General features: G+C 46.8%; 1 protein-coding gene across 8 annotated transcripts; it reads left to right on the top strand.

Annotated features, from left to right (window-relative positions):
• Positions 1-23,724: 23,724 nt before the first annotated feature.
• On the top strand, positions 23,725-59,045 carry LOC119954314 (coatomer subunit zeta-1-like). Of its 8 annotated transcripts, XM_038779435.1 has the most exons (11): positions 23,728-23,889; positions 28,309-28,377; positions 28,497-28,578; positions 31,407-31,498; positions 34,122-34,177; positions 34,650-34,727; positions 35,831-35,882; positions 36,004-36,111; positions 51,254-51,292; positions 53,116-53,148; positions 58,646-59,045. In XM_038779435.1, exons 1-8 carry the CDS (start codon positions 23,803-23,805, stop codon positions 36,094-36,096), a joined length of 609 nt encoding a protein of 202 aa, XP_038635363.1. In that variant the 5' UTR covers positions 23,728-23,802; the 3' UTR covers positions 36,097-36,111; positions 51,254-51,292; positions 53,116-53,148; positions 58,646-59,045. The 8 variants fall into 8 exon arrangements, with proteins under 8 accessions (XP_038635367.1, XP_038635366.1, XP_038635368.1 ...); XM_038779432.1 differs by lacking the exon at positions 36,004-36,111; XM_038779434.1 differs by lacking the exon at positions 53,116-53,148.
• The last annotated feature ends 13,044 nt before the right edge of the window (positions 59,046-72,089 follow it).

Here is a 72,089-nt window from a genome sequence, read left to right as displayed (position 1 = left end):
CAAAGTATACACTTCTGAAGTTAATGCTGCTCCTGGATGAGGTGGAGGTGGGCAGCAGGATTTGGGATATGTAAGGGTGGCTGGGAGAGCAGGGCAAGCCATTAGCGAAAAGGATCAAGTGGAAATGGGAGGAGAAGTTGGGGAGGGAGATAGGAGGGGGACTTCGGTGTGAGGTAATGCACCAGAGAACTCAACCTCCTCCTGCACAAGAATGAGTTTGATCCAATTTAAGGTAGTGCACAGGGTCCACATGACTCGGACTCAGATGAGTGGATGTTTTCTGGGGGAGCAGACGGGTGTGAGAAATATGGGAGGGGACCGGTAAATCATGCTCATGTGTTCAGGGGGTGTGAGGAGTTGGAGAATTTTTGGGAGGCGGTGTTTGGGACTGTACCGAGGATTGTTGAGGTTGAGGTGAAGCCGGACCCTATGGTGGCGATCATTGGGGTGTCGGAGGAGCCGCTGCTGCTGGAGGGGAAGAAGGCTGATGTGATGGCCTTCGCCTCTCTGATTGCCCGATGACAGATACTTCTGAATTGGAGTCAACTTTGCCACCAGCGGTCATAAATTCCTCAGGTTGGAGAAAATCAAATGTGCCTTAAGAGGGTCAGAGGAGGGGCAGCACAGTGGCACAGTGGTTAGCACTGCTGTCTCACGGCGCCGAGGTCCCAGGTTCAATCCCGGCTCTGGGTCACTGTCCATATGGAGTTTGCACATTCTCCCTGTGTCTGCGTGGGTTTCACCCCCACAACCCAAAGATGTGCAGGGTAGGTGAATTGGCCGTGTTAAATTGCCCCTTCATTGGAAAAAATGAATTGGGCACCCTAAATTTCTAAAAGAAAAAAAAGAGGGTCAGAGGAGAGCTTTGAGGTCTCGTGAATGCCGTTCATGGCTATATTTGAGGAGCTGTTTGTCGTGGGGGGAGGGGGATTAAAAGGGGGAAAATGTACAAACTGTATAATTTGGATGCTAAGCTTGTGTAATTTTGTTGAATGTGTTTGGAATAAAATATCCTTTAAAAAACATTTTTTTTAAATAAAAGGAAACACTTTTTCAAAAAGCACTCATAAAATAAAGTTAGCAAATACAGGGTTACTAGCTTTACACTTGTGTAGACCTTTCGGGAAATACTGCTTGAAGAGAGAGAGCAATCCTTTTAGAAAACAGCCTGCAGATCCTTCTGTTTGTGTCAGACTACTGCTTAACATGGCAGCCTTTGTAAAAAAAACCCTGCTCAGCTTAAAGCTCCAAGCAGACTACCACCCTATATCAAACTGCCTGCTACAGACCTGGCAACTCCCATTAATGACATAATCTTTATCCGACTCAGATCGCCTGACCTGCTCACCTAAGTCTAAACACAATTGGGTGGATTCTCCGCCATCGGGGTGCTCCGTTTTGCCGGCAGCCCGGGGGTTTCCCGACAACATGGGGCTGCCCCACAATGGGAAACCCCATTGACCTGCCGGCGTAACGGAGCATCCCGCCAGCGGGGTGAACCTGAAATGTGGCATGGCGGGATGGAGATCCAGCCCAATGTTTCAAATGATCTATTCCATTAGGCCTCTATTTGCAAACAAATACCTGGTCAGAATGAATGATCTCACTTTTACCACATCTTAATTGCACTTTTTTTGCAGACATAATGAAAATGAAATGAAAATCGCTTATTGTCACGAGTAGGCTTCAATGAAGTTACTGTGAAAAGCCCCTAGTCGCCACATTCTGCCGCCTGTCCGGGGAGGCTGGTACGGGAATCGAACCGTGCTGCTGGCCTGCTTGGTCTGCTTTAAAAGCCAGCGATTTAGCTGAGTGAGCTAAACCAGCCCCTACCACCCAACTGTAGGTTAAACCAGGAGTTTTAAAAAATAATACTGCAACAGATATGTATAGTTTAACGCAGACTTTTACTAACATTACTGCAATATATAAAAAATTCCTACATTCATCACACCTCCCCTAAACAAAATGAATATGCAAAGATGGCTTCATTTTCCAAAACCTTTTAATGTTAAACACTGCACATTACTGAACACCACTAATATTATATAAGGTACATATCTTATTATATTTAGGCATGCAAATTTGAATATTAGTACAATCCATTTCAGTCTTTGTTTTCCAACTTCAAATATTCAATCTTTCTTCCATCTCAAAGTCGTGATAAAGCATCTTCAATCACATTTTCTCTTCCTGATACATATATAATTTGCAACTTAAATTGTTCCAGCAATAAACTCCACCTAAACAGTCTTGCATTCTGATCTTTAAACTGCTCCAGAAACATTAATGGATATGGTCTGTGCACAATTGTCTCGATAAATTGTCAGCAACATAAATGTCAAAATGTTGCAATGTCAATACCAACTCAATTTCTTCTTTTCGATGATTGAACATTTCATTTGATGAACATTTAGTGTTCTGGTAAAAAATAACCAACAGTTCTTTCTACCCTTTCGTCATCTTCTTGTAACAGTACAGCACCAACGCCGACATTGCTTGCTTCATTTGCCACCTTAAATTGCTTGCCATAATTTGGTGTCACTAACACTGATGCGGTGGTTAACACAGTTTTCAGATTGTCAAATGTCTCCTGACATTCTGACGCCCAATGAAATTTCCTGTGCTTTTTCAGAAGTTCAGTCGGTGGAGCAACCACACTGCTGAAATTTGGCACATGCCCAGAAATCTCAAAACGTCCCATCTCGTGACGGTATTGGGAACTCCCCAACAGCTTTCATTTTCGTGCTCTTTCCAAGGGCCTCCTTCTGCACTGTAAATTCTGTGGGGCAATCTGACCATATCCAATAGTGCGACATAAGAATGTGACTTGGGTTTTCGCAAATTCACTCACAGCAAGCCAACTTCTTCGATTGAACAAGTCCATTGAATGTTCCAAATGCTCCTTCCACGTGTAATGAACGTCACCAGATCGTCGATTGGGCAGCATGGTAGCACAGTGGTTAACGCAGTTGCTTCACAGCTCCAGGTTCGATTATTGGCTTGGGTCACTGTCTGTGTGGAGTCTGCACGTTCTCCCCGTGTCTCCGTCGGTTTCCTCCGGGTGCTCCGGTTTCCTCCCACAGTCCAAAAATGTGCGGGTTAGGTGGATTGGCCATGATAAATTGCCCTTAGTGTCAAAAAGGTTGGGTAGGGTTATTGGGTTACGGGGATAGGGTGGAGGTGTGGGGATATGGCGTAGGGTGGGGGTTGGGCTTGGGTAGGGTGCTCTTTCCAAGGGCCTCCTTCTGCACTGTAAATTCTATGATGTAAACTGTACAATGCTTTAATCCCGAAATGACTTTGTTGGTTAGCTTTTGGAACGTGCTGCTGGCAAATGGCAAAACTTTAAACTGATACTGACCATTTGGCTTCCTTGGCACTTTCTGATAAACGTACTTGCCGGTAACCTTTATTTATTTTATTATTTAAATACCAAAGGTGGGAGCATAGACTGTGTTTCTTCTGAGCTGATTCGAGCCGAAGACCTCGCGAACCAGCGCCACTTACCTCAGTGTGGTCAACCTCATGTGGGAGCACGGACTGTATTTCTGCTGTACCCCATCCCAGGCTGGGATCTGCCTATTCTCCCCAATCCTCCCACCCTCCAGCTTCACTGGAGTCTCCCAGCTCAGGCACCAATCAATCCACAGTGTCCCACCCTCCTGTGTCGCTATCCTCCTCCTCCCGCTGTGTCCCTTGCTCTCTCTTCCCTTCCTTGCCTCATTCCTCCGCGTACCACCCTCGGGAGAGAGTATATTGTTCCACCTCGCTCTTCCCCTAACCCCCCCCCCACATAATCTATTACCAATCAACTTCAACACGACAAAGCCCACACTGGAGTGGCCCTGATGGCCACTCCACCTACGCCGGTGGCTGCCCAGAGCCACCTCTGCAGGGGTGCACCCCTTCGGCCTCCACCAGTCCCGAACCCTACCACCCTTCTGGTTGCTAACCAGGAAACTGGGGATTAAGTGCTACACTCACCCCGCCATCACCATAGAGGCATGTGTTCAGCTCCCCTGGTGCTCCAGCCTCTGCTTTCCTTACAGTACCTGCGCTGACTTTTCCACTCACTGGCGGACTTTCATTAACCCCCTTTTTCACGACCATTTTTTGCCCAAGCTTGGACATTTCTCCTCTCTGTGCCTTCTTACAGCTTTTTCAGCTTCTGTTGCCCCTGGGACCGGGCGTTAAAACCCCAAAATTTCTATTCCCGAGCGGGAGCCCTCCAGTGTGCGACTGCCTCCCGCCCGCCGTCACCGGACGTCCCCCACTGGAGGGCCTTCTATGGAGAGTTCTCCCGCACACTCCTGGGGACCTGGGGTGGAGGGTGTTGCATGCAGCAGTGCCGTACAATCACCAATTGCACTGGTTCATGGACTCCCAAGAAAACACTTCAGCCTCCTGCTCCTGATCTAAGCGCACCCGGTATGGATAGGGGCAGGGAAGGTGGCAGACCTCCTTGTGAACCTGCTCCTGGCCCAGGTGAAGCTCGGCATTTATAGGTCCAGGCAGCGGACGACCGAGGGGGTCCTCCAACCAGACTGTCTGCCCCTCTTTTTCGGCTACATTTGCGGCCGGATAGCTTTAGAAAGGGAGCATGCAGTGTTCACGGACACCATCGAGGCTTTCTGCGCCCAGTGGGCACCATGGGGTTGGGGGACTTTATTGACCCCTTTAATTGCACTCTCATTTGATGTTTTTAATTGCACTCTCATTTGATGTTTTTAAGTTTCCGTTGATCTTTGTTACATTCGGGGCAGTGCCCCTAATCGGAGCGGCCTTTTTGTTTTGTCCCTAAGTGTGTTTCCTTTCTTCAATTTTGATCTCAAAAGAGTGGCCAATCCACCTAACAAAATTTGGCAGGAGCTAGGGAATGTGGACAGGGAGCAGCTGTTTAAGGTTAAATCCACATTTGAAATAGATAGATAGAATAGTACAGCACAGAACAGGCCCTTCGGCCCTCGATGTTGTGCCGAGCAATGATCACCCTACTCAAGTCAACGTAATCCACCCTATACCAGTAACCCAACAACCCCCCCCCCCCCCCATTAACCTTATTTTTTTAGGACACTAAGGGCAATTTAGCATAGCCAATCCACCTAACCCGCACATCTTTGGACTGTGGGAGGAAACCGGAGCACCCGGAGGAAACCCACGCAGACACGGGGAGGATGTGCAGACTCCACACAGACAGTGATCCAGCCGGGAATCGAACCTGGGACCCTGGAGCTGTGAAGCATTTATGCTAACCACCATGCTACCGTGCTGCCCTGAATGTGGGAGTCTTTTAAGGAAAGGTTGATTGGAGTGCAGGGCAGACATGTCCCTGTGAAAATGAGGGATAGAAATGGCAAGATTAGGGAATGATGGATGACGGGTGGAATTGTGAGACTAGCTAAAATGAAAAAGGAAGCATACATAAGATCGAGGCAACTCAAAACTGATGAAGCTTTGGAGGAATATAGGGAAAGTAGGACGAATCTCAAACGTGCAATAGAGGGCTAAAAGGGGTCATGAAATATCTTTGGCTAACAGGGTTAAGGAAACTCCCAAAGCCTTTTATTCATACATAAGGAGCAAGAGGGTAACTAGAGAAAGGATAAAAGAGGGAATGTATGCGTGGGGTCAGAGGAAATGGGTGAGATTCTTAATGAGTACTTTGCATCGGTATTCACCAAGGAGAGGGACAAGACGGATGTTGAGGCTAGGGATGGATGTTTAAATACTCTAGGTCAAGTTGTCATACGGAAGGGGGAAATTTTGGGTATTCTAAAAGACATTAAGGTGGACAAGTCCCCAGGACCGGATGGGATCTATCCCAGGTTACTGAGGGAAGCGAGGGTCGAAATAGCTGGGGCCTTGACAGATATCTCTGCAGCATCCTTGAGCACGGGTGAGGTCCCAGAGGACTGGAGAATTGCTAATGTTGTCCCTTTGTTTAAGAAGGGTAGCAGGGATAATCCAGGGAATTATAGACCTGTGAGCTTGACGTCAGTGGTAGGCAAACTGTTGGAGAAGATACTGAGGGATAGGATCTATTCACATTTGGAAGAAAATAGACTTATCAGTGATAGGCAGCATGGTTTTGTGCAGGGAAGGTCATGTCTTACAAACCTAATAGGACTCTTTGAGGAAGTGACAAAGTTAATTGATGAGGAAAGGGCTGGAGATGTCATATACATGGACTTCAGTAAGGCGTTTGATAAAGTTTCCCATGGCAGGTTGATGGAAAAAGTGAAGTCGTATGGGGTTCAGGATATACTAGCTAGATGGATAAAGAACTGGCTGGGCAACAGGAGACAGAGAGTAGTGGTGGAAGGGAGTGTCTCAAAATGGAGAAGGGTGACTAGTGGTGTTCCACAGGGATCCGTGCTCGGACCACTGTTGTTTGTGATATACATCAATGACTTGGAGGAAGGTATAGATGGTCTGATTAGCAAGTTTGCAGATGATACTAAGATTGGTGGAGTTGCAGATAGCGAGGAGGACTGTCAGAGAATACAGCAAAATATAGATAGATTGGAGAGTTGGGCAGAGAAATGGCAGATGGAGTTCAATCCAGGCAAATGCGAGGTGATGCATTTTGGAAGATCTAATTCAAGAGCAGACTATATGGTCAATGGAAGAGTCCAGGGGAAAATTGATGTACAGAGAGATCTGGGAGTTCAGGTCCATTGTACCCTGAAGGTGGCAACACAGGTTGATAGAGTGGTCAAGAAGGCATACAGCATGCTTGCCTTCATCGGACGGGGTATTGAGTACAAGAGTCGGCAGGTCATGTTACAGTTGTATCGGACTTTGGTTAGGCCACATTTGGAATACTGCGTGCAGTTCTGGTCACCACATTACCAGAAGGATGTGGATGCTTTAGAGAGGGTGCAGAGGAGGTTCACCAGGATGTTGCCTGGTATGGAGGGTGCTAGCTATGAAGAAAGGTTGAGTAGATTAGGATTGTTTTTGTTGGAAAGATGGAGGTTGAGGGGGGACCTGATTGAGGTCTACAAAATTAGGAAAGGTATGGACAGGGTGGATAGTAACAAGCTTTTCCCAAGAGTGGGGGTGTCAGTTACAAGGGGTCACGATTTCCAAGTGAGAGGGGGAAAGTTTAAGGGAGATGTGCGTGGAAAGTTTTTTACGCAGAGGGTGGTGGGTGCCTGGAACGCTTTACCAGCGGAGGTGGTAGAGGCGGGCACGATAGCATCATTTAAGATGCATCTAGACAGGTATATGAATGGGCAGGAACAGAGGGAAGTAGACCTTGGAAAATAGGAGACAGGTTTAGATAAAGGATCTGGATCGGTGCAGGCTGGGAGGGCTGAAGGGCCTGTTCCTGTGCTGTAATTTCCTTTGTTCTTTGTTCTTGAATCTAACTTTAGGTGTTACCCTTCCAGGCACAGAAACATTACATTAAATCCACTTAAAGCTATACCTTATTTCTGATGTTTGCCAGCACAATTATAAATCTTACTTTTCCTAACAAATGAACATAGACGATTAAAAGAAAAAAACAACAAAATACCTGTGAGCCTTTCAAGAAAAGAAGAGATGATTTCCCAATGATATTTTGGAAGGACTGTCTACTTTCTGTAGGCAGAGGTAAGAAAGTCACACTTCTCTCTGATAGGGGCTGCTCCGCTCAGGGCAATGGGAAGAATTTCTGATGTTGATTCAAGGCAGCACCATCTTCTGTAATGGGACAAATTTCAGCAATGAAATGAAGACAAATTTCCTGTAGAGAAATAACGAGGAGGCAATATAGATGTACAGGATTCTGCAACTTCAGAAGTGCTTCTGTGCTGACATACAGCACCAGAGGGAAGAAGACTTGCAGCTAATACTGGCTTAACGTTCAGGCCTGGAAGATACAAACACTTTGGCAATATGATCCTCTGTGGACTCTGACATGAAATCAGACAAGGTATTTTCTCTGGACAATGGGAGATAGAGTAGGTTCAGTGGAACAAAGATGTGAATGTTGCTCAGGCACTAAAAACACAGCTAGCTGACAAAAGACAACAGTGGTTTCATCTGGCAGGATAGAGCTTGGAAAACTGGACCACGCTCTAAGGCCTCGTCCCCCAACAGATCACTCAGCGTGACATTACTTCTGGCTCATCACTTTCTTCTGGATAGAGCCAATACAGGTGGCGCAGATCTTCTGCAGATTGCCACGGTCCGCTGCACTGCCTTCTGCACCCCCTAACTCTGGTCTAATTTCATGAAGAACTGAGAGATTCATAACCTCCAACCGGGGTCGAGTGGATGATGTCTCGGCGAAAGAGATAACTTGCTACTGATTAAATAAAGCTCAGCTGCTGCGGACTGACTTTCCACTGCTTTGAAATAAACGTTTGAAGAATTACATTGAGTTGTTCAGATGCTGTTTTTTCTAGGATCCTGAGAAATATGCCGAAATCACCACTTAATAAGGCTGTGTGTTCACTGTAGACAACAAAGAAAGAGTCGACGATACGTTGTACCTTGTAACAAAGAGAAGCAATAATCCTGTTTTTACGGAAGGTCTGTGCCACCTGGGCCTTGTAATTCGATGTCTGATAGATGAAGGGGTATTGACTGAAGCCAGTTGAGATCATCGGCTAATAATGTATTTTGACATTGAGTCTCCATTGCTGCCTCCACATTCTGAGATGATCCTTCTTATCTGTAGACTCTAGGCATGGTTTTTGGTTGCAGGACAGACTATAGTCATACTCTGGTACTTGCTTTACACTTATTTGTATTTGTACTACATATAAACTACATGGGGCAGCATGGTAGCATAGTGGTTAGCACAATTGCTTCACAGCTCCAGGGTCCCAGGTTCGATTCCGGCTTGGGTCACTGTATGTGCGGAGTCTGCACATCCTCCCTGTGTGTGCGTGGGTTTCCTCTGGGAGCTCCGGGTTCCTCCCACAGTCCAAAGATGTGCAGGTTAGGTGGATTGGCCATGTTAAATTGTCCTTAGTGTCCAAAATTGCCCTTAGTGTTGGGTGGGGTTACTGGGTTATGGGGATAGGGTGGAGGTGTGGGCTTGGGTAGGATGCCCTTTCCAAGATCCGGGGCAGACTCGATGGGCCGAATGGACTCCTTCTGCACTGTAAATTCTATGTAATTCTATGAAATAAACAGGTTACAGTGTAGGCAAGTTGCTATCACATAATAATAATCTTTATTATTGTCACAAGTAGGCTTACATTAACATTGCAATGAAGTTACTGTGAAAATACTCTCGTCGCCACATTCCGGCGCCTGTTCAGGTACACAGTGAGAATTCAGAATGTCCAATTTACCTAACAAGCACGTCTTTCAGGACTTGTGGGAGGAAACTGGAGCATATGACTGACCGACGTCAGTGACACATTATCATGTATGTCTTACATTAGCACATCCCATCTGTAAATCCTTTATACTACAATCACAACTCAGAAGTGAGCATGTTATCCAGTGAAATCCAGCTGTGCAAGAGAGCTCGTCTATAATAGGCATCCCTCAGCCAATGCTGGTAATCTACCTCATTGCCGTGAGCTTGTTCTGCAAGCTTTTATCAAAAATAATTACACTTCAGAAGTAGTTAACTGGCTGTTTAAAAAAAAAAGCATTGAATGAAATGAAATGAAATGAAAATGAAAATGAAATGAAATGAATGAAAATTTATTGTCACGAGTAGGCTACAATGAAGTTACTGTGAAAAGCCCCTAGTCGCCACATTCCGGCGCCTGTCCAGGGAGGCTGGTACAGGAATTGAACCGTGCTGCTGGCCTGCTTGGTCTGCTTTAAAAGCCAGCGATTTAGCTGAGTGAGCTAAACCAGCCCCTATTGGGAATTTTAAGGACGTGATAAACCAGTTCATCATATAAATAGGTTCCAATAGAGGAAATTGAGCATGCGTTGTTAACTCCAGCCGGTCTGGCAGAGATTGGTTGCCTCAATGACTAGAAGGCTCCCAATTATTGGCTGTAATTTACAGTTGGAGCATCAATGCATCGTAATTAAAAGGCATTGATTCTGTTTGAGTTGTAATTATTTGAAATGGCATGCCTCCCTTTGACTTGTTTCTTCATGAAGAAATAGAACAGCATTGTCGCTCTGCAATGCGTCATTTCAATGGGAGCAACAAGTGGACTGTTGCTTGGCAACCCACTAAGTAGGTAGGAGGGCTTTCTTGGAATCCCAGTATTTACAGTAAGGTTTTACCTCAAGATCAGACTCTGCACAATTCGCAGCATCAACTGGGAGGATGAAAAAAGGACTTGTGTTTCTACAGTATCTTCCTCTGTAGTCTCTAAGGAACTATCTTTGGCCTCCATCCTGTTTCTCATCCATATGCTGCCACTCATCTGACAACAACTCACTTCAGAGAGTTGTGAACACTGCCCAGTCCATCACACAAACCTGCCTCCCATCCAATGCCTCCATTTACACCTCCTGGGGAAAGCGGGCAGCATAATCAAAGACCCCTCCCACCCGGCTTACTCACTCTTCCAACTTCTTCCATCAGGCAGGAGATACAGAACATAGAATTTACAGTGCAGAAGGAGGCCATTTGGCCCATCAAGCCTGCACCAGCCCTTGGAAAGAACACCCCATTTAAGCCCAGAACTCCACCCCGTACCTGTAACCCAGCAACCCCACCCAACCCCTTTGGACACTAAAGGCAATTTAGCATGGCCAATCCACCTAACCTGCACATCTTTGGACTGTGGGAGGAAACCAGAGCACTCGGAGGAAACCCACGCACACACGGGGAGAATGTGCAGACTCCGCACAGACAGTGACCCAACCGGGAATCGAACCTGGGACCCTTGAGCTATGAAGCGACAATGTTAACCACTGTGCTACCGTGCCGCCTCAGAAGTCTGAGAACACGCATGAACAGACTCAAAAACAGCTTCTTCCCCGCTGTTACCAGACTCCTAAATGACCCTCTTATGGACTGACCTCATTAACACTACACCCTGTATGCTTCATCCGATGGCAGTGTTTAGGGGCTGGTTTAGCTCACTCGGCTAAATCACTGGCTTTTAAAGCAGACCAAGCAGGCCAGCAGCACGGTTCGATTCCCGTACCAGCCTCCCCGGACAGGCGCCGGAATGTGGCGACTAGGGGCTTTTCACAGTAACTTCATTGAAGCCTACTCGTGACAATAAGCGATTTTCATTCATTTCATTATCTGGTTACATTGTATACCTTGTGTTGCCCTATTATGTATTTTCTTTTATTCCTTTTTCTTCCCATGCACTTAATGATCTGTTGAGCTGCTAACAGAAAAATACTTTTCACTGTACCTCGGTACACGTGACAATAAACAAATCCAATCCAATCTTGCCGGTTTTGTATGCTGATAATACCCAGTTCTATCTCACCATCACCTTGATCCCCCCTCCACTGACTTGAAATTGTCGCGTTGCTTCCCCATCATTAATCAATGCCCTTATCTCAGTTCACCTGCTTCTGAAACCTTCATCCATGCCTTTGTTACTTCTAGATTTGACTATTCCAATGCACAGGCTACCTCTGGGATCCCCTTCAGCTATTCACCCTCTCAAATCTCTGCATTCCCTGAATTCTGGCTCCTTCAGCATCCCTGATTTTAATCGCTCCACCGTTGGTGGCTGTGCCTTCAGGTGCCAAGGCCTGAAGCTCTGGAATTTCCTGCTAAAACCTCTCCACCTCTTGTTCCTCCTTTAAGATGCAGCTTAAATCTCCCTCTTTGACCAAGCCTATCTATCCTAATCTCTCCTTATGTGGCTCTATGGCACATTCTGTTTGGTAAGTTCCCGTGCAGAGCATTGGGATGCTTTACTATGCTACAGGTGCTGTATAAATAAGGGTTATTGTTAATGTTGATTCATTGATAATACTGATCAGGTCTGGGGAGAACACCTGGGTCCCTCTTCAAAATTCTGGCATGGAATTTGTACATCAACGGGGCTTAGTTTATCATTACATCAGAAAAATGGCACGTCAGACAGGATGCATTTCCGCAGTATTGCCCCCTGTGTGTGAGGCTAGTCTTTATGTTCAAATCAGTGAATCTGCCATCTTCAGACTTGGAGAGTGAGCCTTGACTGACTTGGTGCAATTCACTTCCTTGGTTTCAAGTTCCTGCTCCAAGTGTAATATATATTCTGATTAACCAAGTTGAATGTTCAGCACACTGAATAGAGAGAAGCTATTGCAGAATTCCATTCAGATTCAACAGGGTTTGAAAATATTATCCTTTATATGTAAAATCTGGATTTGTGTTCCATGTTTTGTTCAGACTAAATCATTATATAAATAAGTAAGATGACTACAGTATTGAGGTCTGCCAACAATCTGTTTCTATTTGAATTTTATAGAACCCTGAGCCACGTTGATACTTGTTACAGTAATTTTGTTCACATCATGTACATCAGTGCTGATGAGTGGAGAGCTCTTTCCAACCTTGCTACCTATCATTAATATTAAGCACTGCCCTGGCAAGAGCACCAAACCTTTTCTGAATGTCTCTCCTTGTTCACGCATAATCCCACAATACATAGAGTTCATAGTTCATAGAATTTACAGTGCAGAAGGAGGCCATTCGGCCCATCGAGTCTGCACCGGCTCTTGGAAAGAGCACCCTACCCAAGCCCACAACACCACCCTATCTCCATAACCCAGTGTTTACCGTAAGATTTCTGCAGCTCATGGGAAGTAACAGATGAACCGTGGTTGGACACCCCACACGACACAATAGATGCCAGATGCAACGACAAACAGGTTCCACAGATTTCTGAAAAAGACATTTGTCACATTATGAGCCACCCAATCTCACTGAAATTTCATTTTTCTCAAGTTTTCCAATCTCCACACTTGAAGATCACGCCTTGGATTTCTCTCCAAAAGATCCTCCCACTCGGATGTCCTCAGCAATGATCCATATTGCAAGGTTTCAAATTGCCTTCTGAGATTCTTTTTCCCGGATCTCTGAGTACATTCAAACTTTACCCTTCACGCACAACTTCGGATCTTCGGCTGTGCCAAGCAGAACACCACTCATCCAAAGAGTTTCCCTTGTCCCGGCAGCCAACAGCACGGAGTCACCAACCTTCAGCTGCCATCTTGGATTCTTCAGGCCTTCTCTTGAGCCTACTTTGCTCATAGCCTGCAGTTCTTTCTTTAATTTGTACCCTATGACTCTGCTCCTTTCTTTTAACTTAACTTAAAGGGACCTATTTCAGTCCTCTATCTTTTATCCCTTGCTTGGAATTTCCTTTTGGGACCTCTTGCTTTCCGCCTCTCTGGTTTGAGGTTTTCCCCCTCCTCCTGTTGTATCTTCCTCTCTGAGACATCTAGCCGGTGCTCTGGATCAGGTAATCTTTTTTTTTATTACAAATTTACAGTATCCAATTATTATTTTTTCCCAATTAAAGGACAATTTAGCATGGCCAATCCATCTATCCTGCATATTTTAGGGGTTGTGGGGGTGAAACCCATGCAGACATGGGGAGAATGCGCAAACTCCACACAGACAGTGACCCAGGGCCAGGATTGAACCTGGGTCCTCGACGCCGTGAGGCAGTAGTGCTAACCACTGCATCACCGTGCTGCCCTCTGTGTTAGGTAATCTGACCTGCATTTTGTAGTCTGGAAACTAAGTTGAGGTTTCATCACAAAGCTACTGGAAAAGATTTACTCTAACTCAAGCCTGTCATTATTTACTGACCTCCTCATTGACCAGCAGTAAACCTTCCCTCGTGCCACCCCATATGTTTAAACACATCACACTGAGGAGTAAAGCTGAGGACCAATGGGAGAGGGTTGGCAGGTCAAAATGTCCATCATAACCACTTCTTATCATCGCCACCATGGCTCTTCTACCTGGCTTTGGTCTCCCACGGTGACAGCGGGCCCTTTTAAGCCACTTCTTGACTGGCCTTGGTCTCTGTGCAGCCGCCCAACATCAATCTAAACAATGACTCATGTTGTCGAGGAGAGTCTGCTGATTAAACTTGAAGGCTGACTTAAAGAACTCCATCTAGCCACTGACACGGCTATTGATTGGCTCCTGACTATGTATATGCTAAATAAATAAATGAAATTCTCATGAATCTATACTGTATCTTTTAAAAGCCAATTATCGTTCCCGAGGTGCAGTGCACAGAACTTAATGTGATGCACCACAATGGTCTGATCAAGGCCTTGATTAAAATATGTCATCAGAAAGGAAGCGATCGTATTTATGTATTTTAAAAACGTATCCCTTCACAGGATGTGAGCATTGCTGGCTGGGCCAGCATTTATTGGCCATCCCTAATTGTCCTTGAGAAGGTTGTGATGAGCTTCTTGAAATGAAAAATGAAATGAAAATCGCTTATTGTCACGAGTAGGCTTCAATTAAGTTACTATGAAAAGCCCCTAGTCGCCTGTCCGGGGAGGCTGGTACGGGAATCGAACCGTGCTGCTGGCCTGCTTGGTCTGCTTTAAAAGCCAGCGATTTAGCCCAGTGTGCTAACCAGCCCCTAATGTTGCAGTTCATGTGGTGTAGGTACAACTACAATGCAGTTAGGGAGGGAGTATCAGGGTTCTGACTCAGTGACATTGAGGTAATGATGATATATTTCCAAGTCAGGATGGTGAGTGACTTGGGAAAAAAATTGAAGGTGTTAGTATGTGTGATGAATGTGATAAATTGTTATATTTTTTGCAAGAATGTTATTTAAACCTGGGGTAAGATGCATACAGACAGTATGACTGCAAAAGCTGCAATTAAAGTGTTGTACAAGTGAGATAATCATTGATTTGCAAGTGAAGTATTCTGCTAATAGATTTTGAGAACTATTTACTTGTTTACTGATAGCTAGCTAGCTAGATATTGTTTAGCTTTGAAGGATCCCTAGGGATAGATAATTTATGAGGGGTATTGTGTTTGGTCCTAGCTTAATAAGTCAAGGAACATCTTGTACGAAGAGATCAAGGGAAGCCCAATGCTTCAGGTACAGATGATGTAGTTAATAGGAGGAGCCAGGTCTGTTTGAAAAGACGGTTGGTCCCAGAACTCTTATCTGAACAGAGGTGTTTCAGTTTGGTCCTGAAAGGTTCTCTCTCCAAAGATTCTGCAAAGAGAAAGCAAGTACAAAGAACAAAGAACAATACAGCACAGAAACTGGCCCTTCGGCCCTCCAAGCCTGTACCAGTCATGATACCACCCTTGGCCAAAACCCTCAGCCCTTCCTAGTGCCGTATCCCTCTATACCCATCCTATCCTGGTAGTGTGGTGACCAGGATTGAGCACAATATTCCAAGTGTGGCGTTACCAAGGTTCTATGCAACTGTAGGATGACTTGCCAGTTTTTATACTCGATGCCCCATCCAATGAAGGCAAGTATTCTGTATGCTTTCTTGACTACCTTGTCCACTTGTGTTGCCACTTTCATAGATCTGTGGACCTGCACGCCCAGATCTCTCTGACTTTCTAGATTCCAAAGAGTTTTGCCACTGACAGGATATTTCCCCTCTATGTTAGACCTACCAAAATGCATTACCTCACATTTGTCTGGATTAAACTCCATTTGCCTTTTCTCTGCCCAAGCCTCCAGCCTTCAATGTCCTCCTGTATCCTCTGACAATTCTCCATAACCTTGGTGTCATCAGCGAACTTACTAATCAGACAAGCAGGTATACAATTAACAGTGCAGAAGGAGGCCATTCGGCCCATTTAGTCAGCACCAGCCCTTGGAAAGAGGACGCTATTTAAGCCCACACCTCCACCCTATCCCTGTAACCCAGTAACCTCACCTAACCTTTTGGACACCAAGGGGCAACTTAGCATGGCCAATCCATCTAACCTGCACATCTTTGGACTGTGGGAGGAAACCGGAGCACCCGGAGGAAACCCATGCAGACACGGGGAGAATGTGCAGACTCCGCACAGTCACCCGAGGCCGGAATTGAAGCTGGGATCCTGGAGCTGTGAGGCAGCAGTGCTAACCATTGTGCCACACAAATACATTCATCTACACTAGACTTTTAAATGCATGCAGGCAGCGCTTAGGTTCAAACTCAGAGACCACAAGCGGGATTCTCCACGATCGGCGCGATGGCCCAACGCCGGCGTCAAAAACGGCACGAACCACTCCGACGTCGGGCCGACCGGAAGTAGCGGAGTTCTCCGCACTTGCGGGTGCTAGGCCAGCAGCGAAGGGATTGGCGCCCTTCCAGCCGGCGCCAAAGGGACTGTGCGAGTTAGCGCATGCGGAGAACCGCCCTCATGGTTCCGCGCATGTGCAGACCAGCTGGCGTATTCAGGCGCATGCACAGGCGGGTGTCTTCTCTGCGCCGGCCATGGCGGAGCCCTGCAGGGGCCAGCACGGAAGGATAGAGTGCCCCCGCGGCACAGGCTCGCCCGCAGATCGGGGGTCCCAATCATGGGCCAGGCCACCGTGGCCCCCCCCCTCCGGGTCGGATCCCCCCCCCCCCCCCCCCCCCCCCCCCCCGAGGACCGCACCCGCCAACATACCTGCCAGGTCCCGCCGTGGGGGACCATGACAAATCCACATCGGCGGGACTGGCCAAAAGCGGGCCCGGTGAATTGCCGGGGGGGGTGGGACGCTGCCAACGGCCTCCGACTGGCGTGGTGGGATCCCCGCCTGAAAACCGGCGGCGGAGAATACGGCAGCCAGCGGCAGGGCAGGATTCACGCTGACCCCCGGGATTCTCCGACCTGACGGGGAGTCGGAGAATCCCGTCCCACACCTTTACTACACAAGCACTTTAACCATCTAAGCCGCGGTACCAACCTGTCGGCTGCAGTTCTAATAAAGTAGAGACTTTAAACTTTATTCATGAGTGGTATTTGAAATATATTGGTTTGCTCTTTTGGAATATAGTGACAGGTTTAGGAAGTAACTTAAGGTTTTCTCTTTCACTTAAGAGCCGTACCAGCCTCCCCGGACAGGCGCCGGAATGTGGCGACTAGGGGCTTTTCACAGTAACTTAATTGAAGCCTACTCGTGACAATAAGCGATTTTCATTTCATTTCATTTTTCATTTCAAGAAGTGTTGTGACTGTTAACGTAGAACATACAGTGCAGAAGGAGGCCGCATTGACCCACTTAAGCCCTTACTTCCACCCTATCCCCGTAACCCAATAATCCCTCCTAAACTTTTTTTGGTCACTAAGGGAAATTTATCATGGCCAATCCACCTAACCTGCACGTCTTGGGACTGTGGGAGGAAACCGGAGCACCCGGAGGAAACCCACGCAGACACAGGGAGAACATGCAGACTCCGCACAGGCAGTGACCCAAGCCGAGAATCGAACCTGGGACCCTGGCGCTGTGAAGCCACAGTGCTATCCACTTGTGCTACCGTGCTGCCCCTATAAAGTTAACTGTAAAGATATTTCTTTGTTGCTAATGTGGTTAATTCTGTGATTAAATTAAAGTTTGTTTCAACATAAAAGATACCGATTGGTCAGTGTTATCACTCCTGGGGTGCAGCAAATTTCCTCAGAGTTTTGCAAATTGAAAATAGTTGGGTTCTTGTCCAGGATCCTAACAGAAGCACCTTTCATTACCTCAGTCTATCCCAAAGTATTTAGTGGTACTTTCAATGAAGTGTAATCATTGTCATAATGTCAGAATCAGCTGTTGTACAAATGTAAATTTGTGAGGAATATTAAGCCTGTAAATTACACTGTGCAACATTGTGCTCCAAATAGTTAATGGGTTTCCACCAAACCTTTGTCATTTGTTTTAAAAAGCAGTGTTAGTCTATTTCTGTCAAGTGTTCTTCGGACAACTCCCAGACGTTGCTGTGAGCATGGTAACTGACCTGACTGTTTTCTATTGGTCACTTGCACAAAAGTCTCTTACCTCCTGATTTTCTGACTTTTGAATCAGACCACCATATCTGCCCCACCTTGTGAAGTTGCAGACCTCATCACGCACACTGGCAGCTGAAACAACCTCTAAAGGCACGTGAGCTGAATTTGAGTTAAACCCAGCCCTGGGAGATTACAGGTCAGGGTGACTCCATCATGACTGTGACCTTATGAGCTGGAAAGCACAAGGAGTGTAGTCAGCACTGAGAGCAGCGAAAGAGCCAGCGAGTAGTGTTCTGATTTCGGGTGGCAGTGGAGAAGGGTGGGGAACATCCTCGTGGCTAAGGAGCATTTAATCGGAAACAGCTCCACAGCATTTGCTTATCAGAGGCAGAAAAATGGTGAGGGGCTCTTGAAACTGCTGTGGTTTATTCCACAGATTAAAAACCCAGCTGGAGATGAGTGGAATTCCTTTAGATTTTTCATAATAATAATAATCTTTATTGTCACAAGTAGATTTACATTGACACTGCAATTAAGTTACTGTGAAAAGTCCCTAGTCACCACATTCTGGAGCCTGTTCGGGTGCACTGAGGGAGAATTCAGAATGTCCAAATTACCTAACAGCACGTTTTTCAGAACTTGTGGGAGAAAACCCACGCAGACAAGGGGAGAATGTGCAGACTCCACACAGACAGTGACCCAAAACAGGAATCGAACCTGGGACCCTGGAGCTGTGAAGCAACAGTGCTAACCACTATGCTACCGTGCTGCCTGAACATTGCAGGAACAAATTGGTCATCTAATAGGCAATCACCTTGCCTAATTCCACTAAATATTGCAGTGTGTATTATAAATCTTTGAACCCATTTTATGTCAAATCTACGTAAGAATAACTTAAGGAAAGATGTAAATGCGTTAGAAGCAGTTAAGAGAGGGTTTACTAGTTTAATACCAGAAATGGGTAAGTTGTTTTATGAGGAAAGATTGGACAGGCTAGCTTTGTATCCACTAGAGTTTAGAAGAGTAAGTGGTGATTTGATCAAAACCTTCTCGATCCTGAGTGATAAGAATAACAAAAATAAAGAACAAGATGATGCAACCCATAGAGTTTTGTCAGCACAGAGTCTGAGTGTAATGTATGCCAGCAACAGGGAACCTCTTCAAACATTGGTTGTGCCTGTCACTTGAGCTTCAAACAATCATCGGATGTTAACAAATCAAATAAACACAGACAGCATCAGTGCTGCACCCATCCTGGGGTGTCATAAAGCAGAACACGCAAAAATATGAATTAGGAGGAAGAGTAGGCCACTCGGCCCTTCAGCCTTGCTTCCCCCATTCAATAAGATCATGGCTGATTGTAACCTCAACCCCACATTCCTGCCCACCCCGTTAACCTTTTACCCTCTTGTTAATCAACAATCTACCCAGCTTTGCCTTAAAAATATTCAAAATTCTGCTTCCACTGCCTTTTGCGAGAGAATTCCAGAGACTCACAACCCTTTGAGAGAAATGAATTCTCATCACCTCTGTCTTCAATGGGCAAACCTTTATTTTTAAACAGTAACCCCGTAGTTCTAGATTCTCCTACAAGAGGGGACATCCTGTCCATATGCACCCTGTCACTACCCCTCAGGATCGAGAAGGTTTTGATCAAATTACCACTTACTCTTCTAAACTCTAATGGATACAAAGCTAGCCTGTCCAATCTTTCCTCATAAAACAACTTACCCATTTCTGGTATTAAACTAGTAAACCCTCTCTTAACTGCTTCTAACGCATTTACATCTTTCCTTAAATAAGGAGGCCGAAAAGGCGTCGGAATGTGGCAACTAGGGGCTTTTCACAGTAACTTCATTTGAAGCCTACTCGTGACAATAAGCGATTTTCATTTTCAATACTGTACACAATACTCCAGATGTGGTCTCACCTATGCCCTGTATAACTGAAGCATAACCTCCCTACTTCTGTCATCAATTTCCTCCAATAAACAAGAACATTCTATTAGCTTTCCGAATTATTTGCTGTACCTGTGCACTAGCCTTTTGTGATTCATGCACTAAAACACCCAGATCCCTCTGCATCTCACAGCTCTGCAATCTCTCACCGTTTAAATAATATGCTTCCTTTTTATTCTTCCCGCCAAAATGGAAAATTTCACATTTTAAAAAAATAATTTAAAGTGCCCAATTCTTTTTTCCCAATTAGGGGCAATTTAGAGTGGCCAATCCAACTACCCTGCACATCTTTGGATTGTAGGGGTGAGACCCACGCAGAGATGAGGAGAATGAGCAAACTCCACACGGACAGTGACCCGGGGCCGGGATCGAACCCGGCTCCTTGGCCCGGTGAGGTAGCAGTGCTAACCACTGCGCCACCATGCTGCCCGGACAATTTCACATTTACCCACATTATGCTCCACTTGCCAGATCTTTGCCTACTCACTTAAACTATCTAATGTCCCTTTTTCACCTCCTTATGTCCTCTTCACGATGTACTTTCCTACCTATCTTTCTGTCAGCAAATTTTTTTTAAAGTATACTTATTGAAGTTTTATATAATAACAATAAAAAAATAACAATATAACAATATAATAACAATAACAATATAACAAACAATCAACCAACGAAGATCTAAGGGTACAGGTGACACGGTGGCGCAGTGGTTAACACTGCTGCCTCACGGCACCGAGTCCCAGGTCCGTTCCTGGCCCCGGGTCACTGTCCGTGTGGACTTTGCACATTCTCCCCATGACTGTGTTTGGTTGCAGACGGCAATGGGCCTGGTCTAATTCTGGGGAGGGCTATGAACACACATCACCCACCATCTTGCACAACATGCCCAAAAAATATTCAGTAGGGGTGTGGCCCTCAATCCCCTCCGGCAACCCCACAATGCGAATGTTCTGCCTCCTGGATCTATTCTCCAAGTTACTCAGTTTGGCCTTTAATGACTTATTACATTTGACCACCGAAGTAAGATCGGCCTCGAGAGAGGTGATCTGATCACCGTGGCCTGTTATTGCCGCCTCGATGCCTTTAATTGTTGCTCCATGAACCTTGATGGTCTTAGTCGTGCTTTCCAAGACTAAATGAATAGGGGCCAAAGCCTCTTTAATCGACCTTTTCAGATCTACCGCCAAACTGTGTTTCTCTAGTTCACTCGCAAAAATGCTAACGAGATCCTCAGCCGTTAGTGAAGTGGTCAGAAAGAGAACTCACCTCCGCCATCTTACTTCCAGAAGAATCTTGCAAGGTTTCAGAATCCTTCTTAGTTTTGTCTCCCCTGGATATCTCAGGAAAGTTGAAGTATTATTCCACTAAATTATAAGGGTTTTTGAAAAGTAAACTGTTTGTGGCACCAGAAAAGAGGGCAAAACAATCCAGCGAGAGCCACCTCGTACTCGCCCACCCTTTACATCGCGCCACTGGAAGCCTGTCAGCAAATTTAGGGACCATACCTTCAGCCCCGTCTTCCAAGTCATTTATATAAATTGTAAAAAGATGGGGCCCCAGGGCAGCACGGTGGCGTAGTGGTTAGCACTGCTGCCTACGACGCTGAGGACCCGGGTTCGATCCCGGCCCGGGTCACTGTCTGTGTGGAGTTTGAACATTCTCCCCCATGGCTGCATGGGATACTCCTCTCCATCAACTTATTCTCCTGAGGTCCACGTAAATAATCTCCAATCCCTTAAAATAACTCCTAGCTGATCTCTCTCTCCTCTCTGGCTTCTAGCTCCAATCTCCCACCACAACCCATGTCACCTTTGAAGACAATTTGAAGACTAGAATGAGATATTGAAAATAGAGGCATTGCTCAAAACTGGCCAGCGAATATGGGGTTGTTGGATGAATGGGACTTGATGTGAGTTAAATTTTCAACAAGTTTAAATTTAAGGAGGGACATTTAGTAGTCATGGAGTAGTCCGGGAAAGGAGTGCCAAAAAATAGTTTATTTGCAAAAGGAAAGTATTTCCAAGTAACAGTCACAGTCGGGATTCTCGACAGCTTGGCTTCTAACGGGGCGGCTTTTATGGCAATGAATCAAAGCGCCTGCTGATGGGTCTCTGCCCCTGAGTGGGGGAAGCTTGTACTCCACAAGACTCACCAGGAGATTTATCAGGTTATACCTCGCGGGATCTCCGCGGGGGTTATCACAGTGCGTTCGTTTTTAATGTCTAAATTTGTTGTCATTCAGTTGTTGATTATTGTCACATGGCTGACGTCCTTCTCCTCGACATTTCAATAAAACTATATATAGATGAACATAAAGTGCATCATGTATAATTCAGGAGTGCAAAGACCAGATGTAATGAACTATTTTTTGAGCTATGGACAATCTTTATTTCCAGAACATGCCTCATTATTCTGGAATTAACATTTGGACTGATGAATGTTAATAGAAAGTTAAAAGGTCAAAAGGTGGGTAGCACGGTGGCGCAGTGGTTAGCATTACTGCCTCATGGCGCTGAGGTCCCAGGTTCAATCCCAGCTCTGGGTCACTGTCCGTGTGGAGTTTGCACATTCTCCCCGTGTTTGCGTGAGTTTCACCTCCACGACCCAAAGATGTGCAGGTTAGGTGGATTGGCCACGCTAAATTGCCCCTTAATTGGAAAAAATGAATTGGGCACTCTAATTTTATATTTAAACAAAGGTCAAAAGGCAAAAATTGTTATTCATTTCCGTTACATACCAGTGACAGATTTGCTAGGGCAAGTCTTTTTTAATCTTTCAAATTTTTTGTTCCTTATCCAATAGCATCGACTCTCTCGAAGCATTTGCAAACCTTCATGTTCTCACCAAAGGTCCATTCATCATAGGTCAGAAGAGCGGTGGGGAGTCACTGACAGTTTGCTCCTCTCCTCACTCAACATTGACACACAAAATTTACAGTAGAGACAACTGGAGTGGGAACCCTTTCTGAATTGCATCTCTTTAGCTTGGAGTCATGGAAGCTAGCTTTACTGCCCCTACTACTGCCCCATCTTAGACTGGACTGATCCTCCTGGTTGATGGGGTTCAGTAGGAGGTGCAATTATTGACAGTGACATTTGGAAAGGCTTGATTATCAATCCATTATTTTCTATTCCCATTTTTCCACCTCAGCTCCATCCCACACCTGAATGAAACATGGAGCATGTTGTATTCACAATCGATAGATAGATGAGATGCCCAAGTGCAGGTTACGGGGTAGACCATTTGGGACAGAGATGAGGAGAAATTTCTTCACCCAGAGTGGAGAGCCTGTGGAATTTGTTACCACAGAAAGTAGTTGAGTCCAAAACATGGGCGGCAGGGTAGCACTGTTGCTTCATCGCACCAGGTTCCCAAGTTCGATTCCTGCTTGAGTCACTGTCTGTGTGGAGTCTGCAAGTTCTCCCCATGTCCGAGTGGGTTTCCTCCGGGTGCTCCGGTTTCCTCCCACAAGCCCCGAAAGACACGCCGTTAGGTGAATTGGACATTCTGAATTCTTCCTCTGTGTACACGAACAGGTGCCGGAAAGTGGTGACTAGGGGCGTTTCACAGTAACTTCACTGCAGTGTTAATAGAAACTACTTGAAATGAGATGAAAATCGCTTATTGTCACAAGTAGGCTTCAAATGAAGTTACTGTGAAAAGCCCCTAGTCGCCACATTCCGGCGCCTGTTCAGGGAGGCTAGTACAGGAATTGAACCGTGCTACTAGTCTGCTTTAAAAGCCAGCTTTTTAGCCCAGTGTGCTAAACCAGCCCCTGTGATACTTGTGACACTAATAAAGATTATTATTGTATGATTTCAAGAAGCAGTTAGATACAGCACTTAGGGTGAAGAGATAAGGGGGAAAGCGGGGTTAAGCTATTGAGTTGGATGATCAGAATGAATGGCATTCTAACCCCCAAAACACAATTGGAATGGAGAAAAAAAGAGGGAGGAATTTGAGTCCAACCACATGAGAACACGCAATTGCAAGAGCTGGGAGTCATCCAGAATCCCGTCATACACCGTTGCAGCCTAAATAAACCCTCCTATGGCGAGGGAGCCAGTCACAGAGGCTGGGAGTGGAAGCAAGATTTGTCCACGTCGGCACTACCACAACATGGATCCCTCAGCACTGGTACGGTGTGTAACATTTTTCTTCCCCTCTTTAGGTCATGTCAGTATCGGTGGATGGTGCCTGTGGTGAAATTGCATTGTGAGCAAGGTGAAATCAGCATCGCTGAGCAGCCTCTTTCCTCGCCGAATTGGCCAACATTTATTTCGCTGACATTTTTCACATACCAGTTTGCACAGTAGACTCCGGGCAGTGCGCGACTCTGTAACACATCCTAACGAGATTTCTTCCGACCATAATTGTTTGTAAAATAGAACTAAAAGCGAGTTCAGTAAAATGAAACTAAACGGGCTGCCAATTCCTCAATCCCCAGATCGTACGTGTTGTTGGGGGATGGGGGCGGAAACAAAATAAAGAAGGTGTAAAGTTGCAACAGCGTGTGTCAAATGTTCGGATTTTTGATTTGTTGAATGAGTTCGGAAGTTGTGCAAGTTCAGACCAGGCTACTTTTTACTGAAACCCATTCATGTCGATATCGTGTTGAAATGCAAAGTAAACGTCTGGGGGAAAAAAAGAGTTTCATTCCGATCAAAAAAAAATGTGGTTATTCCTGTCTTCCCTTGAGGATCCGCCGTGCAGAGGTCTCCCAAGCCGAAGGTTCTGTCATACACTCAGGCTCTGTAACTGAGAAAAGTCAGTGCATGACAGAACTTTGTTTTGGAAAGACCCCAACTACAAACTAAAACCAAGCGAACTGGCTAAAAACTGCAAACTTCCCAGCTGTTAAACAGAAGGGAATGTTTACTATTATATATAAAGCTTTTTAAAGTAAAATGTTGTTGATAAACGTTTGTTACTTTTATTTTATACGTGTATAAATGAAAAAGTTAACTTGGTGACGTTTGCTACCTGATTTGTGTGTGTGTGTATATATACAGAACATTCGTGGTTACAAAGTTTATTACTATAACAGCTGAGGGTGTTCAGAAGTTTGAATGAAGTTTTTAAATTTTATTCTGAATGTTTTTTTTCTTGTTGAGATATCCGTTTGAATTTCTGATCTGAGTCAATCTGTGATGTGGCGTTAGCAGACACGTGTAGCTTCCGGGCAGTCTGTGTTAGAAGTGTGGGTCGGTGTGAGTTGCAGGTAACGTTGATAATATCGTTAATGAGAGACGCAGTCATTCAAAACAGCATCATATCAGACTTTCAGGACCCAGACATTCTGGCTGTGAAGTGTCTGATGTTTATAAACCTCCTACATAAAAGGGTCCACATCATGAAGCACAGGAAGTGAAAACATTAACTCGTTTAAAAATAAAATGGGCATTTTGGCAGTCTATGCATTTTAATAACTAGCATTTTTATATAGTGCCTTTAAACTTTTTTTTAGCAAACCACCCCATGTCACACTAGCAGTGACACTGGACAAAACAATTGATAGTAAGTCACAAAGGGAGAGATTATGACAGATGACTCAAAGCTTGGGTCACAGGAGGATCTGAAAGAAGGGGAGATGAGCCAAGAGGTTTAGGGAAGAGATTCCAGTGCTTGGTGCCTAGATAGCTGAAGGTTTAGCCACAACGATGAAGGGATTAAAACTGGGGAGGCATCAGAGGCCAGAATTGGAAGAGCACAGGGAATTTTGAAGTCTACGGGGCTGTTTAGCACAGGGTGAAATCGCTGGCTTTGAAAGCAGACCAAGCAGGCCAGCAGCACGGTCCGATTCCTGTAACAGCCTCCCCGGACAGGCGCCGGAATGTGGCGACTAGGGGCTTTTCACATTAACTTCATTTGAAGCCTACTCGTGACAATAAGCGATTTTCTTTCTTTTTTGCAAAGGAGGTTATTAACATAGGGAGAGATTTGAAAACAAGATGAGAGTTTAAAATCTGTGTTTTCAAGACCGTTGCTTCAGCAGCCAGCTGGAGGCAACCCTGCCACACTAGCACCCTGTCAGATAGAGGTGATTGGCAGAGTGTTGGGTTCTGGATGAAAAGAAAGTGGTTTGCTCCAAGTCACTTTGTTTCTCTTGCCCAGAGAGATTAATCTTTGAGAGACATTGACCAGATCACCTTTAACATGTAGATGCTGAGTGACACACTCTATATTTCCAGTGCTTCAAATTTCGAGTATCTGTAAGTTTTAATTTTTTTAATTCTGTAATCGCCACCTTATGACACAGGCAGAACCCTGAGATGTAGTGTCCTAACGTTCCTAGTGCTGTGCAATACTAAGGTCATGTCCGTACGCAATCTATAGGAAAAAGCCTATTCCATAGGCCGGTGCAGACACAATGGGCCAGAGGGTCTCTTTCTGTGCTGTAAAACTCTCTGACTTTATGAAATCCCATCTCGCAGACATGTACAGACTTTGTCATAGTTTTGTAAATGTTGAATGGATCCTGCTGTATAGGAACGGTAGAGTTAGTGTGGTTTATTACATTGCTTATTTCCTTCAGTGATTAACACCCTTTTAGTGGGACGACTGCCTTGTTAAGTCAAATGAAGTCCTTTGTTTTACAATGAGAGCAATATCCATGTGATCCCTGAACATGGGTCTCCCATGTGTGACTGTAAAAGCCTTGTTTGAGTGTTCTGCTAAACTGTCCTTGAGTGAGGATTCATATAACTGTAGATTATCCACATCGGAACAGGAAAAATAAATGTCAGAATGACCTGTTAATCTTTACATCCTGGCCTTCTGGTTAGCTGTGTAACATATGTTATGTCAGTTTTCAGCCAGCCTCTTAAAACAAAGAATTGCTCCCACATTCCGAAAAGACTTGCTTTTCACAACTTCCAAACATCCCAAAGCACTTTACTATTAACTGTTTACTTTAAAGTGTGGGATACAGGACAGGGAACTCTGGATGTGATCAGTACCTTCCCACCAAGAACACTGGGGGGAACTTCCCTTCTCCACTTCAGTTAATGCCATAGAATCTGTCCACCTGTCTGAGAAGGCGGACAGAGCCTCGGTTTCAATGTCAAACCTGAAAGATTGCACCTCAGACAGTGTAGCACTCCCTCAATACTGGGGATGTTGCCCAGATGCTGTGCTCATGTCTTCTGGAGTGAACATGAAGCCATGACCTTTTACTCCGATTTGGGATGGCCACTGCTGTGTACAAGTGGGATCACCACAGAGTCTGCTGATCACCTGAGTAAAGGTTCGGTAAGGAGATGTAATAGCAAGCGTGCACCATACTTCAGTGAAACAGGATAAACCTGCCAAGTGGGCACAGCCAGAAGCTCATGTGCTTCTGGCATCCTGCCCTGTCCCCATTTCCCCCTGCCTTTAACTCTTTCAGTAGTGTTGCTTTGAACTGATTCATTTGTCAACCAGGCCTTGAAAGTTGTGTTTGATTCTTTTGGTGCATTATCCCCTCTCCTTTTCTCCTCTGTCTGTGGAGCGGCTATTAAACATGTTTGCTTTTCATGGTTTAACAGTTCCTGAAGGACACCACCACTGGGAACCTCTCCCTTACTGTATAATTACATCCCATTTATATCACAGAATTTGTGCCATTTTAGGGAGCTATTCTAAGAAGCTACTGCAAAACCGAAATGTGTGCAGAATTGTTTCTACGCTGTGATTGATTGTGACTTTAATGCTGACCTCCTGGTGGGAAGTGGTGGTGGTGGTTAGGGGTGGGGGCGGGGGGCGGAAGCAGTTAAAATGAGGAGCATCTTGTCACTTTCCCCACCCTGCTGCCATCCCACAGGTTTCCAATATTAACCTTCCCCCTTTGAACAGACAAGTGGGACAACTTGATGAGCTCCATGTCCTGCTTGACAACTTTTGTTTGGAACTTGAGTATGGGTAGGTGGGGTAACGGTAACAGGTTCATATTGCATCACCAGGCCACACCTGCCAGCAGGGGGATTGGGTGCCAAGGGAAGCCCAGGCAGGTAAGTTTTTAATTTTTATGTTATCTGCCCTTGTGGGATTGGGGGTGTTGCACTGAACCTGTGCCCCCCAACACCATCATCATTTTTTTCCATTCACCTGAGAGGGCAAATGGGGCCTCAGTTTAACGTCTGATCTGAAAGACAGCAGCTCTGACAGTGCAGCACTCCCTCAGTAGCACACTGGAGTGTCAGCCCGGGGTTCTAGGGACACCTCTGAGTGAACCTGAAGCCCATATCTGCTGACTCTGACAGTGCCACAGAGAAACAAGAGTGACACAGACACGGTTAGACGGAGGAGTACTGCTTGTCTTGCACACACATTCTCCTCGGCCAGTTTCCAGGTCCCTTGCTGGGTCCTGGGACAGAGATTAGCATGGGACATAAATAGAGCGGCAGGTAGATTCACCCGGGCAATTTGACCTACTCCCTGGGAATGTTACAATGGGCAATGACAGCAACTCGAACCGTGTCAGGAACGGGGAGCTCGAACCCATTTTAAAAACAGTGAAGCACCTGTCATGGACCTGGGTGAAAATGTCTGTTCTTTGTCTTTCCCTTGTGGTTTCAGGAGCCTTCTCTCTACACTGTCAAAGCAATCATCATCCTGGACAATGATGGGGAGCGTCTGCATGCCAAGGTAACTCCTAAAATGTGGAAGTTTGATAAAGCTGTTGTTTCCTTAGTAACATCCATTGGAATGATTCTCTCTCTGTCTCTCTCTCTCTCTCTCTTTGCTTTTATTCTTTCGCTCCACAGTATTATGACAATGCCTATCCTTCCACCAAAGAACAGAGGAATTTTGAAAAGAATATTTTCAGCAAGACGCATAAAAATGACAGTAAGTGTGTCTATCCTTCTTTACCACTGCCATGTTAAGTTGGGGGATAATTGGAAATTTTAAATCTAGCATTAATAGACTTTTGTTGGCATCAGTATTAAAGATTGTACCCCTCAAAGCATTCTTAAGTTTTTAAGGAAGAATGAATTTACTAGTTACTAAATGTGAGGAATGTACTAAAATACAGATTAGAACTAAGTGAATCCAAAAATAAGAAAAAAAATAGATATATGAATCTGTTTTTGACCGTCCGTGAGGATTAGATGGTGAAATACTGTGGCATTTGCAATTGTGATTCCAGTAGCACTGACCTCCAGCAGTTGAGTAGTTGTTTTTGACATTCTAGCATCCTGCAGTTTTGCTGAGAGGTTGTCCTGCTTCCTTTTTAGCTGTGGCTTTGCTGTCTTGACTTTGCTTCAATAATCCGAGGGAGCAAGGCTTGTATTTGTCTGGGTCACTGTGGAGTTTGCACATTATCCCCGTGTCTGTGTGGGTCTCAACCCAAAGATGTGCAGGGTAGGTGGATTGGCCACACTAAATTGCCCCTTAATTTTAAACACTAATTCCTGCTGCTTCCATTAGCTCCACAGGAGATGGCAATTCACATTTGCACTGCTTCTTAATTTCAAATGTCTCTGAGACAGGGTGTGACAGACCGTTGTCTCTCTCTCTCAGTATCACCATATTGGAGCAATTCAGACAATGGCAGAATTTGCATTCTCAGAATTTACATCCTCCGCCATCTTTGGCATGTTTGTCCATTTTAATAACACATCTCGAGTTCAATATATCCATTTATAATTTGAGGTTTTTCCTCCATTATCGTAACAGAACCAAGGCAGGTAGCCTGGCATTAAGAGACAAATTAGCTATGATCTGATTAAATGGCAAAACCATCTTGAGGGTCAGACTGACACAAAGGAGGAAGACAAAATGTCTCTGACTATCACTGGATGGATATCAAGAGTAGACACCGTAACTGATTTCCCTCGCCCTCTCCTGTAGACCGGGGAATGAGATACTTTGTAGTGCTTATAACACTGCCTGCCTGACATCAGCTGACTCCGCATCGGGCTAGAGATTGGGCACTGGTTTAAATGGCTCGGTATCTCACCGATTGGAGAATTGACTCAAATCCCTTGTGCCATTGGAGGGGAAGGGGAGAAGAGCACGGTAGCATAGTGGTTAGCACAATGGCTTCACAGCGCCAGGGTCCCAGGTTCTATTTCCCCGCTGGGTCACTGTCTGTGTGGAGTCTGCATGTTCTTCCCGTGTCTGCTCCGGTTTCCTCCCACAGTCCAAAGATTGTGGGTTAGGTGGATTGGCCATGCTAAATTGCCCTTTAATGTCCAAAAAGGTAATGTGGGGTTGAGGGGTTAGGGTTGGAAGTGTGGGAATAGGGTGGAGGTGTGGGCTTAGGTGGGGTGCTCTTTCCAAGGTGCAGACTCTATGGGTCGAATAGCCTCCTTCTGCACTGTAGATTCCATGAAGAGGGGGAAAGAGAGGAGTGATGTTCACAATTTATTCTTTGAATGTAAGCATCACTGTTTAGGCCACCATTTATTGCCCTTGAGAAGTACAGCCTGTGTAAGGATTCTCACAGTGCTGTTAGGAAGGGAGTAATGATGAAAGACCAGCTGGAGTTCAGTGTGCAGTTCTGGAAAGCGGTGTTTGTATTAGAAAGGATGCAGAGATGATTCACCAGGATATTGCCTGGGCTGGAGCTATAAAGAAAGGCTGGTTAGGTTAGGGCTGTTTCTTTAGAGCAAAGAAGACTGAGTGGGTCTTCATCGAGGTGTACAGAATTGAGGGACATTGGGTAGATATGAAGAAACATTTCCCCTTTGTAGATGGAGCATAGATTTAAGGTAAGGAGCAGGGGATTTAGAAGGGATTTGAGGAAACACATGACCCATGTGCACAGGTGCCTTTCTATGGCCCCTTTCTATGCTTAAAAGCTCTAACTCTAAAGGTGATTTTTTTTGGCGAGATTTGGAAGTGGAACCTGCAGGTGGTGGTGTTCCCATATGCCTGCTGACCTTGTCCTTCACGGTGGTAGAGGTAACAGATGTGGCAGGTTCTGCAGAGGAAGTCTTGGTGAGTTGGTATAGTGTTTCTTGTGGAGAAGCATGTGTGTGCGTGTGCGCGTGTGCGCAGTCACTGTGCACTGGGAAGGAGCGAATGTTTAAGGTGATAGATTTCATGCTGATCCAAATTGAATTGAAAACAGTTCAAAGTTACTGGTATCCGGAGAAGGTCACAGATTTTGTGAGCTCAGTATATCGAGAACAGCTGGCTGATGCTCTGATATCAAGTGTATGTTTATTAAGAATTGACATGTGACTTATAACTGAGGTTATGCAATCCTTTGTTTAAACAGTAGACTGAGTCAGATGCAATTCAGTGTGACGGAAGCTTTAGGTCATCCATTTTGGATTGAAGAAAGATAGATCAGAATATTTTCTAAATAGTGAGAAGTTTGAAACTAGGGCAGTGGAGAGATAATAATCTTTATTATTGTCACAAGTAGGCTTACATTAACACTGCAATGAAGTTACTGTGAAAAGCCCCTAGTCGCCACATTCCGGCGCCTGTTCGGGTACACTGAGGGAGAATTCAGAATGTCCAATTCACCTAACAGCATGTCTTTCGGGACTTGTGGGAGGAAACCGGAGCACCCGGAGGAAACGGGGAGAACCTGCAGACTCTGAACAGTGACCCAAGCCAGGAATCGAACCCAGATCCCTGGCGCTGTGAAGCAACAATGCTAACCATTGTGTTGCCGTGAATCCCAATGAAATTCTGACACTGTCCTTTGACTGAAACAGGTGAAATTGCATTCCTGGAGGGACTGACTGTGATCTATAAAAGTTCTGTTGATCTGTACTTCTACATCGTAGGCAATCCACAGGAAAATGAGGTAAAAACAAAATCCCTTCTTTTGTTCCATTTAATGAAACGCAGCAGATGTGTTGGGAAATGCTGGGTGGAGTCTAGCAAGAGGTTGTTGTCTATTCGTTCTGACCCTGCCTCCCATGGAACAGCTCAGAACAGCAATGGTAGGAGCCTCACGGTAATCCCCTGCCACTTTTACAACTGGTACGAGGATTGTCAAGAATTTGGGAGTGAAAATAAATATTTAGATTTCATGGAATTCCTGATTTCTGTAGAGTAATGAGCAATTTGTAATGCTGTCACTTATTTCTTGCTACATTGTTAGATAGTAACAAGGAGTGGCAAAATAAAGTAGTGTCGGAGGCAACATCATTTAAAAGTAATATGGTTTGACAGTAATGTAGCAATATGGAGTTAAGAGCAACAGTGTTACAGAGTGATGGCTTGCAGCAGAGGTGACGGGTAGATTATGACTTGTGACAGTGTAAAACAGGTGAATGGGAGAAAGAAGCTTGAATAATATCTTCCTGATTGACTTCAGTGAAAATAAAAATAGGGAACAATGTTAATTGGTCAGCTGATTCACTGTTGCCTCTTTCACATTGTTGCTCAAAACCTATCCCTGTGTATGATTTTTAAAAAAAAATAATAATTTACAGGGTTTGGATGTTGCTGGCTGGCCAGCTTCTATTGCCCAGCTCTAATTGCCCTTGAGACGGTGGTGGTGAGCTGCTGCCTTGAACTGCTGGAAGTGTAGGTACATCCACTGTGCTGCTAAGGAGGAAGTTCCAATATTTTGACCCAGCAACAGTGAAGGAACGGTGATATATTTCCAAGTCAGGATGATGAGTGACTTGGAGGGGAACCTCCAGGTTATAGCATTCCCAGGTATCTGCTACCTTTCTCCTTCTCTATGGTAGCGGGTTTGGAAAGTGCTGCCGAAAGAGCCTTGGCGAGTTGTGCAGTGCATCTTGTGGAATGCACACATGGCTGCCGTTGTTCATCAGTAGTGGAGGGAGTGAATGTTTTTTGGAAGGGGTAGCAATGAATGGGCTGCTTAGTCCTGGATGGTGTTGAGCTTTTTGAGTGTTGTTGGAGCTGCACTCATCCAAGGAAGTGTGGGGAGGGCGGGGGGGGGGGGGAGAAGAGAGAGATTGTGGTCAATATTACTGAATGAGTCCTTTCTATGACATTGTTTTGTGCCACAGTTTAAACCACTTGCTTTAAGCAGGTGATAACACCTGTTCAAAAATAATAAATTTTTAGAGTTCGGTAAACTTAATACCTTGATTCTTACCGTGACACATGAGACAGATTAAGCACAAGCTTATTTCTGTTTCCATAGCTAGCATTCCTCTGGACTGGTCACTAGCTGTCGCTAGCGGCTATTGTTGAGCAGTGGCACTCTGCATCAACCGGCTGACCAGGTGACTCTTGCTGCCTGTCACAGTACATTGGAAGGATTACAGGCCGATAATCAACAAAGCAAAATACTGTAGGTGCTGGAAATCTGAAATAAAAAAAAGACAATGCTGGAGCAAGTCTGGTGGCACCTGTGGAGAGAGAACCGAGTTAATGTTTTGAATTCAATATGTCTCCTCTTCGGAGCCTCAATCAACCTGTTCAGACCACATTACAAATGCACCTTCCTTGACCATCAAGTCCTTGGTGGGACTCGAACACAGAGCTTCTGAGTCTGAGGCAAGAGGCGCTACCCACTGTGCCTTACCTCCCAAACTAACACTACAGAGACTTCTAGCTTGGAGCAACAGGCCCATTTCCATTGTACCTCTCGTGTTCTTCAATTATCTCCCCTCTTTCCTTTCAGATAACTCTTGTCCCATTATAGAATGTAATAAACACCAGTTTCTTCAGACATGGCACTTTTTATTTCTGTATCGATTCGCTGTTGACTTGCAGTGGGAGTTTGCTGCGTATGTTGTTTATTGTTTTACCAAGCAGTTGGCTAGACCTCTTGTGCTACCAGATGCTGGGATATGGAGAGGTTTCCACATATCCCACGCCATTGATCTGACTCCTTCTCAAATCCTGGGCTTAAGGGGCGGCACGGTGACGCAGTGGTTAGCACCCGCGCTCTCACGGCGCCGAGGACCCAGGTTCCATTTGGGCCCCAGGTCACTGGCCGTATGGAGTTTACACATTCTCCCCCGTGTCTGTGTGGGTTTCACCCCCACAACCCAAAGATGTGCAGGGTAGGTGGATTGGCCACGCTAATTGCCCCCTAATGGGAAAAAAATTGGGTACTCCTCGCTCATTTAAGACAATGAGGAGAAATATTTTTCTGAGGGCTAGAGTCTTTGGACCATCGCACCCTCAGGTGATGGGAAGCAGAGTCTTTGTATATTTTTAAGGCAGAGGGGTGGATAGATTCTCCAGGGATGAAGGATTACCGGGGGTTGGTGGGAATGTGGAGTTGAGGTTGCAATTAAATAATCAGCCGTGATTTCATTGATTCACTCAGCAGCCTTGGTGTGGAGTGACCTACTTTGTATGTTCTTGATGTAAGAGGTGTTCCATAGATTCAGGATAATATTGCATCAGCATAATTCTAGTTTTATTGTGAAGTTTACTCCGTTTTAATATCATGGGCATAAATTAAATGTGTAACAGCTTCTGTCTATTTACAGCTCATGTTAATGACTGTTCTCAATTGCCTGTTCGATTCTTTGAGCCAGATGCTACGGTAGTGAGACTTTTAAAAATCTTGTTGAAGTTGACCTTTTAACATGTGTAACTATAGCTCATTGAAAATGTTCTATCCCTCAATTCCCCCATTCCCTTCCCACCAAATTGATTTACCACCACCCTATGCTCAGGACCCTGTGTCAGGAGGCATCAGACTGTTTCCAGCATTGGCCCATCCAGAGCTGAGCGTCTGAACCTATATCCACACCACATATTCCAAAGGCAACTTGATTAGCTTCTGTTTGGAAACTAAATTAGCCAGAGTTCCATGTTCAAGTAATTAATTTTAATGGCCCATCTCCAACAGTTGATTACCTTTTGGTGGTAGCCGTAAGTACCTTGCAAATGAGACAGGAGATGTGAGTCCTTCACACTCCCCTGAAGTCAGGGCAGAATTTCAAATCATTATCTAGTATTAAGCATATCATCATGACAGTACTTTTTGATAATCCCATTTTGTATTTTTTCAGGAAAAATGTGGAAAAGAAATCTCTAATGGAGAATATGGATGGGGTTCTGCTGATCATGGATGAGATTGTGGATGGAGGGTGAGATGATTTTTACACTTTTTTTTCAGATAAAACCACATTCTTTGGAAATTCTGCCTATTTGAGGGTTGTTAATGAGGACATGTTGCATAAGTATGGTTTGCTTGCATTCTCTTAGACAATTAAATGTGATCTAATTTAGGTACTTTAAAATAACAAGATTTGATAGGAAATAGTTTCTCTTTCGGCCCTATGGTGGCAGAGTCCAGAACAAGGGAGATAAGAACCAGGCTGTTCGGAGATGATGTCAGGCAGCACTTCACACAAAGTTGAGTGGAAATCTCCATTAACATGGCACTGAGTAACAGTGTGACTCCGAGATACAGTCAGTAATATGGCACTGAGTAACGGAGTGACTCCGCGATACAGTCAGTAACTTGGCACTGAGTAACAGTGTGACTCCGAGGTACAGTCAGTAACATGGCACTGAGTAACAGTGTGACTCCGAGGTACAGTCAGTACTGAGTAACGGTGTGACTCCGAGGTACAGTCAGTAACATGGCACTGAGTAACGGAGTGACTCCGCGATACAGTCAGTAACTTGGCACTGAGTAACAGTGTGACTCCGAGGTACAGTCAGTACTGAGTAACGGTGTGACTCCGAGGTACAGTCAGTAACTTGGCACTGAGTAACGGTGTGAATCTGAGATACAGTCAGTAACTTGGCACTGAGTAACGGTGTGACTCCGAGGTACAGTCAGTACTGAGTAACGGTGTGACTCCGAGGTACAGTCAGTAACTTGGCACTGAGTAACGGTGTGAATCCGAGATACAGTCAGTAACATGGCACTGAGTAACGGTGTGACTCCGAGGTACAGTCAGTACTGAGTAACGGTGTGACTCCGAGGTACAGTCAGTAACATGGCACTGAGTAACGGTGTGAATCTGAGATACAGTCAGTAACTTGGCACTGAGTAACGGTGTGACTCCGAGGTACAGTCAGTACTGAGTAACGGTGTGACTCCGAGGTACAGTCAGTAACTTGGCACTGAGTAGAAGGATTACTGAGTTACAGTGAGAGAGAGCTGAATTGACATCAGTCAGTCACAAACTCTGGCCATTTTTTATCCTGTGTTTTTACTTTGCTTCTACTCCTTTGACAGGGTCATCTTGGAGAGTGATCCCCAGCAGGTCATTCAGAAAGTGAATTTCCGGGTAAGTGTCTGTTCCAGAACATTCCTGTCATTCCACGCCCTCTTTTTGTGCTCTCCTGTTTGGGGCGACTATATCTTTACTCTTTTCTTTCTGTCCTTCTCTCTCCCTTTCCCTCTGCCAGACAGACACTGAATCAGCCTATGGCTTTGTTCTCTTTGACTATCTGACCAGCAGCGGGAACAGCGAAGACCAATGCAATCGGCCTCTGAATTAATGACGGGTAGTGCAGGTACAGGATGGTGTCTGCCCTCGCTGCATGCTGTAGCATGGAATTACTTGTCAACTTGATGAGGGGTGTACCTCCTGACTGAATTGTCTTTATCTGGCTATTTACACACTAGCACTAGCATTTATGCATTTAGCTGATCTCAGCTGAGGAGACCAGGGAGGAAGTTGGAAAGTGATGAACAAGAACATAGAACATAAGTGCAGAAGGAGGCCATTCGGCCCATCAAGTCTGCACTGACCCACTTCAGCTATCACTTCCACCCTATCCCCGTAACCCAATAACCCCACCTAACCTTTTTAGTCACTAAGGGCAATTCATCATGGCCAATCCACCTAACCTGTATGTCTTTGGACTGTGGGAGTGATGCTCAATCAATGACTCCAGAAGCGAGATTGGATGACAACTGAATGCTTTATTGTACTAGATGTTTCCCCCAGCAGTGCAGGTACAGAATGCAGCAGCTAGGGAGACACGGACTCTTATACTCCACCTTACTGGGCGGAACCAGCAGGCAGGCTTCACCAATGATACAGCAGTCTCCGGTACCTCCCACACCAATGGTCTTACAGCATTGTCCAGGGTACCGTAATACCCCTAATACCGACTACCACATTCACCCCCTTTTTCAAAAAAAAAAAAGAGTCCGGTGGGGTGGTGGTCTCGCGTTTTTCAGTGGTAGAGGTTGAGGTTATGGTGGTACCCAGTATACATTAACAGTGTTTTGCCTTGTTACATATCACAACTATTTACAGTATTTATTTACAATCAGAATGAAGCAATTAGTCGATCGGAATTACTGGTCGTGCTCTGCGATCGTCGCAGTTTTGGCGGTGATGCGGGCGCCGGCTCGGACATCCGTAACTCCGGGAGCGTGACTTCGGCTTCTTCGGCAGCTTCATCACTCCTGGATGGGCCGGGTGGGAGGACCGATCGACCTGGGAAGGGGGCGGCTGTGGGGTGCGCCGGTGGGATAGAGGGGGGGGGGGGGTGGTGTGTGTGGATCCAGTGGGCGCCAGGTCCCGATGGGAGACCGTACCCTGCCGGCTGTCGGGGTACACCACGTAGGCGTATTGAGGGTTAGCGTGGAACAGGTGAACTCTCTCGACCAATGGAACCGACTTGTGCGCCCGCCCGTGTTTGCGGAGCAGGATGGGTCCAGGAGCTGCCAGCCAGGTCGGGAGCGAGGTCCCGGAGGAGGACTTCCTGGGGAAGACACGGAGACGTTCATGAGGTGTTCGGTTGGTCGTGGTACACAGCAGTGATTGGATGGAGTGGAGAGCATCAGGAAGGACCTCCTGCCAGCGGGAGACTGGGAGATACATGGACCATCGGGCCAGTAGGACGGTCTTCCAGACCGTTCCGTTCTCCCTCTCTACCTGTCTGTTCCCCCGGGGGTTGTAACTGGTCGTCCTGTTCGAGGCAATGCCCTTGCTGAGCAGGAATTGACGCAGTTCGTCGCTCATGAAGGAGGATGCCCTATTGCTGTGCATGTAGGCGGGGAAACCGAACAGGGTAAAGATATTGTGGAGGGCTTTTGACGGTGGCTGCGGTCATGTCGGGGCAGGGGATGGCGAATGGGAACCGGGAGTACTCGTCAATCACATTCAGGAAGTACGGGGTTGCGGCCGGTGGAGGGGAGGGACCATTTGAAGTCCACACTGACTCCATCATGCACTACGTAGCTGAGGATGGCTAGACAGTCGGTGCTGAACACACATTTGTCCTTGTAAGTTAGGTTAAGGATTTTTGCGGTATGGAGGAATTTATGGAGGTTGGTGTCGTGGTCCTGCTGGTCGTGGCCGCAGATGGTGACGTTATCGAGGTACGGAAACGTGGCCCGCAAACCGTACCGGTTAACCATTCGGTGCGTCTCCTGTTGGAAGTCCGAGACTCCATTTGTGACACCGAAGGGCACCCTTAGGAAGTGGTAGAGCCGCCTATCTGCTTCGAATGCAGTGTATTTGTAGTCGCTAGGGCGGATGGGGAGCTGGTGGTAGGCGGACTTGAGATCCACCGTAGAAAAGACCTTGGGCGGAAATCTCCGCAACGGCCGACGCCGTTGTGAAACCCGGTGTGCTGCCCGTGAAGATGGGGCAATGAAGTTGTACAGGGGGTACAAGAATGTGTTGTGCTATAGAGCAATGCTTGCATTTCTGTACCACCATTGCCAATCTCTGGAGTTCCCAGAGCACATTAAAGCCGATTGAATTTTCACTGTTGCAACGTAGGAAACACAGCAGTTAACTTGCACACGGCAAGCTGTCATAAACAGTAATGTGATACCAACCAGATAATCTCAGACAGGATTTTCTGTTTCTGCCCAGCAGCGAGCTTGGTGAAAGTGAAAATCGCTTATGTCACAAGTAGGCTTCAAATGAAGTTACTGTGAAAAGCCCCTAGTCCCCACATTCCAGCGGCCTGTTCAGGGAGGCTAGTACGGGAACATGGTGCTGGCGCGAGCGGAAAAGTCAGAGGCCAAGAGTCCAAGTCCTGCTGACTGGAAAACAGTTGGCAATTCTCCCCACTTTCACGGTGGGCCGGATTTCCTGGGACCCACGATGAAAACCCCATCTGCCTCCAATTAGCGTGTGTCGGATACTCATTGAAAACGCAACTCGCCGGACTCCAGTCTTTTGCCCCGCCCATCCCCCTCCTAATTACCTGCTGTGCCAGCGGGAATGAGACCCGTCTGATTCACAACCTTGCATGCGGTGTGCAATTGTCCACCCCACTTTGCTTGTGACTTCGAGGTGGGTGCAACATTTAGAGCCACCCTGAAACAGGGCGTCAGCGATGCCATGTTGACCTACACTGCTGGGGACTTGTGTTTGGGTTGCTCACAGTGGCTACTGGGTGGAATAAAGGTGTTTTGGGGAGCACAGTGGCAGGCAGAGAGATTGGGGTGTGGAAGCTGGAGCCTGCCGTGATAGAGTGGCACACGGACACAGAGGGGGTGGATGGGATTTAGAAGAATTAGGGAATGTACACAGACTCTGGATTGGAGGCGGGGGGCGGGGGTTGGTGGTGATTTAGTGTGGGACAGGATGCAAAGTGACTCATGAAGGGAAACAGTTTTGTGACCAGTCCTGAAGGAACTGTGGATCTGAGTGAAAGACCGTCATAATCTCTGGACGGGGCAATGGGGTATGGTTGAGAGGTTAAAGGCAGTCCTGACGATTCACAGGCTATGCTACAGGATGATGCATGGCATTGTTACATATGTCTGGGTGGTACTTCACAATGGCTAAGGTACTGAATCAGAACCCTTTTCGAAAGTCTGTAATCTGGAACAGTTTCCTTCATGACCTCTCCTGGGTGACCTCTGCAGCCTTTCTGGAGCAGATTTCATGACCTGTCTCATGGCTGCTCGCATCCTTCTCTGTTCCAAATTGATGCTCTCTCTCTCTCTCTCGTTAAAGTTCTGCCCAGCCCTTCAGACAAAGGTCCTCCTCTGGATTGTCCAGACTGTAATTGGGCTGCTTGATTGCCCATTCCCGTTTACACACGACTACAACTATTCCATTCACGTGCAACTACCTTCCATTAACAGACAAATGGGTCACCTGACTCTGTAATAGGATAATTGCTGGTCATGCACAAATGTCTTGAAAGACCTGTGGTGGGATTCTCCGCCAGCGGGATTCTCAATTTTGCCGGCGCCCATGGGTTTCCCGACGGTGTGGGGCAGCCCATAATGGGAAACCCCATTGACCGGCCGGCGTAATGGAGAATCCCGCTGGTGGGTCAGGACAGAAATGCGGCGGGGCGGTGAATCCAGCCCAATGGTCTTGGGTGAATCACCTTGTGCATTCCCTAATGAGTTACGTCTGAATGGGACCATGTGACTCAGCATAAGTCCGGGCTAACAGTATTTTCCTTCGGGCTGCACGATGGCGCAGTGGTTAGCACTCCAGCCTCACGGTGTGAAGGTCCCAGGTTCAATCCTGGCCCGGGTCACTGTCCAGTGAAATGCCCTTTACATTATGTGAGATTCACACTGGAAATGTCATCCTCCAAGTGTCTCTGAGGGAGAGATACAACTCAACAGAGTTTGACAAGATCCATCGTAGAGCAGACCTTCAGGATCCTAAAGATGTTTGCACATTCTCCCCATGTCTGCGTGGGTTTCGCTCCCACAACCCAAAGATGTGCAGGCTAGATGGATTGGCCACACTAAATTGCCCCTTAATTGGAAAAAATGAATTGGGTACACTAAATTTATATTTTAAAAAAAATATAGTATTCTCCTTCAGTCTGTTTAACCCTTAAATTGCTTGCTACGTTTTGGACCCCATTTCTGGACACCAATTTCCGAATATCTCCCACATCTGACAACTTTCACGTAATCTACCTGCTCCAGGGAGGGGCCAAGCCCTTTTGTGCTCAGTGGGTGTCAGGCATAGCTTGGCATGCAGGGTGTAGTCCTTGCCTCACATTCTGGGGTCATGGGAGTATCTGGCTTGGTACTGAGATGGGATGGTCAGAGGAGGAATCTACAGCCTCTAAACGGAAAGCTTGTTTTGTGGGGAGGTCATCTCTGTCACCATGCACACAGCCTCGATGGGGGTGGGTGAGGCCCGCATGGGGACAACAGTGATGGTTTCAAGGGCAGGAATCTCCACTACCATAATAATGGGGTCCAAGGTTACTGGGGGTGGTGGTTCTCCCTACATAACGAGGGTGGAGGAAGATTGAGCGACACGAACACTGAAGGAGGGAGGGTTGAAGCTGGTCTGGAAGTAGAAAAATGCCCTTTTACATTATGTGAGATTCACACTGGAAATGTCATCCTCCAAGTGTCTCTGAGAAGAGATACAACTCAACAGAGTTTGACAAGATCCATCGTAGAGCAGACCTTCAGGATCCTAAAGATGTACTTCCAATGCTTGGACTGCTCCGCAGTGCTCCCCGAGAGGGTATCCTGCCAGTGGTGATGTGCCCTGCACAACCTGGCAAAGGGCTTGAACTAGTACCAATGAAGACAGCTATTTGAAGACAGGTTAACGTTGCTGGTGACCCTTGAAGGCAATTGAGCACATCGAACTCCACAGTGTCTTGTAAGCAATAAAAGTTGGAATGCAACTTGCAATCACTTTCAATAAAGAGCTTGACACATACCCTGAAATTACACAACGGGCAATTAACTTAAATTAATCAACTAGGCATCACGTGAATGTTAAGCTCACAAAAAGAGGTGATCCTGGAGTGGGAGTTTAGTTCAACCTCACAATCTGAAGGTCCGTAGATGCACATGAATGATGCATTCAAATGATACGGCCATTGTGGAACAACAAATGTATTTACAAAAGTGCATGATATGAACAGGAAGTGAATACCCATGAGCCGGAAGTGATATCAATGTTACTTAATCTTTCTAACCCTATTGCTACGGCTTGGCTTCGTCAAGGGGAGGTCATGTCTGACAAATCTGTTAGAGTTCTTTGAGGAGGTAACAAGGAAGTAACAAAGGAGAACCAGTGGACGTGGTTTATTTAGATTTCCAGAAGGCCTTTGACAAGGTGCCGCAGAGGAGACTATAAGAGCCCACGGTGTTAAGGGTAATATCCTGGCATGAATAGAGGATTGGCTGACTGGCAGAAGGCAGAAAGTGGGGATAAGGGTCTTTTTCAGAGTGGCAGCCGGTGACTAGTGGTGTGCCTCAGGGGTCTGTGCTGGGACCACAGCTTTTCACAATACATTAATGATCTGGAAGAAGGAACTGAAGGCACTGTTGCTGAGTTTGCAGATGATCAAAGATATGCAGAAGGACTGGTAGTATTTATGAAGCGGGGGGCTGCAGAAGGAATTGGACAGGCTAGGAGAGTGGACAAGAAGTGGCAGATGGAATACAATGTGGAAAAATGTGAGGGTATGGACTTTGGAAGGAGGAATGGAAGCATAAGCTATTTTCCAAATGGGGAAATGCTTAGGAAATCAGAAGCACAAAGGGTCTTGGGGAGTGCTTGTTCACGATTCTCAGGTTAACGTGCAAGTTCAGTCGGCAGTTCGGAAGGCAAATGCAATGTTAGCATTCATGTCAAGAGGGCTATAATACAAGACCAGGGATGTACTTCTGCAGCTGTATAAGGCTCTGGAAGACCTAATTTGGAGTATTGTGAGCAGTTTTGGGCCCCGTATCTAAGGAAGGATGTGCTGGCCTTGGAAAGGGTCCAGAGGAGGTTCACATGAATGATCCCTGGAATGAAGAACTTGTCATATGAGGAACGGTTGAGGACTCTGGGTCTGTACTCGTTGGAGTTTAGAAGGATGAGGGGGGATCTTATTGAAACTTACAGGATACTGAAAGGCCTGGATAGAGTGGACATGGAGAGGATGTTTCCACTTGTAGGAAAAACTCAAAGCAGAGAGCACAACCTCAGACTAAAGGGACGATCCTTTAAAACAGAGATGAGGAGGAATTTCTTCAGCCAGAGGGTGGTGAATCTGTGGAACTCTTTGCCGCAGAAGGCTGTGGAGGCCAAATCGCTGAGTGTCTTTAAGATAGAGAGAGACAGGTTCTTGATCAATAAGGGGATCAGGATTCTGGGGAAAAGGCAGGAGAATGGGGATGAGAAAAATATCAGCCATGATTGAATGGTGGAGCAGACTCGATGGGCCGAGTGGCCTAATTCTGCTCCTGTGCCTTATGGTCCTATGGCTACGTCCTGGTGGAATCCTGACCTCTTCAGTAGGCGAAGGCAATCTGCTCACTGATGTACCCTGTTGGCTTTAGTGACTGGTGGGAGGCTCTGCCTTTTTTTTGGGGGGGGGGGGGGGGGGGGGGGGGGGGTGGGGGGGGGGGGGGGGGGGGGGGGGGGGGGGGGGGGGGGGGGGGGGGGGGGGGGGGGGGGGGGGGGGGGGGGGGGGGGGGGGGGGGGGGGGGGGGGGGGGGAGGGGGGGGGGGGTCTCCAGGTTGGGTTGCGAGGGAAGGTGTGTCAGTGTGAGTAATTGGAGGGGGTGGGGCAGCTGTATAGTTACCGCTGTGTGAGACTAGGATTTTTCCTGTTTGCATTTCCTGGATAACTAGAACATCAGAACCATCTGAAGCCTCTTGACTTGGAGTTGCAGACGTTTTCAGAGGAACCTGGGAAGCAGGAGGATTGCCTTTTGGGGGTTCATACCTGGCGGTGTTATATTTGAGAGAAAATGAATGTTGGAGGTGCCGAGACTCTGGATTCTTGTAAAACACGCGGAGGTGTTTATTAAGGGTGTTGCTCAACACAATCCAAGATGGTGATCACCCAAAGCCCGCGCAAACACTTGCTGACGGCACCGCACATAAACCAGGGGGAACGATTTCCCTGATCTGTAACTCTGGGCAATTCCCATGGAAACCTTGCTTTGGGACTTCTGAGAGGTCCCGTAGCTCATCTTTTGGGCACATAGGGGGCTGGTTTAGCACAGGGCTAAAGAGCTGGCTTTTAAAGCAGGCCAGCAGCACGGTTCAATTCCCGTACCAGCCTCCCGAACCGGTGCCGGAATGTGGCGACTAGGGGCTTTTCACAGTAACTTCATTTGAAGCCTACTTGTGACAATAATCGTTTTCATTTCATTTTTCATCTGGTCTCTGACTATCCATTACCCAAAAGACCTGAGCTGTAGTTTTCAAATTTTGGCTGATTATACTGATATGAAGCATCTGGGAAAGGTGATATATAATGCAATGTGTTGTAACGGTGACATGAGTAAGCGTCTCGAAGCAGCGTAGCCGTAACGACTAAAATTCAAATGAACTTTCACCCTTATGTATCACACCTACTAGAGTGCAGTTGGATCCTGTGTCTGAGTGTGTGTGTGTGTTTGGGGGGGGGGGGGGGGGGGGAGGAAGGGAAGGTCAAGGGAATAAGCAGCCCTGGAAGCAAAATAAAAACAGCAATTGCTGGAACTACCCAGCAGGTCAGTTAGTGATCAAGAAAAAACCAGGTCAGTGATTTAGGCAGAATATTTGTTCTGAGCTGGCTGTGTTTAGTAAATAACCACATTGCAGTGTCTGATGTATTTTATTTGACATCTCTGTCCTCCAATTCCTGACCCTTAACCAGCCCGGGCCCTACTTTACAGACCTCCTACTCCTCTTGTCTCCCAGTGCTATTTTCAGCTATTTTAACACTTTTGCACATTCCAGAATTCCTAGCTATTTGTTTTTGAACATTATACCTGCAAGTTTATCTAATCCTCATCAGCATTGTTATTTCTGAGTTGCACAAATATCTAAGTTGGTAGAAGAGTGGGTGGCAAAGAAAATCTTTCCAATGGGTAGGTAGAGAAATATGATTAATAAATGCCCGGTGCTGAAATAATTCAGGAGGGAAACGGAGAGATCCTGGTCATATGACATTCACCATCTCTTAGCTATTTCCCAGCAGGAAGATATTTATACACACATCCACATTTTTCAGTTCCCCCGAATCATTCTCCAGCCAATGAGGTAATGTTGTGGTCACACTGGCAAAGCTGTATTGAAGTATCCTGTTGCTTTCTGAAAGTGGCGGTGGCTGTCTTGAACTTGCTTCATAGCCACTGCCACGCTGCATTCCCTGGCCTTACCCTGCTTCACACTGTAGCACTCTGAGAGTGAATGCTCCCTGGCTGACTCCCCCCTGGCTAACCCAAGCCTTCCCTCTTGGCTGTAGTCCCAGTATCAGTCTAAGGTTGTGCAACAGCAAGACATTCTGTGCTGCCTTGGCTCTGGTAACATTATCTCTATTCACACATGTACCAAGCAGGTCTCCAGACAGCTTAAACCCCTTCCTAGGCCCCAAGCTGCACCCATCTCCCACCGCAGGCTCTGGGAAATGAATGTTCAGACATTCAAATTCAGTCATTCTTAAAGTAGCAGCGAAGGTATACAGGGAAAGTCCAGCACACGCAGAAAGGCTAAAATCTACATAAACACAGAATGTAGGGTCAGACAAGCTAGCGGTTGAAAATGAGAGAAAATCTGTACGGTGGGAGGGAGGGGGGGGGGGGGGAAAAACTGACAGAACCAAGTAAAAAAATTAAAGTGGCACAGAAACACAACAAATCCCGCTGGAGGTTTATTTTTATATGTGAGCAATGGGAAGGAAACCTTTATTTATGCTATGTGTGGTTAGGATTTGGAATGCGTTGCCTCGTAGGGTGATGGAAGCAGATTTGATAGAACTTTCAAAAGAGAATTTGGATTATACCTGGAGGAGAGGAACTGCAGAGACATGGGGAGCAGGACTGACTGGGATGCCCTTTGAAAGAGCCGGATACACAATGGGCCAATGGCCTCCTTTGCTGTGCGCTGTCATTATGATTCAATAATCTCTCCATTTCCCTTTTTCCTCTCATTGTTCAGACTCCGTCTGACAGGGGTTCGGGCCCTACTGTCAGTGTCCCATTAAAATGTTCATTCGGAGCTGTGCCTCGGGTTGATACAACTCTCATCTGAGTCAGAATATTGTGGGTTCAAGTAACGGCTCCGTAACTTGAGCACAGAGAAATCTAAGCTGGCCCAGTGCTGAGGGGTGCTGCACTCCCGGAGGTGCTGTCCTTCCAATGGAAGACTAGACAAAGGCCATTCCTGCTGTTTAGAGTAGACTTAAAGCCTTTGAAGAATGGCAGGGCAGTTACCCCATATTCCTTTTTTAAAATAAATTTAGATTAGCCAATTATTTTTTCTAATTAAGGGGCAATTTAGCGTGGCCAATCCCCTACCCTGCACATCTTTGGGTTGTGGGGGCGAAACCCACGCAGACACGGGGAGAATGTGCAAACTCCATACAGACAGTGACCCAGGGCCGGGATCGAACCTGGGACCTCAGCGCCGTGAGGCGGTTGTGCTAACCACTAGGCCACCGTGCTGCCCTGTTACCCCATATTCCTGACCAATATTTATCCCTCAACACCGCGATACCTCTTCAAAAATTAAATGACTGTTTATTTCATTGCTATTTGTGGAGCTTTCTGTGCACAAATTGGTGTGTTTCCTGTCTTGCGTTCAGGGCCTGATGGAGTTTCTTTGGGGTTGGCTGCTACCCTACGAATGTTAACATAGACCATCATAAAGGCCATTCTTGTTTATTTACAGATCTATATATAAAAGTATGGGCGAGATCAAACGGCCACCACACTGCACCCGCAAGCAGCTCGCCACGCACAATGCGGTCAATAGAAGCCGGGAGACCCCGTTTCCGGGATCTACCCAACTCGCAATGCCTTACGAGATCTAACGCAAGACTTTGCGACGTGGGATCACGTTTTGGCAAATCTGCATATTAAGCGAGACACGTGGGGCGGGATTCTCCCCTACCCGGCGGGCGGACGGTCCCGGCGCCGAGGAGTGGCGAGAACCACTCCGGCGTCAGGCCGCCCGGAAGGGGCGGAATCCTCCCAACCTTCAGGGCCTAGGCCGGCGCCGCGCCAACCGACATGGAAGGGGCTTGGCGCTGTGCCAACTGGCGCTGACTGGCCTCCGCCGGCCGTGCGAGTTGCGCATGCGCGGAGCGCCAGCGCGTGCGGGCGTCATCCCAGCGCATGCGCAGGGGGGTTCGTCACCGCACCGGCCAGGCGGAGGTGACAGCAGCCGGTGTGGAGGGAAAGAGTCCCCCCACGACACAGCCTACCCGCGGATCGGTGGGGCCCCGATCATGGCCAGGCCACCGTGGGGCACTCCCCGGGCCAGATCCCACCGCACCCCTCCCGAGGTCCCCGGAGGCTGCCCGCAGAGCCAGGTCCCGCCGGTAAGTACCAGGTCTAATTTACGCTGGCGGGGAACGGCCTAAAACGGGCGGCCGCTCGGCCCATCGCGGGCCGGAGAATCGCGGGGGGGGCGGTGGCGCTGCCAGATTCCCGCCAAAACCCCGGCGTCGGAGAATTCGGCAGCCGGCGGGGCAAGATTCCGCCCCCCCCTCGCCGATTCTCCGGGCCGGTGGGGGGTCGGAGAATCCCACCCCTAGTTTCACTTTAATGTGAGGTACCCGAGACATTGGGATCAGTCCGCTTCACTCTCGGGTGAGCGCCGTTCATACGGTCTCCACAAACGGCACTCGTGGTGGTCTCCCAGGGAATCGGAGGACCCCAGGTGTATATCCCTTGGGCCGGCACACCTGGCAGTGCCACCATAGTGCATTTGGGCTGGGGGGGGGTTCGGGGTTTCAGAGATCGGGACGTCATTTTAAAAATGATGTCCCGATCTCTCACTATACTGAGTTTCAGTGAGCGGAGCTCCTCAGAGAATGAAACGGGGCTATGTACAGTCCTCGGCTGCGCATTCCCCGCTGGGGGCCACCTATCTAACTCGGTGTGAAGTTTTATAGCCGTGTGTTTCTGGCGCTGTGAGCAACAGGAAACGTGGCTAAACATTCTGCCAAGGGACTTTGTTCCATTTAGTTAAATCTAACCCTACATCTCTGTACTCCATACGAGGTTGTACTTTCTGCTTCCCACCAGATATCAGTCTCTTAGTCATGTGACACTGAATCATAGTTACAGCAGCAGTTACATCAGTATCAGGTGCTCTTGATGTTAACCCTTCTCTCTACATCTCGCCCCAAGTCTTTATAAAAATTATGTATGTCCTCCTCCTCTCAGACTTCATAGGGATCGTATCCATGGTGCGTTGATCAATCTCCCTGATCTGGTCCTGATTTTGTTTCAAGGTTGAGGATGCACTGCGCACTCTCTCATTGTTCAATATGAGTGCCTTCCACCTGCGTGGTTGTAAAGTTTCTACATGTTTCTGGTTCCGAGGTTCCATTGGTTTTCGCCCCGATGATTTTCTGTGGGTCAGACGTAATTCCTGAAACTTGCACAATATGGCCGAAGAATTTTATCATAGGCTTTGTAGATTGTCGTTTAATGTAAAGCCTATTTCCTCAAGGACTGTTTGTACACAGTGGCCATGTTCTTCCTTGAACCATGGAAGAGAATGTGGTCCACATGGCAGATTACTGTTTCTAGATCTGAGACCTTGTTATTTGGAATGTCTGAGATGTAGAATGTTCCCAATGATAACGTGCTCCAATAATAACAACCAAATGGGGTGATAAATAGTTAGCAATCTGAATTCTTTGTCCAGAGAAAACTGCCATTTTGTGTCGAGGGTGCATTTTGCTTATTTGACGAGACTTTCATCCACTGATGTCATCAGGTACATCTCACATTCTCAGGCGTTAAACACAGACATATTCAAATTGAACCATTAAAGTTTGGTACTGTGACCATTTCAGAACACCACTGAATGGTTACTGGAGAGCTGACCCTTTCATAAAATATGTGTTCAATCTCGCTCTTGACTTTGAGTGGGTGAAGACCCTTCCTCACTGTGGAGAACCATTTGGGCTTAGCATCTGCCCATGGGATTTCATGATATTCTGTTTTCATCTTTCCTAAGCCTGAAAATAGGATGGAAATTATTCCTGAATATCTCACTGGACTGCTCATTGGCAATTTCAACAACCGTGCGAGCGAGCCTCAGCTGCAACATAGAGGGGTTCCACAATTTCTTTATCCATGTATCTCAATCTTGCCAAATGTTGGTCTATTATTTTCAGTGTAGTCCCTCCTGGACCTTGCAATTGGATGGGGTGGAGCTGTAATGTGGCCTTTTTAAGCTATTTACTGAATCGGATAATACTCAAACACCTGCCCCAACTACCTTGAATTCGTGGGGTGATCATTGACGCTAACTTAATTCCCCAATAATTATCTTCTGTTTAACTAGCTTTCTCTTTAAGGATATTGGGGGGTTTTCTGTGGCTCATGCACATATTTTAATTTTATTGACAAACTCAAGAATACAAAAGAATCAGCAACATGATGAAAACAGTAACGAAAATCGGTAATATGCTAAAAGCATTTATCTGTGGCTCTTCCACTTCTTGGATTTACTTAGTTTCATTGTTACTCGTTCGTTTCATTGTTATCTCTTTCTTCCAATGAGCTATAGGAGCTTTCGATCTGCAGATTATTAAAATGCCCTAACTTTCTACAGTTACGGCTCGGCTCCCCTTGCCGTGAATTCTTCCCAGTTGTACAGGATTTTCCTCCTAACCCCGAGAGCATCTTGTGGGGTTTTGCTTGACTTGAGTTTTTTCTTTTTGTCGGGCATATTGAATGACTTTACTCTTTTCTCTCCAAGGGACACCACTTTCTGCATGAACACTGCTCTGTTTAGCTTCCTGAGCCCTGTGTCCTGCTATTTGTACAGCTTTGGAGAGTTAAATCTTCCTTTGATTCCCTCATCTGATTTAGCGGTCTCTCAGTCTTCTCTTTTTTGAGTTTTTCGGGGTCTTTACACTCTGCTGCCACCACGTTTTGCATAGTGCTCTTGAAAAATTGACAGAAAACATCAGACTTTGAGGTCTAGATGTGTTTTTTAAAAAATATTTCACGGGATGCAGACATTACCGGCTACACGAGCATTTATTACCCATCCCCTAACTGTCCTCACAAAGGTGGTGGTGAACTGCCGCCTTCAAACGCTGCATTCCCGTGGTGTAGGTACACCCGCAGTGCTGTTAGGGAGGGAGTTCCCGAATGTTGACTCAGTGACAGTGATATATTTAAAGGATGGTGAGAGGCTTGGAGTGTTAAATGTACTAGATGCTGTGGTATGAAGAGGCAAGAGTTCAGCTCCTTTTCCACCAACACACCTTTAATGGTTCAAACTCACTCTGCACAGAACTCTACAGATCATCACAAGCTTCAGAGTCCACCTGAAGCCCCTTTACATATCATGTCAATCAGAACACTTAACATAAATGAGACAATCATTGAACACTTAACATAAATGAGACAACTAATTGCAATGTCTCTTAACCCATTACTTAACATGGAGGTGAACCACCAAATGGTGGTGTTTCCAGGCATCTGCTGCCCTTTTCCTTCTAGATGCCAGCGATTGTAGGCTTGCAAGTTGCCATCTAAGGAGCCTTAGTGAGTTCCTTGTACACGTACACATGGCTGCTACTGTGGTTGGTGGTGGAGGGAATGAATATTTTTGGATGGGCCAATCAAATGGGCTGCTTGTTCTTGGATGATATCAAGCTTCTTGAGTGTGGTTAGAGTTGCACTCATCAGGCACATGGAGAATATTCCATCACAATTTTTGCTGTGCCTTGTAGATGTGGACAGGCTTTGGGGAGTCAGGACATGAGTTACCCAGTGCTGGGGTTTGAACCTCTGACCTGCTCTGGTCTTCAGCCATTCCTTGCTATCATGTGGAGTAAATCAAATTGGCTGATCTGGTTGAAGATTGTAGTAAATTCTTTGGCCTTACCTTTTGCACTGATGTGCTGGGCTCTCCTTCATTAAGGATGGGGATATTTGTGGAGCCTCCTCCTCCAGTGAGTTGTTTAACTGTCCACCACCATTCACAGCTGGATGTGGCAGGGCTGCAGAACTTAGATCTGATCCTTTAGTTGTGGAATTGCTTAGCTCTGTCGATCACTTGCTGCTTCTGCTGTTTGGCTCACAAGTAGTAAGTTCAGCAGGCTGACGCCTCAGTTTTAGGTATGTTTTGGTGCTGTTCTTGGCATCTCTCCTGCACTTTTCTTTCCTGAACTATTTGCCTTACCTAAGAATGGTACCATAGATTGTTATTATGATACCCATTTGGGTTTATATTATAAATCTATATCGATCTCGGTATTCTACACGAGATTCTGCTACTGCTTCCAACCAGATCTGCCTCTTTGCCATGTTGTGGAGATGCTGGACTGGGGTGGGCACAGTAAGACATCTCACAACACCGGGTTAAAGCTCCGAAAGTTTCTGATTTCAAATAAACCCGTTGGACTTTAACCTGGTGGTGTGAGACTTCTTACTCTTAGCCATGTGACATTGCATCATAGTTATATCAGCAGTTACAGTCTCAGGTGATCTTGGTGTTGACCCGATTTCCTATATTTGCAACAGTGATCACATTCCAAAAATATTTAATTGGTTTTCCAGCATTTTGGCACGCCCTGAGCTCATGAAAGGTGCTCATGAAATGTTGCAGCCTCTTGCATATAATTCCTCCTGATTTCCACTGAACCTTTGCCATTGTCTCTCCTCCAATTCTACCCAATTTTGAAAGGTGCAAAATGACATCCTGTGTTACGTTGACATTGAAGTTTTAATGATTGGCCAGGCTTGAGTCTTATTGAACCTCTGTACTCTATCCCTCCAGGTTGACGATACTCCTTTAACAGAGCAAAGTATGGCACAGGTAAGACACTGACGTGATGACACTCATTACACACACCATCATTCAGATTGTTGCAAACACTCCAATCCCCATCTCCTCTGCTTCATCACCGACCCTCAGATAATCGAGCAACATTAATTGAAAGATCAGGAATTGACCCTCAATCCGGGGGGCTGATGTGAGAAAGGGACAAGGGTATCCTCTGGGGTAGGCGGGTTGGGGAGGGCGGTAGCAACAGACTTGAATTTCAAGAGCTGATGACTGATTGGAGAAATGAACAATTTCTGCTGTTCCTTCACTGGGAATTTCCTGTGAATCTTCTGCCAAGTTATGGGGGACAATCCAGGGAAATCTCTGGAAATTCCAGCTGTTGGGATTGAATGTTGGGAGACACCGGGAAAATTTGTGAGGAAGTGAGAACTTTGATGAAGGAATCACTGGGCACGCGGAAGGTGGCAGTAGTAGATGGTCCGTAATTTAAAAAGTGGACAAAGCAGAAACAAACCACAGTTTCATTAACCTCAATCAAATCCATGCAAATAAAACAACTTGATTATCAGGATTAAATTTGAGGATTATCTGCCCAACATTACCCAGTTACCAGCAGTCAGCACCCATTCAGAAACTTTGTGAAGACTTTGCAGAAATACGACCCAAGTGGGAAATGACTTGAAGGTCACAGGTTAAATTGACAGGAGCGAGCAGGGGAGGCCATTCAGTTTCTTAAACCTGTTCCTTGCTGATGTGTACCTCACTCCAATTAATGGCCCTGGTTAGCCTTCAAGCCCAGTTTTAACATTTTCAATTGACCTCCGGCCTGATCTGGGAAGTGGATCACAGATTTCATCCGCCTTTGTGGAAAGACGCACTTCCTGACATCACCCCCGAATCACCTGGTTCAAACATTTTGCCAAAGCCCCTTATTCTAACTTTCCCGTGGGAGGAAATAGTTTCTCCCTATCTACCCTTGTAATGATAGAATGTTTTATCTTTGTGAAATCTGTTCATCCCATGGTGCATGGTGCACAGTGAATGCACAGTCTCTGTTTTCTCAGTGTCTGTCTCTCTTGCATCTTTGTTTGAAATGATCTGTGTTTTAAACGCTAAGAGCTTTCATCTGTAACCTTTGTTGCTTATGCACCCATCGCTCTGCTTCTGTTGAAGGGTCTTGGTGAGTTTGTGTATGAGTCCATGTTAGGTCAGCAATAAGCCTGGCTCAAAATTGATTCCCTCCCTCAGCTGACACTCTCACTGTCTGGACTCGCACATCGAGGTTGCTCCTTTAACCATGGAACCAAGCATCATGAGAAAATCTTCAGCGGAGGAGAGGGGCAGGAATGTTTTAGGAACAGATGTTAAAGTATTGACGCTCAGGAGAATAAATGATAGCAGGAAATATTGACCACATGCTGTGATATTACTTTTGTTCATTTCTGAGAGGGGGGTTATTGAAACAAGAGGAGACCATTCCCTCGTGTCTGATCGGCCACTCAATCAGCATATGATTTATTTGTATCTCGAGTCCATAACCTGCCTTGCTCAGTATCCTTTTGAGGACCTTACCCCATAACATCTATCGCTCTGTCTCAAAAGATCTAATTGATCCCCAGAACACGCAGCTTTTTGGGGAGAGAGATCCAGATTTTCTATCACCCCGTGAGAGACAGTGCCTCCTGATTTGGATTTCCCTCGAGGAGAAGAATACTGTCTCTCACCATCCCTCAATATATTAAACACAAGGATTACAAGCCCAGGTACTCTGTTCCTCCGTACTGCTGGGTGAATGTGTGTGTGGAGAATGTGACTGCGAGTTCTAATCAAGTGTCTCCATCTTGCCTGTGTAGCAAATCTCCAGGAGGCTGGGAGTCACTAACAATGTAAGTCCCCTGCCATCTATGTCTGCATTATATAAAGCACAGAACCCTTCAGTCTAACATTCCATGTTGGTGTTTGTTCCTCCCCAGCCTCTTCCCTCTACTTCCTATCCCTCTGTCCTTTCTCCCATTCTCCTTCACATTATCCAGCTACCCTGCAGCTGCATCTGTGCTGATCACATCCACTACTCCATGTGGTAGCACATTCTCACCTCTCTCTGGGCAAGGACGTTTCTCCTCAATTCACCGTTGGAGTTAGTCATGAGTAACTGATTTTGATGGCCCTTGGGATGTTGGGAACATGTAAAAGCATTTTCCCCATCTCTATATTATCAAAGGATTAGGTTTGACTGAGTGGCACCACAAGGAGCTAGGGCCGAGGTGGGGTGTGTTCAGGCACTTGCACTGCCTCACCCAAGAGGCTGCATGATGTAGAAAATGAACTGGTTCGTTTTACACTGTGGATACCTCAGCATGATTATGTGATCAGATCAACCTTTTAAATATAATACTCAGGTCTGTCACTGTGTAACATTGGTACAGTACTGGGGTCTGTCACTATAACATTGGTACAGTACTGGGGTCTGTCACTGTATAGCATTGATACAGTACTGGGGGTCTGTCACTGTATAACATTGGTACAGTACTGGGGTCTGTCACTGTGTAACATTGGTACAGTACTGGGGTCTGTCACTATAACATTGGTACAGTACTGGGGTCTGTCACTGTATAGCATTGATACAGTACTGGGGGTCTGTCACTGTATAACATTGATACAGTACTGGGGTCTGTCACTATAACATTGGTACAGTACTGGGGGTCTGTCACTATAACATTGGTACAGTACTGGGGTCTGTCACTGTATAACATTGATACAGTACTGAGGTCTGTCACTGTATAACATTGGTACAGTACTGGGGTCTGTCACTGTATAACATTGGTACAGTACTGGGGTCTGTCACTGTATAACATTGGTACAGTACTGGGGTCTGTCACTGTATAACATTGGTACAGTACTGGGGTCTGTCACTGTATAACATTGGTACAGTACTGGGGTTTGTCACTGTATAACATTGGTACAGTACTGGGGTCTGTCACTGTATAACATTGGTACAGTACTGGGGTCTGTCACTGTATAACATTGGTACAGTACTGGGGTCTGTCACTGTATAACATTGGTACAGTACTGGGGTCTGTCACTGTATAACATTGGTACAGTACTGGGGTCTGTCACTGTATAACATTGGTACAGTACTGGGGTCTGTCACTATAACATTGATACAGTATTGGGGTCTGTCACTGTATAACATTGATACAGTACTGGGGGTCTGTCACTGTATAATATTGGTACAGTACTGGGGTCTGTCACTGTATAACATTGGTACAGTACTGGGGGTCTGTCACTGTATAACATTGGTACAGTACTTGGGTCTGTCACTGTCTAACATTGGTACAGTACTGGGGTCTGTCACTGTGACATTGGTACAGTACTGGGGGTCTGTCACTGTATAACATTGATACCGTACTGGGGGTCTGTCACTATAACATTGGTACAGTACTGGGGTCTGTCACTGTGTAACATTGGTACAGTACTGAGGTCTGTCACTGTATAACATTGGTACAGTACTGGGGGTCTGTCACTGTATAACATTGATACAGTACTGGGGGTCTGTCACTGTATAACATTGGTACAGTACTGGGGTCTGTCACTGTGTAACATTGGTACAGTACTGGGGTCTGTCACTGTGTAACATTGGTACAGTACTGGGGTCTGTCACTGTATAACATTGGTACAGTACTGGGGTCTGTCACTGTGTAACATTGGTACAGTACTGGGGTCTGTCACTGTATAACATTGGTACAGTACTGAGGTCTGTCACTGTATAACATTGGTACAGTACTGGGGTCTGTCACTGTATAACATTGGTACAGTACTGGGTCTGTCACTGTATAACATTGGTACAGTACTGGGGTCTGTCACTGTATAACATTGGTACAGTACTGGGGTCTGTCACTGTATAACATTGGTACAGTACTGGGTCTGTCACTGTATAACATTGGTACAGTACTGGGGTCTGTCACTGTATAACATTGGTACAGTACTGAGGTCTGTCACTGTATAACATTAGTACAGTACTGGGGGTCTGTCACTGTATAACATTGGTACAGTACTGGGGTCTGTCACTGTGTAACATTGGTACAGTACTGGGGTCTGTCACTGTGTAACATTGGTACACTACTGGGGGTCTGTCACTGTATAACATTGGTACAGTACTGGGGTCTGTCACTGTATAACATTGGTACAGTACTGGGGTCTGTCACTGTGTAACATTGATACAGTATTGGGGTCTGTCACTGTGTAACATTGATACAGTACTGGGGGTCTGTCACTGTATAACATTGATACAGTACTGGGGTCTGTCACTGTGTAACATTGATACAGTATTGGGGTCTGTCACTGTGTAACATTGATACAGTACTGGGGGTCTGTCACTGTGTAACATTGGTACAGTACTGGGGTCTGTCACTGTATAACATTGATACAGTACTGGGGGTCTGTCACTGTATAACATTGATACAGTACTGGGGGTCTGTCACTGTCTAACATTGGTACAGTACGGGGGGTCTGTCACTGTATAACATTGGTACAGTACTGGAGTCTGTCACTGTATAACATTGATACAGTACTGGGGGTCTGTCACTATAACATTGGTACAGTACTGGGCGTCTGTCACTGAATAACATTGGTACAGTACTGGGGTCTGTCACTGTATAACATTGATACAGAACTGGGGTCTGTCACTGTATAACATTGGTACAGTACTGGGGTCTGTCACTGTATAACATTGGTACAGTACTGGGGTCTGTCACTGTATAACATTGATACAGTACTGGGGTCTGACACTATAACATTGGTACAGTATTGGGGTCTGTCACTATACCATTGGTACAGTACTGGGGTCTGTCACTGTATAACATTGGTACAGTACTGGGGTCTGTCACTGTATAACATTGGTACAGTACTGGAGTCTGTCACTGTATAACATTGATACAGTACTGGGGTCTGTCACTGTATAACATTGATACAGTACTGGGGCCTGTCACTGTATAACATTGATACAGTATTGGGGTCTGTCACTGTATAACATTGGTACAGTACTTGGGTATGTCACTGTATAACATTGATACAGTACTGGGGTCTGTCACTGTATAACATTGGTACAGTACTGGGGTCTGTCACTGTATAACATTGATACAGTACTGGGGTCTGTCACTGTATAACATTGGTACAGTACTGGGTCTGTCACTGTATAACATTGATACAGTACTGGGGTCTGTCACTGTATAACATTGATACAGTACTGGGGTCTGTCACTGTATAACATTGGTACAGTACTGGGGGTCTGTCACTGTATAACATTGATACAGTACTGGGGTCTGTCACTATAACATTGGTACAGTACTGGGGGTCTGTCACTGTATAACATTGATACAGTACTGGGGTCTGTCACTGTATAACATTGGTACAGTACTGGGGGTCTGTCACTGTATAACATTGGTACAGTACTGGGGTCTGTCACTATAGAGCATTGGTACAGTACTGGGGTCTGTCACTGTATAACATTGATACAGTACTGGGGTCTGTCACTGTATAACATTGATATAGTACTGGGGTCTGTCACTGTATAACATTGGTACTGTATAACTGATACAGTACTGGGGTCTGTCACTGTATAACATTGATACAGTACTGGAGGTCTGTCACTGTATAACATTGATACAGTACTGGGGTCTCACTGTATAACTGATACAGTACTGGGGTCTGTCACTGTATAACATTGGTACAGTACTGGGGTCTGTCACTGTATAACATTGGTACAGTACTGGAGGTCTGTCACTGTATAACATTGATACAGTACTGGGTCTGTCACTGTATAACATTGATACAGTACTGGGGTCTCACTGTATAACTGATACAGTACTGGGGTCTGTCACTATAGAGCATTGGTACAGTACTGGGGTCTGTCACTGTATAACATTGATACAGTACTGGGGTCTGTCACTGTATAACATTGATACAGTACTGGGGTCTCACTGTATAACTGATACAGTACTGGGGTCTGTCACTATATAGCATTGGTACAGTACTGGGGTCTGTCACTGTATAACATTGATACAGTACTGGGGTCTGTCACTGTATAACTGATACAGTACTGGGGTCTGTCACTGTATAACATTGATACAGTACTGGGTGTCTGTCACTGTATAACATTGATACAGTACTGGGGTCTGTCACTGTATAACATTGGTACAGTACTGGGGTCTGTCACTGTATAACATTGATACAGTATTGGGGTCTGTCACTGTATAACATTGGTACAGTACTTGGGGTCTGTCACTGTATAACATTGATACAGTACTGGGGTCTGTCACTGTATAACATTGGTACAGTACTGGGGTCTGTCACTGTATAACATTGGTACAGTAGTGGGGTCTGTCACTGTATAACATTGGTACAGTACTGGGGTCTGTCACTGTATAACATTGGTACAGTACTGGGGGTCTGTCACTGTATAACATTGGTACAGTACTGGGGTCTGTCACTGTATAACATTGATACAGTACTGGGGTCTGTCACTGTATAACATGGTACAGTACTTGGGTCTGTCACTGTATAACATTGGTACAGTACTGGGGTCTGTCACTGTGTAACATTGATACAGTATTGGGGTCTGTCACTGTATAACATTGGTACAGTACTGGGTCTGTCACTGTATAACATTGGTACAGTACTGGGGGTCTGTCACTGTATAACATTGATACAGTACTGGGGTCTGTCACTGTATAACATTGGTACAGTACTGGGGTCTGTCACTGTGTAACATTGATACAGTACTGGGGGTCTGTCGCTGTATAACATTGGTACAGTACTGGGGTCTGTCACTGTCTAACATTGGTACAGTACTGGGGTCTGTCACTGTATAACATTGGTACAGTACTTGGGGTCTGTCACTGTATAACATTGGTACAGTACTGGGGTCTGTCACTGTCTCACGGTACAGTACTGGGGTCTGTCACTGTAACATTGATACAGTACTGGGGTCTGTCACTGTCTCACGGTACAGTACTGGGGTCTGTCACTGTCTCACGGTACAGTACTGGGGTCTGTCACTGGGAGACTGCAATGTTCAAGGGGAATGATTGAGATCATTAACATTGCCGGTAGTCTCAAATGTGTGATGTCTCTTGAGTTTTGGTGTATTCTTAGTATTTATTTTCTGGTAAATAAACCAGGGTTGATGACGTACTTCATGTTCCTGTCCCCGTCACCATTACTCACGTACTCTGCCAAGGTGCTAAAGAGGGAGCACCGGACACAGACTAGAGGGATATGAGTGGAGTGACAGGCAGCGAGTGGGGGTTAAGGAGGGTGACAGAAATTCAGTTGAAAAGAGGATGATATATGAATAACCGCCTGCTTTTTGTTTTCCTTTTATAGGTCCTACAGTCAGCAAAGGATCAGATCAAATGGTCGCTGTTAAAATAAAACCAGAATCTTGCCTTTTTTCCCTGTCTGCCCTTCCCCCTCATGTCAAAGGCCATGAGACAAACCCAGATCTCTACTGTGACACGAAGATTTTGCAAATGCATTCGAGGAAAGCAGTCAGATCCGTCCAGATCTCGACCACCCACTCATCATGCTGAATGCCTCTGTCAGTTTCTTATGCAGGAGCCCCTTCTGAGAAAAGAAAGAACTTGCATTTCGGTAGCACCTTTCACAACCTCAGGATGTCCCAGTGAAGTGCTTTTTTGAAGTGCAGCCACTATTGTAATGAGGAAGTGCGGCAGCCTATTTGGGCACAGTAAGATCCCACAATGTGATAAATGACTAGATCATCTGTTGTGGGCTGAGTATTTTTTTTTGTGTGAGGTTGGGGAACGCAGTTGATAATTACAGCCTGTTATACAGTTTGCAGCTCTGGTTTGGCAGTCCCCCTTCGCCCATCACTTTTGAGATCTCTCGGTCTCTGACCCATGAGCTTGTGGACACCTCACCTCCAGCGTCTGCCGAGCTGTCTCTGTAATCCTGGGGTAGACCGAGCAGCTGATCCCTATTCCCAATAATCTGAGCACAGATTCTGAACTGGATGAAGATTTGATAGGGTAGATGTAGAGATCTTTTTCACTTATGGGAAGACCAGAACTACGAGTATAAATACAAAATAGTCATTCGACCCAGTGGGGAATTCCGGAGAAACGTCTTTACTCAGCGTGATGAGTGGGGCTCATTACCACAGGGAGTATTTGAGGTAAATAACGTAGATGCATTTAAGGGGGGGGGAAAGGAAAACACATTTGGGAGAAAGGAATAGAAGCAATCCTGTTGGATGAGGTTGCAGTAGAGTGGGAGGAGTTTCATGCAGAGCAGTAAACACTTGTCATGGACCAATTGGGCGGAATGGCCAGTTTACATGCTGCACAATTACATCTGTGAACCTCTATCACCCACCCCCAAAACTACCTGTCGCCATAAACAATGTGAATTCAAGGTAGATAGTGCCCCACCACTGACTCCTGAAGCAGGCACAGGAAGTGTTTGAGATTACCATGGGGTAATGGGTGGGAGCAGGGAAATTCTCAACAGGTCCCAAGTTATGAAGACGCTCCTCCGGGTTCAGTGTAATTGAACCGGGCGTTTAACACAACACGTGTTCAGGCCCCTGGCGGGTCTGACATGAATTATGGCCTAAATCTCAAATGGAGGAATTGGACAAGGTTTGGAAAGGAACAGTTTGTGGAGCTGTGCGAAAAGCACAGGGGCAGAGGGCCCAAGTGGATAGGCTGTACCAAAGAGAAATGGTGGGGGTGATTGGCCACAGTTGTGCTGTGAGATTCTGTCATCCCCTGCCGCAGAACCTGCCTTGTGTAAAATCGCACCAGTGACCTTTCCACTCTGTAGTCAGATTTACAGATTAGTCCCAGAATCTGCAGGACCCAATTCTGAATCTCCCAGACACTGCTGTGAAAAAATACCTCGGAAGAAATATCATGAAGATATTTGTAATATTTCCCATTCACCAGTTGGGTAAATAATTGCAACGTTTATTTACGTATAACTACAATACAGAGGTTTACACCCTCATGGCTGTGAATCAGCTTCCAGGATCGAACTGATAGATAAACCCTCCTTGCTCGGGTGACACCCTCCCCCCCGCACCCTGGTCACTGATTGGTTACCCAGACCACTTGATCCTCTCGGCCGATCATCCCATAAAGGCAACTAACACCCCCCCCCCCCCCCCCCCCCCCCCTCTTTTACATCGATAATTAAGGTTACTTCGACCCCATAATTTAGAAACCACTCTACCCGGCATCTCCTCGGATACCAGTAACTCAGCTTCATCTGTTTCCATGGAGATGACAGACCCGCCTGTCATGGGCTGGCATGGTTTCAGGTGGCTACTGGCTGCTGGGATAACTCTTGTCCTCGGCAAATTGGGAACCCCAGGCTTGCAGAGTGTGGATGGGTTCTATAGTGCTGAAGGAATGGTGGGATTCTAGTCTCCAGGGTCACCCTAAGTTCTCTAGCTGCTCCGCTTCTTTCAATCCAGTTATCAAAAAATCATTCAGGTACACGACGACACGTGGCAGATCTTGCAATAGATTTTCCATTGTTCTTGGGAAAGAGCACATGCCAATGACACCCCAAAGGGTGGGCACGTATGCTGAAACGAACCTTTGTGCATGTTCATCGTAACATAATCTTGGGAAGCCTTGTTTAACTCAACGTGCTGATATGTGTGGCTCATATTTAGCTTTGTACAAGACAGACCTTTTGCTTAAAAATCGCTTTCCGTAAAAATCTTCAATCTTGTGGATTAGACACGTATTTAACTTGGTAGCCTGATTAACTGTTAATTTGTAGTCTCCACAGATATAGATGGTCTCCACAGATATGGATGGTCCTCATCAGACTTTATCGCAGGGACTATAGGTGCTTGCCCACACGTTAATGAACTGGCTAGATACTACCCAGCTCTACCAATCTCTTTACATTTCATATCCAACCTTTCTCGCAAGGCATATGGTACTCGTCTCACTGTAAAGAAACAATGGGTTCCTCTGGACCTCTTAATTTTACCTAATTCGTCACAAAAAACAATCTTGTGCTACTTCATTAACTCAGGCAGTCCTTCTTCCATACTTGGAAGATCTTCATCCTTGAGCCAATCACGGCCCAAAGGACTTGGCACTTGGTCTTACACTATAATTATTAGGAGCTGAGTGGACTGCTGCTGATAGTTTACAGGTGCTGTGTTAGTAACCTTTATCTTGATGGCTTCTCCCATATGAGTTGCTAGTTTTGCTGCAGCAACCCCTCAAACTCAATGGCTGGAACCCTTGTGAAAATCAAAATGTGTGCTCTCCTATCCTCGTGGAAGAGGCACCCTAGTCAACTGGGTGGCACGGTAGCACAGCGGTAAGCACTGTTGCTTCACAGCGCCAGGGGTCCCAGTTTTGATTCCCGGCTTGGGGACACTGTCTGTGCGGTGTCTGCATGTTCTCCCATGTCTGCGTGGGTTTCCTCCGGGTGCTCCGGTTTCCTCCACAAGTCCCGAAAGACATGCTTGTTAAGTGAATTGAACATTCTGAATTTTCCCTCAGTGTATCCAAACAGACACCGGAATATGGCTCTAGGGGATTTTCATAGTAACTTCATTGCAGTGTTAATATAGCCTACTTATGACACTAATAAAGATTATAGTTATTTTGAGGACCTACGGTTTACCAAACGTCACAGTGATGGGGCTACTTGTCCGCTTTCACACTGAACAATGAGTGAACATTTAAATCCGTAGTACTGGACTCTTCCATATTCTACACTTGTGATGTATCATTAACTCTTACTATGTAGACTTACTTTTACATCAGTGCCTTAAGTGACCTTTCCTGTGGCAGTGAAAAACATTCAACCTCTTTATATCAGCAAGCTTCAGGGAGTAATTACCCCCGCACCAGTAACTTTAGTTCAATCATAGACGATTGACTTTTAAAAAAAATCATTTTTATGGGATGTGGGCTTTGGTTGCCTGTTCCTAATGGCCCTCGAGAAGGTGGTGGGGAGCTGCCTTCTGGAGCCACTGCAGTCTATGTGGTGTGGGTACACCCACAGTGGGGTGAAGGAGGGAATTCTAGGATTCTGACCCAGTGACAGTGCAGGAACGGCGATATATTTCCGAGTCAGGGTGGTGAGTGACTTGGAGAGGGGAACCTCCAGGTGGTGGGGTTCCCAGGTATCTGCTGTTCTTCTCTTTCTAGATGGTAGTGGTCATGGGTTTGGAAGGTGCTGTCTAAGAAGCGTTGGTGAGTTCCTGCAGGGCATCTTGTAGGTGGTACACACACCTGCTACTGTGCGTTGGTAGTGGAGGGAGTGATTGCTTGTGGAAGGGGTGCCAATCAAGCGGGGCTGCTTTGCCCTAGATGGTGTCGAGCTTCGAGTGTTGTGGAGCTGCACTCATCCAGGCAAGTGGAGAATATTCCATCACACTCATGACTTGTACCTTATAGATGATGGACAGGCTTTGGGGAGTCAGGAGGTGAGTTACTTGTCACAGGATTCCAATCCCGTGACCTGCTCTTGTAGCCACAGTATTTATATACCTGGGTCCAGATCAGTTTCTGGTCAGTGGTAACCCCAGGATGTTGACTGTGGAGGTTTTAGCGATAATCATGCCATTGAATGTCAAGGGGCAATTGCTTGATTCTCTCTTATTGGAGATTGGTCATTGCCTGGCACTTGTGTGTTGTATGTTACTTGCCACTGTCAGCCCGAGCCTGGATATTGTCCAGGTCTTGCTGCATTTGGACATGGGACTGCTTTAGAGTCTGAGGAGTTGTGAATGGTGCTGAACATTGTACAGTCATCGGTGAACATCCTCCACTCTGACCTTATGGAAGGAAGGTCATTGATGAAGCAGCTGAAGATGGTTGGGCCAAGGACACAACCCTGAGGAACTGCAGTGATGTCCTGGAGCTGAGATGACTGACCTTCAACCACCACAACCATCTTCCTTTGTACCAGGTGTGACTCCAACCAGCAGAGAGTGTCCCTGCTGATTCCCAATGACTAGTTTAGCTCGGGCTCCTTAATGCCATACTCGATCAAATGTTGCCTTGATGTCAAGGGCAGTCACTCTCACCTCACCTCTGGCATTCAGCTCTTTTGTCCATGTTTGAACCAAGGCTGGAATGAGGTCAGGAGCTGAGTGGCGCTGGTGGAACCCAAACTGAGATTCAGGAGCAGGTTATTGCTAAGTAAGTGCCGCTTGATAGTACTGTTAATGACCAAATTTTCTCGTTCTATTCGTGGCTGCATTTTCTTCCCATTATAAAATTACATCTTTATGGAGCCACTGCTGACTGTATTTCCTGCTCTAACTGGTAGACCACACAATTTTGAGTGCTCTGAACCTCCTGTGTGCTCGTCTCGGTGCTCTCCATCACCAATCATCAATACTGTCTCCAGCACAGCCTTAAAGTTTATATCTGCCTCTGCTAATAGCTTCCTTTGGATGGCCTCGTTAAACTAAACGGTCCTGCAACATATCGGTGAGAGTGGCTCCAAAGTGGCAGTGCTCCGCAATCTGTCTTAACTTTCTATATAAGTTGCCATTGTTTCCTCCGTGACTTTCCAGATTGAGTTAAACTTAAATCGCTGCAATATCACTGACGGCTTCGGGTAGTAGTGTGTTTCCTGAGTGACTAACTTGGAGTTGAGCGCGCTTGGGGATGTGAGGCTGCATGTTAAATTGCAGGCCTGGGATGCTCAGAAGGATTGCCTTTTCCTTCCCTTCCTGCTCTATTTCGTCGACCTGAAAAAAGTAGCCCAAACCTCCACAGAGGCATCGAAAGGAGCTATCCGCCCGAATAAGGACACAGATCTGAGCTACTGAGCAGGGCAGCACGGTAGCATTGTGGATAGCACAATGACTTCACAGCTCCAGGGTCCCAGGTTCGATTCCGGCTTGGGTCACTGTCTGTGGAGTCTGCACATCCTCCCCGTGTCTGCGTGGGTTTCCTCCGGGTGCTCCGGTTTCCTCCCACAGTCCGAAGATGTGTAGGTTAGGTGGATTGGCCATGCTAAATTGCCCTTAGTGTACAATTTTGTACACTTAGTGAAAAAATTGCCCTTAGTGTTGGGTGGGGTTACTGGGTTATTGGGATAGGGGGAGGTGTTGACCTTGGGTAGTGTGCTCTTTCCAAGAGCCGGTGCAGACTCGATGGGCCGAATGGCCTCCTTCTGCACTGTAATTCTATGAATACCTGCAGTCTATGAATACCTCCAAACATTCTTCTGTTTCTCATTTCGATCTTGACTTCAACGTGACTTAATGCTCACGATCTTGGGACTGCTAATTTTCCTTTTATCCTCGTCGCCAGTGTAATATTTCCCATTTTATCCTCCTCGCCAGTGTAATATTTCCCATTTTATCCTCCTCGCCAGTGTAATATTTCCCGTTCACCCGTTAGGTAAATAACAGCAACATTTATTTACATATATCTATAATGCAGAGGTTTGTGGCCTCGTGCTGTGAATCAGCTTCCACAATCAAACTGATACAGAAATCCCAGCTTGCTAGTGTGACCTCCTACCTGGTCCCTGCTTGATTACCCAGCCTCGTGACCCTCTCGGCTGATCTCTGCATAAAGGGGACAAACGCCACAATGTTAAAATTGATTTCCTATTGTTTGAACCACTTCCATTACAAAAAGAAATCAGGAGATTGGGGGGGGGAGCTGATTATGGTCAGGAATTGGCCAATCGGGTATCAATTCTCCAGTCAGTGAGGGAGGGTGGAACAATATGAAGAGGGACAGAGAGGGATCCGAATGCGGGAGGTTACTGACACGATCTCTCGAGTTGAGACAGCCGAGCATACACAAGTGTTGACTGGTGGTCAGGGCTGTTCACACTAGTGGCACAGTAAGAAGTCTGACAACACCAGGTTAAAGTCCAACAGGTTTGTTTCAAACACTAGCTCTTGGAGTTCTGCTCCTTCCTCAGGTGAATGAAGAGGTATGTTCAAGAAACATATATATAGACAAAGTCAAAGATGCAAGACGATACTTAGAATGCGAGCATTTGCAGGTAATTAAGTCTTTACAGATCCAGAGATAGGGGTAACCCCAGGTTAAAGAGGTGTGAATTGTCTCAAGCCAGGACAGTTGGTAGGATTTTGCAAGCCCAGACCAGATGGTGGGGGGTGAATGTAATGCAACATGAATCCCAGGTCCCGGTTGAGGCCGTACTCATGTGGGGACATGATGGGAGCTGGAGTGATGAGCAGTGGGTAATAATAATAATAATCGCTTATGTCACGAGTAGGCTTCAATGAAGTTCTGTGAAAAGCCCCTAGTCGCCACATTCCAGCGCTTGTTCTGGGAGGCTGGTCGGGGAATTGAACCTGCGCTGCTGGCCTTGTTCTGCATTCCAAGATATTTTTGTGAGATAAATGGTCAATTTGGTAAAATTCCTGCACCCTATTTAGGAGAAATGTACTTTGATCCGGAATGATTCAGCACAGGAGGAGGTTACTTGACAGCTTGGTAGATTAGCCCCACTTGCCTGCTCTGACCCCACATCTCTACCCCTCCTTCCCTCCCCCCGACATATTTGGTCCTTTTAAAGTTATTGTTGGATATGCTTCCACCACCCTTTCAGGCAGAACATTCCAGATCATCACAATGTTCAGACCTGAATTATTAAGGAACGAGTGAGTGGGCAAATAACATTTCCACCTGTGCCATCCCATCCAGATCCTCCAGCCGCGATTTCCCACAGCGTGCCGACGTGAGCTCTCCTTCTGTGGAAAGATTCCCATTGGTGGAGCGGGGTCAGAATCCTGCCACATCCTCACTGTGGGCAAGACCTGCTGGGTGTAAGGCAGACAGACTGCCATTGCCAGCTGATGCTGCCACTCACAGGAGCAGTATGTCTCTCCAGTTGACTTTGCGCCGAGTTCTCACGCAGGGGAATGTTGTGTCTGTAATGATCTCGATGTTTTTCTCTGCAGCTGCACTGTGTAATGTTTTAATATGGAGCCCTTGGGCTGGTTTAGCACAGGGCTAAATTGCTGGCTTTTAAAGCAGACCCAGGCAGGCCAGCAGCACGGTTCGATTCCTGCACCAGCCTCCCCGAACAGGCGCTGGAATGTGGCGACTAGGGGCTTTTCACAGTAACTTCATTTGAAGCCGACTTGTGACAATAAGCGATTTTCATTTCATTTTTCTTTGATACAACTACAAAAAACACCTTTCATTAAAACAAAACCTTTTTAAAATTCTGTTTCAAATGACTCATCTTTTGATTATTTTCTCCTTCCTCTTCTGTGTCTCATAGGAACAGGAGGAGCCAAACAGCTTCTTTGGCCATTCAGCTTAGTTCAGGACTGATTGGTATCAAAAATTATTACACTCATTTTTCCACAACAAACAATTGCCAACTTCTGTCCTGACGGTGACATTCAGCCTCAATAGTTTTTGGGGGAGTGAGTTCCAGATTCCGGCTCCCCCTCTGTGACGAAGAGCCTCTGAAGGGTCTGCCTCTCATTTAAAAACATTGCTTCCCACAACTTCGGAACTCCCCCATCATAGGAAATGTGACCTGTGGAATCCTTTTAACATCTTAGACACCTCAATTAGGGTACCCCTCAACCGTCATAAGCCCCAAGTATACCAGCCTTGTCTGTGCTCGTTTGTTCACCCACTTTAGGCCGGCTAACATATCCCCATGAGGGGGTCAGCAGGGTGGCGCTGTGGGTTAGCCCTGCTGCCGTCACGGCGCCGAGGGTTAGCACTGCTGCCTCACGGCGCCAAGGGTTAGCACTGCTGCCTCACAGCACCGAGGGTTAGCACTGCTGCCTCACGGCACCGAGGGTTAGCACTGCTGCCTCACGGCACCGAGGGTTAGCACTGCTGCCCTTCACTGCACCGAGGGTAGCACTGCTCCTCCCTGCACTGAGGGTTCTCACTGCACCGAGGTCCCAGGTTCGATCCGGCTCTGGGGTCACTGTCCGTGGGAGTTTGCACATTCTCCCCGTTTTGCGTGGGTATCGCCCCCACAACCCAAAGATGTGCAGGGTGGTGGATTGGCCATGCTAATTGCCCCTTAATTGGGAAAAAATGAAGTGCGGCACATTAAAGTTTATTTTTTAAATATATCCCCATTAGGATAGAATACGGTGCCCATTGTGGGGGCAATTCAGCGGCTTTGTTTCACATCGAGTGAGAGCGCGACGAGACAGTGAATCGTGGGAGAGGTCAAAACGAGAACCGTGCTGGCGCCAATTGGGCCCACTCCCGGGATCTTGCCGTAGCGGGGCGAGAAGCCAATAACCGCCACTTAAGCTCTATTTCCGTACAATTAACGGGGGCGACCCCATATTCAACGGCCTCAACGTGATCCAGCTGCCTACCCCAGCAAGTGGTCACGCTGGCCCCGATTAGTACTCTCCTTTTTAAAAAGGTGAACTTGTCGGAAGAGCTTCTATGGGGAGCCGAGGAGGGGAGTAGCCATCTTCACTCATCAGTCAAAGAGCCCGGGGCGCTGGGCTCGTCGCCTCTTTGTGTTGGGGCGGGGCACACCCTCAGCTGAATGTGGTCGCATCATGGGAGGGGGTCAGGGTTGTGGGGGAGGGGGTGCCCCGCTGGGGAGGCAACTGCCCGTGGCTCCTCCGTATACCCTTCTGGGGGCAACCCTTGTCCCTGCCCGTCGCCCCACTGCCCACCCCATAACCCCCACTGACTGAGAAGCCTCGGGCCGCAGCTGAAGGTTATTACTGAATTATCAATCGTGGTGAAGTGAGCACTTCACACATCCCAAGTGGATTCCCGTGGGGTGGGTGGGCCATGTAGCATGTGGGAGTCATTTCCCAGCAGCCCAATCAGCCGTGATCTGAACCCAGGGGATGGAGCCCAGCACCGGGGAGGGGGGTGAGTACGGGGAGGGGACCAGCACCCGGTCCAGGTAATGTTAGGTGAGTGTTTCAGGGTTACAGGGTCTGGACTCTGGTGAGTTGGGGAAGACCCCGCTTCGGCCAGGTGTGCATGGGCAGAGGTTTCAGGTGGGGAGATCAATGGGGGAAGAGGGTCCCGGGGTGGGAGCCACCACTGACAGTCTCACACCCTTTCCCAATTGCTGACAGATATTGAATGGTATATACGGTATTTTGGACCCCGCGGAACATGCCTTAGTGCTGCTGCTGATAGACCGGACACTGGAGACGTGGGCAGTAGCAGCGTCGCCAGAGGCTTGAGGCGGTGGCCCAGGTGCTGGACCCGTCCCACACCTGAGGACCCTGGTGCCCATCAGGCCAGGGTGAGACCCAGAGGGGGAGGCCCTCGACCGAGTCGCTGGTCTTTTGAACAGATGACGGACAGCCAGTGCCGCAGGAGGCTCCGCTCAACAACGACAGAGCGGCAACTGTGCCATGTCCTTGTGGACTTGGCACCATGTGGTGGAGGACACCGGCTCCCAGTGGCCGTCAATGTTAACTCTATTTCTCTTTCCACTGTTTAACATATGATGTCTCCCTCTTAAGAACAAGATGAGAATTTCTTTCTCTCAGAGAATCGTTAGTGCGTCAATTCTCTCACAGAGATAAGGTGCGGATGGGTCATTGAATTTACTCAAGGATGGATTTTTTTATAAACAAGAAAGTCAGTGCTTATGGGGGGAGGGGGTCCGATGGCAAAGTGAGTTTGAGACCACAACCAATCAGCCATGATCTTATCAAATGGCTGATCAGGATTGTAGGGCCGAATGGCCTACTCCTGAGTTTTATATAATCCCCTGAATCTGTTGATTAGATTCCAGTCTGTAACTCACTCCTGCTTACCTGTAATATATATATATATAACATACACCCTGCCCCCCCTCCCAAAACACTTCCATTGATTCTGCCCTGTCCCAGTACCTTTATTTGGATGTTACACCATGTGGCTAAGCTGTTCCTGGGTGAAATGCTGCCGAATTCGCTACCCGAGAACTGTGGAAGTTCAATATTCAGGACTGAGATTGATATTTTGAAACTAGGGAAGTAAAGTCCACCACAGATCCCAGATGACCATAGTAAGAAGTCTTCCAACACCAGGTTAAGTCCAACAGGTTGGTTTCAAACACGACTTTCGGAGCACTGCTCCTTCCTCAGTGAATGGAGAGGTATGATGACCATGATGACCAGATGACCATCGGCTGCTTTCCCATTTGAGGGGAAGAGCTGACTGGTGTGGTTTAACCCGAGGATCACCACACTCAGGGGGTGCGGGGGGGGAAGGTTGAGAAGTGCGGATCCTACATAATAACCTCGACTGGTACGGGAAGTGAAACCTGTTGCGCTGCCTTGCTCTGCATCAGGAACCAGCTGTCCAGCCAACTAAGCTAAACCGGCCCCATAATGGGAATAGTGTGGGAATCCTGGGCGCGATTCTCCGCAGCCCACGACGGGTCGGAGAATAGCAGGAGGGCTTTCCCGACATTTTTCCCGACCCCGCTATTCCACCCCCCCCCCCCCCACGGCCGCCCCACGACACGAATCGCTGCTCGCCATTTTTTACGGCGAACAGCGATTCTCCCCGGCCGATGGGCCGAGTTCCCAGGCCTTTACGGCCGTTTTCACGAACGCAAACACACTGCTCTCACCGTTCGTGAAAACGGCCGCAAAGTGCCGTCCCAGGCAACCATGGCACCGATTGGCACGGCCGTGGTGCGCAGCCAAGGTGGCATGGGCCCGCGATCAGTGCCCACCGATCGCGGGCAGCGGGTCCGATACCCGCGCACTCTTTGTTCCTCCGCCGCCCCACACGATCAGTCCGCGGGGCAGCTGAGTGGCATGACGGCCCGCGCATGCGCGGATTTGACGCATATGCGCGATGACGTCATCATAGTGCGCGTCAGCCGCCGTGACGCTTGGCGCACGGGCTTAGCGACTGTCGCTAAGCCCGCAATGCCGTGCTTCACGGGGCTGTGATGCTAGCCCGCCCGGGGGGGAGAATCGGGTCCCGGGAGGGGGTGCGGAGGCTGCTGTGATACACGGCCAGTTTCACGGCAGCCTTTATGACTCTCCGCATTTGCGGAGAATCGCGCCCTATGGATTTGGAGAAGTGCGGGGCGATGTGGGGCTGGATTCTCCGCAGCCCCGCTCAGAAATCGCGTTTAGCGTGGGAGTGGGGAATCAACTTTCGATGAGGGGGGAGGGGGGGGGGGGCGTCACCGCTGCGTGAATTACTCCGGGTCCCTGCTAGCCCCCTGCAGGGCATTGAGTTATCGCAAACTTTCTTCAGGAATCTTCGGAGTGAAACGCCAGCATTTTTACATTGGTGTGGGGATATAGCCCCATTTTGGGAGAATCCAGCCCACGGTTTGTGGAAGTGGTGGAACTGGATCAAAGGGGTAGTGACCACTTGCTGCGCCATTTCTGAGGTTTAGGCTGTGCCAAGCGCTCACTCCGGGTTTATTTTAATCGGCAGGTAATAAATGACTGCGGTGCCTTTAACTGTGCTCCGTTCCCGGGAGGGAATTTGCATCCCTCTTTCCCATTGGCCGTTCTGTATCAAGGGCGGACACCTCGAGCAACCAATCAACAATCATCAGGCTATTGTGACGTCACCTGCTTAGCATACGGTACCACCCATATTATGCAAATGCCGGAAAGGTGAGCACCAATCAGAGCGGAGCACCAAGAATCATGCAGATAAGAGGCGAGGTTTAGTGGCACCGGGATGTGATTGGCCGTCATGGTGGGGAGGGGCGTGGTATGCAAATAGTTGCTGATTATTCATGAGGCGGCGGTTGGATACATTGGGTGAAGTATCAGTTTGTTAAGGCGCCGTTCCTTCGCCCTCGTCCACACAACTTTCTGTATCCAAAGCAAAGCGGATTTGCAGCTTGATCTGCAGTTTGTGGCTGAGCCGCCTGCAGCCTCTGGTGCTGATGATTCTGAAATGTGGACCCAGCTGCTCTTTGCTGATTTCAGTGTTCCAGGTCCTCGGGAGCCCCTCCCGGCTCAGTGATAATAACGTAGCCGTCCTGCTGGTGGCCACCCTTGTGGCATCAAGCTGTGCCCAGATCCTCAGACACAGACACCAAGTGTCACTACACACTGTGGTCCTACCTGTCCCCGGTGTTGCGAAGGTGCCGTCACATCGCTGCGGAACGTTCCACTAGTTGGACCGTGCGGTATCACTTGTCCCTCATGGAAAAGTCTGTTTGGAAAAACATCTTTGACCACAAGTCTTAGTGGTCTGCATGTAATGTCCTTGAGGCCCTGAAGGGAGCATAGAATCCCTACAGTGGCAGAAGGAGGCCATTCGGTGTCCATCGAGTCTGCACTTACCCTCTGAAAGAGCACCCTACCTAGGCTCACTCCCCCGCCCTATCCTGTAACCTCACCTAACCTGCACATCTTTGGACACTAAGGGGCAATTTATCATGGGGAATTCACCTAACCGGCACATATTTGGACTGTGGGAAGAAATCAGAGCACCTGGAGGAAACCCACACAGATGTAGGGAGAACATGCAAACATGTAAAGCATTTGACAAGATCCATCATGGCAGGTTGGTGCGAAAGATTAAATCACACGGATCAGGGGTGAAGTAGTTGGATGGATTCAGAATTGGTTTGACCACAGAAGCCAGAGGGTAGCAGTGGAAGGGAGTTTTTCCGAATGGAGGTTTGTAACTAGTGGTGTTCTGCAGGGATCAGCACTGCGACCTCTGCTGTTTGTAATGCATATAAATGACTTGGAAGAAAACGTAGCGAGTCTGATTAGCAAGTTTGTGGATGATCGGAAGATTGCAGGAGTTGCGGATAGTGATGAAGATTGTCACAGAAACAGGACAAGCATTGGTGGCACAGTGGATTAGCACTGCTGCCTCATGGC

The sequence above is a fragment of the Scyliorhinus canicula genome, chromosome 19, assembly GCF_902713615.1.
Source record: "Scyliorhinus canicula chromosome 19, sScyCan1.1, whole genome shotgun sequence".
Classification (NCBI taxonomy): domain Eukaryota; kingdom Metazoa; phylum Chordata; class Chondrichthyes; order Carcharhiniformes; family Scyliorhinidae; genus Scyliorhinus; species Scyliorhinus canicula.
This window is presented reverse-complemented; position numbering and strand designations above follow the sequence as displayed.

What these genes read in the sequence shown, in the direction of transcription:
- LOC119954314 (XM_038779432.1), top strand. Translation starts at nt 23,803, where the DNA reads ATGGCGAGGGAGCCAGTCACAGAGGCTGGGAGTGGAAGCAAGATTTGT. An exon ending in ACATGGATCCCTCAGCACTG is followed by an intron (nt 23,890 to 28,308) that starts GTACGGTGTGTA and finishes TTGTGGTTTCAG; the next exon opens with GAGCCTTCTCTCTACACTGT. An exon ending in GCAATCCACAGGAAAATGAG is followed by an intron (nt 31,499 to 34,121) that starts GTAAAAACAAAA and finishes GTCTATTTACAG; the next exon opens with CTCATGTTAATGACTGTTCT.